This window comes from Dreissena polymorpha, chromosome 10 (assembly GCF_020536995.1).
Source record: "Dreissena polymorpha isolate Duluth1 chromosome 10, UMN_Dpol_1.0, whole genome shotgun sequence".
In the NCBI taxonomy this organism is placed as follows: Eukaryota; Metazoa; Mollusca; class Bivalvia; order Myida; family Dreissenidae; genus Dreissena; species Dreissena polymorpha.
Genome location: NC_068364.1, coordinates 6,683,214 through 6,755,302, shown reverse-complemented (window position 1 = coordinate 6,755,302; position 72,089 = coordinate 6,683,214). Strand labels below are relative to the sequence as shown.

The 72,089-nt window shown below is 34.2% G+C and overlaps 1 protein-coding gene across 1 annotated transcript; it reads left to right on the top strand.

Annotated features, from left to right (window-relative positions):
* The first annotated feature begins 655 nt into the window (after positions 1 to 655).
* On the top strand, positions 656 to 1,278 carry LOC127847950 (pyrokinin-1 receptor-like). The gene is made up of 2 exons (XM_052380201.1): positions 656 to 1,164; positions 1,272 to 1,278. The coding sequence occupies exons 1-2, from the start codon at positions 656 to 658 to the stop codon at positions 1,276 to 1,278; spliced, it is 516 nt and encodes a 171-aa protein (XP_052236161.1).
* Positions 1,279 to 72,089: the final 70,811 nt, after the last annotated feature.

Genomic DNA, 72,089 nt, shown 5'->3' with positions numbered 1-72,089 from the left:
TGAATCTATCGATCGGAACTCCAAATATCGCATTGAAGGGAAATCTCGTCAGATCACGGCGCAGTGGCTCGCTTTGAGAACAACAATGGCATATTGTGAACTAGAATAAACGCGAACGGGTGTTGAAATAAAATACTTATCGTAAGTAAGTTGTTTATGTCCAGAAACTTGAATTTGTACTATGTATTTATATTAATATTAACACTGATTTGTGTTTTTATATATTTTTATTACAAATTGAAATATAAATAATTACAACATTATTTTTTAATTAACGAAAAAAATGTTTTTGCTTAGCACAATGAAGTGTTAAAAACAAGTATTTAAGCAGAGTGGAATATGTTGATTTTTTAATATTCACATACCTTTAAACAAGAGAATAAAAATAAACCATTATGCTGAAAAAATCAAGCGTATGTTACGTAATGAACTTAAGTTTGTAAAAAATAAAATGGTTCAATTGGGCACATTATCTGGAATGACATATATAGTTTCAGTGACAGTTCGCCCGAAACGAAACGACGTGTTTATTACTGATGAATTTGTTAAAATATATTTGAATTGTCTTGAGCATTTGCGTTTTTGTTGTTTTCAAAATAATTTAGGATTTACAGCGACGACAAAAACAATATATATAAAACATATTTTATAGAGAATGTACGACTGCAGTCCGTTCCACTTCCGGGAGTGCTACATAGATTACTGGCTGTGGGCGACGGTACCGGGTCTGTTTCTTCTAGTCGGGGTGGTCGGCAACACTCTGAATATCATCATCTTGTCTCGTAATCGAATCCGGAAGTTCTCCACAAGCGTCTATCTTATGTTCCTCGCCGTCTCCGACATGCTATTCATGTTCAGCTCGTGCCTAATAGAAACAGTGTACGAAACGACGGGAAAGCGATTAGAGGACACCTCTAACTTCATGTGTAAGACCAGCCACTGGATCGCGCACACTTCCGCGGGATTCTCCGTTTGGCTTCTCGTGTTACTGACCATCGAGCGCGTTCTTCTCACCAAATGGCCGTACGTCGCCAAAGCAAGGCTGTCTAGCCGGAACGCTCTGAAAGCGTCATTGGTAACGGCGGTCATGTGTGCTTTGTTCCCAGTGCACTACTTCTTCGGGTTCGAGATACGGCTTGTTATAAACCACCTCAATCAAACGAGGTACACCTGCCAACCGCTAACCGGTGCATACCGTTTATTCGATCAGTACCCGTGGAAGGTTATGGTTTTGGTGGTGCTAAACATAATTCCTATGTGTGTAATTACAGCGGGTAACCTGACAATACTTGCCACGATAGTTAAACAGAAGCGGCAGTTGCGGCGCGTGGCACCGAATACCGCAATGGGCACTTCGGTCGCACAGAAAAGACAGAAATCCTCGACGCGGATGCTGTTCATATTATCGAGTTTCTTTATGGTAACGACGCTGCCTTTCACTTTTTTCCGCGTTTACAAGGAATTATACCCGGCGATTGGAGCGCGTGAATACGCGCGTCAGAGACTTACGGAAACAATCACGGCGCTGTTGCTTTATTGTAATTTCACATTCAACTTTTTCATGTACTTTGTGAGTGGCACTCTGTTTAAACAAGAGTGGCGTTGCTTCACTGCCAACGCCTATGTGCGCCTTCGTAAAGCCTTTTGCGGATCGGAACCGCCGGGCAACAGAGTGTCAGTGATCGAACCTTCACGTCAAACGCTAAATGGACAAACCCAAGCACAGAATGGCACGATCCGTTCCTTCTGAGCTTAGATCTTAATGTACTGATATTAATTGGATACTTTATAATATTGTCCTGATTTAAAGGGGTAGTGGTGATGTTTTTTCTTGTTATTGCTTTTTTTTATTCAAGCTTGTAATGTTAAAAAAGAAGCGAGTTCACGATCTAAAATATTTATAATATAAAGTAAAATTAGTTCATTAAATTATGTGGCCTGTGTCGGCATTCTAACCCGGGTCATTAAAAGGAAAAAGTCTCAGCTGAGTCATTCGGCCTTTTCAGTTGGGTATCGTATTTAGCTAAATAAGTAGTGTTTTAGACCAACGATGAGAACGCTATAATATTAAATATTTATCCATCAACACTATTTGTTATATTCATCTCGGTAAAAGGTTATAAGTTACGGGTTTGAATAGAAATGAGCGCTGCTCTGTGAAAAAGGGTTTTAATGCATGTGCGTTTAGTGTCGTTCCAGATTAGCCTGTGCAGTCTTTACAATAAATACAATAAAAGTGGAAAGTTTCGTCCCTTATAAGCCTGTGTGAACTTTTCCATATAAAGTACAATGTGCTGGGTCAAGATCGCAATACACGAACATAAATATGTCAAACGTTGTTGTTCACGGATGTGTTTATCGTATGTATTGTGAAGTTGTTTGAAATACCAAGCCAATACAGACACGTAAGCTTTTGCGTTACAAACTGATCACATGTTGATTTCAGCTTTTAAAATGGGAAGCATTTGCACCGAACAGAATTTGATGACATAATACTGGATGATATACTAAAACAATTTATACATATGAAGACGGGTGCATGTTTTTCAGCACAGTTTTAGCAAACATCGTATGCATATCGCGTGTGCACAAGTTTAATAAATGCAGCTGCTGCTTTTGTATACATGTATGTGTATGTGTATCGTCAATTTGTATTGTATCACGTGAACATTGGTACAATTCAAGGTGACGTAACTAGCACGATCATTTTTAATTTATTCATAAATGAGTTATCCCTTTACCTACGTGACCGGGGCCATCAAGGAATTTGCATTACTGAAGATATTCCAAAAATACAGTGTATAATTTTTGCGCGGATGATGTAGCGAGTAGCTCTAAAACCGCTATTGAACTAAAGCGTCAATTTAATAGTTTTTTTTTTAATTTTGCCAAATAAGTGGCATGACTGTAAATGAAAAGAAAACAGAAATAATTGTATTCAGAAATGATGGCCAATCGCGGTCATATGAAAATTGGTTCTATAATGGAACTCGTGTTAATGTTATATCAGTGTACAAATACATGGGTTTACTGTTTACTCCTAAATAAAATTGGTCCAAGACTTAAGCTTAGTTGGCAATGCAAGCAAAAAATCCATTAATGCGATAGAAAGCTACCAAGGCTAATTCGGAAATTTTGACCTATTTGACTCAACTGTAAAGCCAATCCTTATAAATACGGGGGAGGAAATTTGGGGCCATACCTTTTCTAAAAATATAGAACAAATCCAGTCTCAATTTCAATTTTGCAAAGTTTTCCTTGGGCTAAATAGGTCAACCTACAATTGTATGGCTCTAGGGGAGGTTGGTACATTAGAATTATGTGTAGACTATCATTTCAAGTGTATTAAATACTGGTGTCGACTTATTCACATGCCATTGCATAGATACCCAAAAAACTGTTATAATATGTGGAAACGCAAGGATGAAATCGGAAGGACCAATTGGACTACTTCTGTTAAAAATCTGTTATTTAATTATGGTTTTGGTTATGTTGGGGTTTATCAGGTTGTTGGTAATGTTGGTAATATTGATGTATTTTTACAACTTTTTAAAGATCGCCTTATTTGTTGCAACAAGCAAAAATTTGTCAAGAAGTTTATTCGACTCGTCTAGATGTAAAACATATAGAATGTATAATTCATTGCTTGAACCAGAACAATATATTTCGCTTAAAATACCATTCTTCTATAGAAAAAGCACTTTCAAAGTTTAGATGTTCCAACCACAAGTTTCTTATTGAAACTGGACGACATGTTGGTATAGCACATGATCATTGTATACATAATCTAAATGTAGAAAACACTTGTGTGATTGAAAACGAATTTCATGTATTTTTTCATTGTTCTAAATTTCACAAAGAACGTAACATGGTTTCTTGGTATAGTGGAAACAGAGAATAAATCGATTTTATTAATCTGACAAAAACGAAAAATGATCTAAAATTGAAGAAACAAGAATTTGTCATATATTTCTTAATGCGCAAAGCACAAACATAAACTATTCACAACTTTAAATGTATAATGTGACCTGTTTGTATATTGTATTTTGGGCCGGTGGCCTTTATTTACGAAATAAATTGTCTTGTCTTGTCTTGACTTGTCTTAAACAATTGTCATCGTTCAAATATCTAAACAAGCCTCCGTTTTGTAATGGAATATTTTACGTTGCTTAGCCAAAAACGGATAATACCGGAAACAAATATGCGTTTCCGGCTAATACTCGCAACGGCAACGTATAAGACCAGAACGTCAACGTTTCCATATAAAGGACGATGTGCAGGGTCAAGACGGCCGTACACGCACATAAATATGTCAAATATTTTTGTTCGATGATTTTTTTTTTTCATATGTATTGTGAAGTTGTTTGAAATACCTAACTAATACAGACAAGTAAGCTTTTGCGTTACAAAATGATCACATGCTGATTTCGCGGCCACCTGATAAAATGGGAAGCATTTGCACTGAACAGAATTTGATGCCATACCACTGGATGGTATACTAAAGCAATGTATACATATGAAGACGGTCGCGTGCTTTTCAGCACAGCTTTAGCAAAGTATGCATATCGCCTTTGCACAAGTTTAATAAATGTAGCTGGTGCTTTTGTATATGTGTATTGTCAATTTGTATTGTATCACTTGAACATCTATCGAGTTATGTAAAATTCTTCATCAAAAGGACTAATCTGAACTTACACAAACGTATAAAAACGTATTGGTTATTGAAATTTCCTCCCCTTTTGTATTGTGATATCAATGAAAACATTCATATTAGAATAACTGCGGTTAAATGTTCATTTACCTTTCGCCAACCAAAGCCTTTTTTCAAAGTGATTAAGATAAACAACGAATATATCAGTACATACAAAACTTGATTTGTCATGTTAGCTTAATGTGGCAGAATCATGGCCATGTGATATGGGGACTGAGTGGTTGAACCCCATCACCCCATCAGCCAGCGCCAAGCTCCCAAAAGTTTTAAGGTGAGCATGACACACCTGTTTCGCGCGGTAAATCGTTTTTTTCTCTTTATATTTTAAATATTAACAAATACTGGCTTTTCGTAACAGTAACAAAAAGCATTCAAACATGGCACATTTGTAAGTAATGGGAAATAATTAACTGAACAATCATTCGCGCGGCAGTACCTGACAAAATGCACAGCCACATCCAATACATTAAGTAAGTATGATTAACTAAATATAAAGTTTCGTCAAATTGGAATCATTGGTTTATGAGATCATGCGGTAACTAACTGCTAATGAGAAAACGCCATTTTTCAAAGGGCCATTACTCAATGAAAAAAAGCATTGAAGCAGTACAACCTTCTTTTACACACATGTCCACCTTAATAAGGATACTGCATAACATTCGCCAAAATCGGATAATTAGTTCACGAGATCTCGCGCGGAAAAGACACATGAATTCGAAAGTGCCATCTTAATTATCAGCAGGCATTAACTCAGAACTAAATAACAATATGCGCATGTCCACCTTTTTGACTGCAGCCCTTTATGGCTCATCATATTGGTTCATTCGTTATTTTAGTTCTGGGCAACGAAGTTTGTTACGAACATACAATGTAAATTGTTATGTTATGTTTACATATGCTAGCTTTGCAAGAATATAATAAAGGTTGAACAAAACGGCTCGAACCAAACAGGCTATAAGCCATTTGACTTAACAGCAATTTACAGTTTTTGCAAGCCACAAGTATTCAATTTGTTGTTTATTTCTGAAGACAGAGGGTGCGATATATATTTATTTCGTGTATATGTTATATATGTTACGTGCAAAATACGTCCAGTACCTTATTCACGGCGTTTCGTTATGAATAAACCGCAGTGTGTTCATCGTCATATAACAACTTTTTTTTTTCTTTACTTTTAAAATAAAAATACCGCTTACAATGACTGAGTTAGCGAAAGCCAAAGCTTTAACAGTTTTTTCCGCACACAGATGTTTGAAACATATGATTATGTGGTAGACGATTAAGTTCTGGTATTTGTTTTTTGCGTTCACTTATGACCGTGACCTTAAAGATCAGGATTTTCTATAAAAAATGAGAGGGCGTCTGATTGTTCATCATTGTGGCTTAAAAATCTTTCATAACAAATACATAAATGTAATAATAAATTTAAAGTTGACAGCGTCATAGCATTCCCCTGTTCTATATTATGGTGATTTTATTTTTATTTTCCAACCCTTTATTAAATGACAAGTATCATGTGTAAAATATTAAATATCAACGCAATGAAAAGATACACTTAGAATGTAAAAAAACACGCTGATACGATTAATGTGATGTTTACAAATCTGCATGCAGAGACATGAATATTTCTTTCAGCAAGAAAACATGATCAGCCAAGCCTATATGACTGATTCTACGCAGGTCAAAACATGTATTAAACTTTTCCATCTCCGCAAGTGGAATACTTGAATGCCGAGATGCGTTACCGCATGCTCGGTTTTAAATAAGCTATCAGGATCTTGCGTCGCATACAATTTGAAAAAGGCACTTTTCCCTTTTCTCGCAAGCATGGGTATATGTTTACTGAACCAGGGGGCATTGTAGCCATACAAAAGACAAATGCACACACACGTCGCACACGGAATAACACCAATACTAAACTGTTAATGAATGTGTTAACTGATGTGAATAGAACATGACACATTTGGTCTTAACATATTTTACAGTTCTCTGAACATGAAGCGGTTCAAATTTAAAAACGTTCATTGGTGAGGAAAGTATTTGTATTCCATTCACATAACTGTGGTATATGTGTCGCGCGCTCAACGTGAGCAACTCGTTTATGCAAAGCGGATCAAAATCGTCAAATTATATTATTTTTATTTCTTTACTGGAAAAGATACACGTTTTAGTGTAATTCATATGTAAGAAAAATTGTACCATATCAGACGCTTCTCTTTTTTATCTCTGTTTATCTTCAATAAATGATACTTAACTAAGTTCAAATCTTTTTAATCGCGACTTCCACATTACAAAAAGTATATTTCGTGTCATTGGTATTTTACTAGAACCAGAACGGCCCGTGTGAATTCTTAATGAGTGTGCACAAATCCTAACGCGTGTAACAAATGTCCTCACGATAGAAATACATCAAGATAGCTGTCATAGACAAATTAAAATTAATAATGAGCGTGATTTATTAAATAGAACTACTTACTTAAGAACCTTGCCATTCTTGAATTAAATTGCTTATTACTCGCTCTGTAAACACGAAAGGAAAATAACTGCATATGCTTTCATTAACAATTTCCAAATGCAAACCCAAAATCGTCTTAATTTTTGTTAACACAGGACATCAAGTTAGAGTGACATAGTTAACAATCTTCTTAAGCTCTAACAAACAAATAATAATTACAGTATCGCTATGCAAGCTCCTACACCAATACAATATGATTCTCGTATACCTGGAAATATATCAAGGGTATTTCCCCCAAGTCGCCGTATATACAAAGTCAAGACAAATTTCATTTTATTACATTTAATGCAGATACATAGTTTAAAATGCACACGTTCAAAACCTTTAGACTTTGTAAAACCCTAAACAGCTGACGTAAAATTTAGTATAGAGCCTAAAAAAGCATTGAACAATTCTCATCAATTAAGCAAAATTCCAGCATTTGCATGAAAATTATTTTTATTGTTGTATGTTGACGACATTGTAATCTTTGCAGAATCGGAAGCTGGTTTACAACATGGATTAGATTTGTTAGAATTGATTTGTGCAATATGAAAACTCTGTGTAAATATCAATAAAACAAAGATACTGATTTTAAAAAAATGGGGACAAAATATAAGAAATTTGAAGTTTATATATAAAAGAAATGAACTAGAAATTATAAATAAATTTACATATCTTGGAAAGTATTTACAATGGGTGGATCTTTTTCAGCAACATATCATGCGCTTTCAGGGCAGGCCCTAAAAGCACTTTTTAAGTTAAAATCAAATTTGATAAAATTTACAAATATCTCAGTAAGCCATAGTCTCGAATTATATGAAAAGCTTATTGAACCAATTTTAAGTTATGGCTGTGAAGTTTGGGGATTAAAGAATAGCATCCAATTGGAAAGAAACACCTACGTTATTGTTAACAGTTGCTAGGTGTCCGATCTCAAACACAAAATAATTTCATTTACGGGGAACTTGGGCGTAAACCCCTAATAAATAAACGGTTCGTTTATGTTTTAAAATATTGGTAAAAAATCTGATGATGGTAAATATATTAAAATTTTTTATAATAAGTTATAACATGATCTCGAACTTCATCCCGAAAATAATTCTTGTGTAAATTCTGTTAAATATATATTAAATACTCTAGGTTTCGGTGAGGCATGGTATTTTCAGGGAGTAGGGGACGTTAATTGTTTTATATCTATTGAAAAACAACGCATATCTGAAATATACATTCAAGATTGGATAACCGAGTTACATCAAACGACAAGGGGTAAAAACTATTGCATTTACGGAAATTTTAAATTTCAGCTTTATCTCAATGTTGTAAATATTTCAAAATTTAGATTCGAATTAACGCGATTAAGAGTATCTGCTCACAGACTTGAAGTCGAAGCAGGACGATGGCACAAGCCTGAAAAGACACCGTATGATAACAGAAAATGTGAACACTGTAACGTTCTAGAAGATGAGTTCTATTTCTTACTCGAATGTCCAGTTTTTAATAGCCTTAGAAAACAATATATACATATATATTATTGGAATCAAAAATTTGTTTAAAATTATCAACTCTTACAAACTGACAATGCAAAAACAACAAGGTATGTGTTTGTCAGAAACACTATGTATCTGCGCCGCTTTGAAGCAATATATTTGACCTTTGACCTTGAAGTATAACCTTGACCTTTCACCACTCAAAATGTGCAGCTCCATGAGATACACATGCATGCCAAATATCAAGTTGCTATCTTCAATATTGCAAAAGTTATGGCAAATGTTAAAGTTTGACGCAATCAAACACACAAACACACAAACAAACAGACAGGGCAAAAACAATGTGTCCCCCATTATAGTGGTGGGGGACATAAAAAAACATGTCTAAATACTCTAACAATAGAGAAACTATCAAAAGGGAGACAATCTCCAATCGTCATAGGCTAAGAGAATTATATCGTTCCATAAAGTATTAAATAACTTTTAAAAACAACGTTATAGTGTCATACCTCGGCAGTTTACAGCAGAATTACGATTGCCTTTTTAAGATTTGGATAATTCCATCAGCCCAATCTTCCGAAAAACAACCGAAACTAATATCGCATTAAATTTTTTGCATATATACGATTTTCCCTCAGAATACCACTCTATTCAATGAAATACTCATTTAATACAAGTCTATACAATTGGGTCGTTTCGTAATTAAGATCAAACAAGAGTTGTGGTTTGTTCGGGACGGTATCGGGAAAACAGGTTAAGGTTCATGTAGAGGCTTCATTTTGAAAAATGTGAGACCCCTAGCATTGAACTCAAATTTGACTAAAGGAAGAGTGCCACATTGAAAATGTATACATATATGCTTTAAAGGATGTTTTTCCTTCAAACTGCTACCAATTTTGTACATCAACGTATCATAACATCCACAAAATCAATCAAAATACAAAGCGATTTTAACAATAAAATATACATTATTTTCAAAAATCTAAATCATATTTATTCCACGTATTTCGACGGAAAATTATATAACTAGTGATTAATATCGACATTGACGAGGGCAAGTTACGCTTAAATAGTAAAAAAAGTTGACATATCTAGAAATATCAAAACTCGAACACATGTCATTTCATCACCATGGGGGCAGCCATTTTTTAATTAATAAAATAGAAATAAACATGCTAAAAACTCACTCATCGCCTAATTGACATTCCAAACGGTTGACGATGACAAATGCATTGGATTGTAATCTTTCCGTTGATGTTTGCAAACTGCACGATCAGACCTCATAAACACTCAAAAGAATAACTATGTAAGAAGCATTTCACCAATGTTTACAATCGTTGTCGAATCACATGTATTATATTATTGCGCATAAAATAGTACGCTTACAGACTGACAGAAAGATCGATACGTAACTCCGTTCAATTCATCACGGTATACTATTCTATTGATGATATGTAATAATACATCGCTTAAACAATCTTAAAGTAAAAATAATTCTTTTAAACGGAGTTTTTAATAACGAAAGTGAAAACAACGGAAGTTGGATGGATATTCTGTGAGATGTACTTCGGCTCCAGAAAAACAATACAAATAACCTAAAAAAGACGTGTTGGGGATAATTTTCAGCTGGAAAATATTTGAAATAGGGTAAGTGATGATATCTCTACGTGGTCATTTCTGTTATTTAGTGCGATCTCTTGTTGATTAATGTTAATAGTTGTTTTACTAGTTGCCACCCAACTGTCAAAATAACTATGTGTTTTCTCAGGTATGTGTATACACATACCCGGTTTTCTCACCACTGCACGTGGTTTCGACCGATTTGTTTTGCACGTTTTTCTACGGAGCACAGCGATGGCCACGCTTTCAAAATGGGTAGAAGGAATCGAAATATAAAATCAATCGGTTTACCAATTTTTTTATGTTCCTTTACAATTTTATATGTCGTCTGCAATCTATTTCAATTTGAGATGGTTTAAAATTTGCAATTTGGTTGAGAGGTAAATAACAAAATTGTTAAGCCTTTGAAATAGAATTGTGACTCTTATTATCCACCATACCTGGATTTTTAAAAAGTAGTTACGTTTTAGTTATTTTTAGAACTTTGTTTAGGAAATTTATCCAAAAAAGGCAGTTGAATAAAAACTCATTTGTTGTTTTATGACAATAATTTTCTGTGAAATGTTGCTAACTTGACCGTGTATATGTATATAGCTTTGTATTTATTCAACTTAAGGTAGTGCATATCCTTCCTAACTTTAGATTGAGATTTTGTAAATTAGTGTAAAAATATATTGGTTTTAAACCAAAATATGAATAAAGTACACAAATATTGAATGTTAAAAATGTGTTTATGTTATTCTATCCGTCTTAAGCTTTAAAATGATATATAGTTTGACCATAATGTACCACATTGAATGAAGAAAAACCAAAGCAAAGTTTTAATGAATGTTATCCTCCCCCCCCCCCCCCCCCCCCCCCCCCCCATGAACCTTAACAAACAAAACGAAAACACGTTCTGCACCTCAGATCGCTGAAATCGTAATATTTACTGTTCATTTTAATTCAAATTTACGTATACACTTATACATTCATTGACTGATATACTTATAATTCTAGTTTGTTGACATTCGTATCGTTATCTGAGGACGCGGTGGTGAAGTGAACACCCTAGACACCAAGTACTGGTTCTTCCTAGAAAACGGACTCGATAGTGTCCATAACTTTATAAACTCAGATAATAACTCTCTGCTTATAAAACTGTGCCTGTTGCATTATTCAATTTATACCCAACATTTATTCCGTTGATGTAAAGTGTTTCATTGATTCATACTCAGTATTAATGTTTATTTTGTTTATAAATTGATTGATATTCATCTGTCACTGTAACACATAACTATCAGTTTCTGGAAACATGTGTTTTTATAGAAATTTTCATATCAGTTTAGAGTAAATTTCTTGATTTTTCGATTTATACATTATGCTCTTTGGAACTGTTTCTGGTTTTCTTTTCAATACTGTGTGGGAGTGTTGTAATTGGTCATAGTTCAGTTTGTGTTGTTTATTTTCAATGTCCGCTGACCTAGTTAATTAACATCTTCGGATACAGCACTCCTTCAAAATAAAAGATTTTGTGCCAAAAATATACAGTTGATCAGCTAAGCATGTGTTTATTCGTCTGCTTGCTTTAAGATTCTGATTTCATTTCCAGTCATTTAATATAACAATATTAAATTGCTTGCATTATTTTTTTATTAATATTTAAAATGAGAGTATCCTTAATTATTGTTTGTTATATATACAGTGCAAATAGATAATTGTTACTTTATTGTCTTTAAAATTGAAGAATTAATTACATTTTCCCCGTTAATTTTAATTCTATGAGCTTTTGTTTGTATTGCAAATATTGTAGCAAAAGAAGTCATTGCTTTTTTTTATTAACAGTTTCATTCAGCAATATGGTTCAAAGGATGTCTGCACAGCAAAAGTAATTGGTTCCTAGATAATGTTCTTTTACTATTATCTAAACATACAAAAAAGAAATAGCTTACATGTGGTAGAAATAATTTTGTTAAAAGAGAAAAGTATCAAAATGAGCAATATCTCTCTATCCCACAATTTTTAGAATGGTCTGCCAAAAAGTTTTCATTTGAAATATATGAATCACCTATGTCTTGAGCTCTAAATAATGTAATTTAATGTATAATAAGACTTAAAAACAGTGTTGTTAAAGTGGAAACTATATGCTTCTTTCAACTGTCATTTTAATGAATGTAACATAGGTGTGTTAAATATGATAGATATATGATCTTTTCTAAAATACATGAACATAACATGGCAAAAGAGATAAATGTAATGCGAAGGAATTTGTTATTCACTGGTTTAATCATTAATAGGTTTTAAAACAATATTTAATACTGGTAAAATGTTTGCAGAGAATATTTTGACCAAAACAATCCCAATGACCTATATAACCAACTTACATTAAGAAAATAGTAAAAAGCCCTTAAGAAGAGAAACATACTTATACAATATTAATTAAAAACTGTGGCATTAAGGTTTGTCATACAAAATGGAACTCAGAATTCTTTTATATTGCCTTGAAAAATGTTCATGCACTCTTGTTAAATCAAACTAAGGAAATATAGATCGAAATCTCTGGGTAAAACCTATTTATATTAAATGTCAGGAAATAATACAAATCCAAAAATGAATGATATCAACATATTGTGAATAGAGATTAAACAGTATATCTTTTATTGAAAATTATAAGCCCTACAAATCATGGATTTGTAAATAGCATGAAACACATGTTTGAAATATACAAAATACGATTAAAGCAGATGTACAATTATGTATCTGGTCCGTTTGTTATAATATTTACTGATGTATCCCATAATGTCATAACACATCAAAACGCATAATACAAATATTCGTTATTTCACAAGTATTGCGTAAAATCTGCATTATTAGTTTATATTACACAATGTAATTCAGCATGTGCTAGTTACTTTTCGTATGTGCAACATTTTATTGATAAATGCTATACATGTTTATATTAAAACTTTATTAAATTTGTATGTAAAAGGTAGTTTATTTGTACAATCCTTGAAACTTAGAATTGTACAATAATGTATGAGACGAGTATATTTATGTACCGTATCAATAAAAAAGCTGTACATGAAATGCATTGTATATAAAATGCAAAACTAATATATAAAATTCATATTGCTTAATATGCTCTTCTTGTATGTAGGTAATATTCTACAGAGAAAACAAAATTTCGCACACATTAAACAAATTACTTTCATGTTCATCTTGTTGCATAATGCTGTAACCCTTTACCAAATGACAAATTGTAACCGTCCCAAATTTTAAGCGGATGCAGATGGCAAATGAAATCGAAATAAATTAGGTCATCCTCTTATACCTACTTAAAACTCGTTCTATATACTCCACGTACCATCAAAGACTGGAGACTATAAGGAATGAGTCCAATTTGGCTATTGCAAGGGTTTCACTTGGTGTTTTTGTCCATAATAATAATGATTTTAACAATTATTTATATTGACGCATTTCAAGAGTCTACAAAACATAATTGTCGCAATGAAGTAGCATAAACTCCATTATGGTGATTATAATATAGATTGTTAATAATAGTAAAGTGAAAATACCTGAGCTCCATCCGTGTATCGAAGCCAGGTCTTCCGAGTTCCAACCAGAAACTCTATCCACGTCGCTTAACAGCTAGCTCAACAGAAAGGCTGTTGGAACTGGAAGTTATCTTATTTAACTACAATAGAAGATTATTTTTTTTACAACACTTTATTTCACTCCTTTACTAATGTCAGCATTGTTGACTGTTCATGTGGGTCGCTAGAAGTATATAAATATATCTAAATAATTGTTGACTTGCAGATTGGTATATCCTCCTTTCAAACAAGATGTTTATTTGTTGAAATAACAGTTGTCTGTCCCTATTTATGTTATAATTCATCATGATCTAAGACAGACGATGTTTTAAAATTCTGGAAGGGCTGTACAAATGAACGCTGCTTTTTTCATGCTGTTGTATAATTCTTCGATGGCGTAAAGTCTCATTTTGAAAGATTCTTAAGGTCGCCAGATCGAGTTTGGCACAATACCGTCTAGGAAGTGGTCCGAACAAACGTGTGTATAAAACGTCGGAATCTAATTATTCCGGCTATTTGCTCTTACCCAGTCTTTTTTGCATATAAGTTCTTTTTAATTAACTTTTTTTTAAAGAAAATTTCTGACTCTGTTGATAAATTGTGACATTCAAATATGCAGCAGTAGTATTTTCCTAGTGTTTATATTGACACCGGAAGTAGGTGTACCGTCCCGCTCGAACGACAACTCTGTTAACACGGAATTAAGAAAATCCGGAATATGCCGTATTACGTTTTAATCTTTTAATTTGCTTTCTCAACTTCATCGACCGATCTTGGAATATTAAATTCGTAATGAATTGGCATTTGCATTAACATCGTTGTTCGTAAAAAAGTCTCAGTTTCGTTCGATTACAAATTGTACAAATACCCTGTTCCTAGTTCGAAAAAAATAAAAGAGTCCCCAAAGATATAGAGTCATCGACATGATCTGTTTCGTTTTTTGTATTCAAAATTGTTCTTTTTGTGTGAAATTCATTTTGAATATCGACATTTGCAATCACAGAAGGTAATATCCTTTTGAAAAATAAGCATTACAAGAAGTATAACGTGTTGTTACTCAAACGCTTTACTGTAGAAAAGTACACACCAGCTGCCAGCGCCATGGAGGCTGTCGTTTTGTGCATGAACAACAATCAAAATTATGTGGGGTTAGAAATAAAAAGAAAAATGAAAGGCACAGACGATGTGTTTTTTCTTTCTCGTACACATATATGCCTTCAAGTTTATACCAGGCAACGCACGGCTAGTGATTGGTCGGTCAAGGATTCGCTTAAGATCTCCCCATAAACTCCAAACACTAGTTCCATGCAATGGACTCGAGATAGTTTCAAATAAACCTAAATAAGGATTTCTATGCAATCGAGCTAAAATAAATAGTTTTTAACTAAACTCAATCACGGATTGACTTCAAGATTTTGCGCACATTTAACATTAATTTGCGTTGTTGCAATTATCTGAAATCAAAACTTGCAATACTTTAAAATACCAAATAAACAAGCGTTTTTTTAATCACCAAAAAGAAACTCGATATATGGAAAATTATGCAATACCAAGACCAGCAGATAAATGTTAGGTTTACACATGTAGAGAAACTGTAATTGTTTTGCTTGATTTATCTGATGATGGTCATCTTTAGGTAAACACCTCTGCAGACAACACATCGGACGAATAGCAGACTTGTTAATATGATATCAACGTGTTGCCAAATGGTTGAATGTAACTAACAAGAGGTGTGTTTCCTTTTGTCGCCATGAACACATTACCACGCTTTGAAATGTTTTCTACGGAAACGTATATGGTACACCACAATAATGTGGTCATGCCGGAATATTTTATGTCGACTTACTTTGAAATAACATGGTATGTCGACATAGTTTTGTAGCTTTTCCCACCTTAACTCTACTCGTCATAACGACATTAAGTTGAAGTCTCGACGTAAATGTTTCCGGCTTTTACCGAAAATATATTTGGTCGACATGATCTAAGTCGACAAATCTACATAATTTTTGGCGTCATGCTCTTGTGAAAATGACTTGCCATCATAGTTTTAGTCGACACGATGAGTTATTTTTTACGCCATGACACCTTTTTCATATCATGTCGTCGTAGAATTTTGACATCATCACTTTATTGCAACATTGGTTCCGGCGTCGAACAGATTTCTGGTTTCTAGTATATTCTTTCGAAACACGCAAAACCTCAGACAGCACATTTTTACAGCAGGAATGCTTGGTATAAAGGTAAAAATAGCATACACTGTTTGCAAACAATAAATACTAATGTGTTCGTTGGTATTTTTGAGCATTAAGAGAGCTTAAATCTCAATTGATTCATTTAGATATTTCTCTTCTACTAATACATGCAAAACGTGTGTTTAACGACTCACAACTTTTTTATATTGCAGATTTGCGTGTCAGTGGCACTGATATATGTTGACTCATCGTTAGCTGTACTTTCAAATCAAGAAAGGGATGTTTTGATTTCGCGTTTTCACATACAGGGCTATACGCGTCCGGATATATGTAGAGTTTTGCTTTTCCTACACAACATTGCTCTCACTGAAACGGCTACTGCGTAGGTTAGGGCTCAAAAGACGCAACGCGTCGTCTCCTCTTCCAGACGTTATACGAGCGATTCGTTCAGTATATAAAAGAGGGATGGCTGAATGTGGTTATAAAACTATATGGAAACTGGTCAACACAACCACAAATGTCAAAGTAACCCAAGAAACAACAAGATGTGTATTGAAGATAATGATCCTGAGGGTGTTGCTTTCAGGTCTGCACATCGCCTGCGACGAAAAGAGTCTATACCAATAAAGGTCCTAATTTTACTATACACATTAATGGGTATGTTAAGCTAAAGCCTTTTGGAATTGCTATACACGGGATGGTTGATAGATTTTCCAGATGCATATAATGGCTGGAGGCATGTTATTCGAATAACGACCCTCGAATTATCGCGGGCTTCTTTGTTAACGTTTTGAAACGGATTGGTCGCGTTCCAAGTCTGGTTCGTGGCGATGCAGGGACAGAAAACGTTTTGGCACGGGCTATGCAGATAGCGTTTAGGTTTAATGACAGAGATAACATTTCTGGAATGAACAGTTACATGAATGGGAGATTCACTAGCAATCAAAGAATTGAACATTTTTGGGTGAATTTAAGAGTCAGTTTTACTGAAGGAACTATTTTAAGGATATGGTAGACAGCGGCTTGCTTCGGATTGATGATCCTGTGCATTTAGAATGCTTGAGATTCTGTTTTATACCATTAATACAACGTGATCTGAACTCTTTCACCCATCTATGGAATTCTCATCGGATTCGGCAGCAAAGATATGTGGGAGCACCAAATAGGATACCGATGTTACTACCAGCCTGAGGCGTATGTAACCCGAAATTTTTCATTTCGGCTTCCTTGCGAATTGGAAACCATTGATCGTATTCAAGAGAAATACTTTGTAAGGACCAGTTTGGATGTAAAGATGACTTCATACCCGTCCTAGAACATGTGTGTGAAATGCAGCGGGAGCAACTGCCAACTCCTGAATCGATTGAAAGTGCGACTTTTTTGTTCTTGGCCTTGACTGAAATATTGGATGGTTACTAATTACATATGGAAAAAAATTTGCTTAAAAAAGTAGTAATATTTTGCAAATTTAATCGTTAAGTTAGTTTATACAAGTGAGTTTCGTTTCGAGTTTTATTTACAATGTGTCGTTAAGCAACACACAATTGATATTCTTGTTATTGGAATTGATCATGACGTAGAAAACTTTTTTTTTCTTTGTTAAATACATTCACTCATACTGTTGTACATATTTACAGACATTGCAAACTTGGTAAAAACAGATTAATCATGTTCTTCATTTAATTGTTAGTTTGCAAAAGAAAGAATGAAACGTCACTAACTGTTTGAAAACATGGCGGTAATTTAGTTATGAAATCCTTGTAAATTGTGGAATATTCCTTTCAAAATATGGTTCTTTCAAAAGATTTATTAACATTTCTTTTCAAACTTCAATATATTAAACGAAATGACTGTTGTAAATCTTATATTTAATATTTACACGGGCGCAAATATATGATATGTTTACTTTGTATTTTCTTACTTGAATTTCTGTTCCTGAAACTCTAGTGTACATGTATAAAGTACATGTTTCAAATAAATGTTCATACTGAAATGCGATCTCCATTTCTTTTAATGGTCAAATGATGCGTTTATGAGGAAATGGAAAATTATACAAATGTGACACAAAATTGGGCTATTTGTAGATCAATTTTAGAGTTAGTTAATGTGATCGGTCTTTCTTCGTCGTCCGTCAAAATTTTCACTAAAGCGAAATCACCTACTCAGCTGTGTCAATAATACCAAAACATGAACTGTCTGCAAAGCTAGTAAGGTTGTAGTTTGCTTTTATTTCCATATTATGTCCACTTCGCACTTTATTTATCAAAATATTTTCAACAAGAGCTGTGTTTATGAAACACAATGCCCCCTACTGCGCCGGTTTGAAGCCATATATTTTACCTTTGACCTTGAAGGATGACCTTGACCTTTCACAACTCAAAATGTGCAGCTCCATGAGATACACATGTATGCCAAATATCGAGTTGCTATCTTTGATATTGCAAAATTTGACCCTTGACCTTGAAGGATGACCTTGACCTTTCACCACTCAAAATGTGCAGCTCCATGAGATACACATGCATGCCAAATATCAAGTTACTATCTTCAATATTACAAAAGTTATGGGCAATGTTTAAGTTTTCGGACGGACGAACGAACGGACGGACGGTCGAACAGACAGACTGAATGACGAACAGACAGACGGACAGTTCAAAAAATATATGCCACCCTTCAGGGGCATAGAAAAGTTAAAGTTTTCGGACGGACAGACGCCATATATTTGACCTTGAAGGATGACCTTGACCTTCACATTATACCACTAAAAATGTTCAGATCCTTGAGTTACACATGCATGCCAAATATCAAGTTGATATCTTGAATTATGAAAAAGTTATGGCGAATTTTAATGTTTTTGGACGGACGGACATACGCCATATATTTGACATCTGAACTTGAAGGATGACCTTGACCTTCACCTTTCACAACTAAAATGTGCAGTTCCATGGTATGCACATGTATGCCAAATATCAAGTTGCTATGTTCAATATTGAAAAAGTTATGGCCATTAAAATTTTTGGACGGACGGACTGACGGCATATAGCAGTTGACTGACTGACGGACAGTTCAACTGCTATATGCCACCCTACCGGGGGCATACACATTTTAATATTTGTTTACGAGCCCGAATAGTTTTATATGAGTTGTGATACACTTACCCTTTGACTTGCTCGGTTTATGTTCTGACCCTTTATATATAAACTCAACCGGATTATTAATGTGTTATTGAAAGCGAATTATGCATTTGATCGCCAATTATACGTGCAGTGATCATTGTAAAACGACAAAAATGCACGGCGAATATAAAAGTAACGCTTGAGTTTAATGGCATTTTATGTTTCTTGCAGTTGGTTACATAATTACAATTGCCCTATGTTTCACTAGTGTAAATTATTCTGATTGGCTATAGTATATCATTTGACTTGGCTTTAATATTCAATGAAGCGAGCTGCCTCCACGAAGCGCACGAGGAAATCGAGCATCGAGCGTGGGACTACTTGGATTTATGATGCCACGTGCGACATGTACACAGTCGAAATGGAGGCGCTTGCTAATTTCATGCACCAATAAATCCCAAATTATATTGTCTTTTAGCCAAACCATTGAAAACATATGCACATGCAGAGTGATAATTGTAATTACATGTAGAAGGATTGAAACACTCGTTTTTTTGCTTCATTGATGTAAGTAGGTTAGTTTTGGTTTTTAATTCGGCTTTATGCAAATTAGTTCCTCACAAAAACATGCACATTTTCAACTAGAGACAACTAAACATCCTACATTTAAAAGACCGGAAAGCGCGTTCAAGATAACACTTTAATAGCTATAGTGAAGCATCAAGCAGATACTATAATGGTGAGCATTAAAATCCGATTCAATAAAAACTTTATTCAGAATTAACAAAAGTTGAGCTTAAATCTTCGCATAGAAGCTGATAATTTAAATTATAAATCTCTAATTCTAAATATCAAATTTAAAAGCTGATTTATAAAACAACATAACAGCTAATGAGTTTCCGTCTGTTCTTTAGTATTTATTCAGAAAAAGTAAGACAAATGAAAACAAAGTTAAGAACATGTCATTAAACAACAAAAACAAGTTACACAAACAAGAAGGCTAAGAGGCCCTGGGTCGCTCACCTAAGGGAATGAGATGAAAAGAAAGACGATCGAATTAAACTCGTGTGCAAATAATTCAGAACATTTATATGACAAAGGCTGACTTCAAGTCAAGTTAAAGGTCTTCCAAAGTATTAAATATAAGCATATATACAAAATTACCCGACCCCCTGGTAGACATGGTTTTAAATACTGATTGACCAGAACCATTTTACAATACAAAAGTATCAAGGAAACATACGCTTTGACCAAAGTTCATGAAGATTGGGCTAGAAATGCAACTTCTAGAGTTTTCACATTATAAACAAAAATAGAAAACTGCCCCACCCCCTGGCGGCCAATTTTTTTCCCCACATATCAGTACCAATTTCGAACTTGTCTGAAAATTCAATTATACCTATTTTGTGACTAAGTTTCATAATGATTGGCAAAAAAAGTGTTCACATGTCCGGAAAACTGCCCCGACCATGGCGACCATGTTTTCAACCGACCAGAACCATTTTCGAATTCAAGAAGCGACATATCATTTACACAAACAGTTTGTCAAAGTAAATATTACTTCTAGAGTATTCACAAGGTCTTTATTTTTTGACCAAGTGACCTTGTTTTCGACCCCACATGACCAGTTTAGAACTCAGTTGAGGTATGACTTGGACCAATGTTCTGACAAAGTTTCATGAAGATCGGACCTGAAATGCGGTCTCTAGTGTTCACAAGGCAAAGGTTCAAGACGGACACAGGTCGATCAAATATCACCATGAGCACTAAAGTGCTTATGTGAGCTAAACACTGGGCAGCCAATTTGTTGACAAAGGCATTGAAAGGACCAAAAGCTGTTGAAGGACGGAGCGCTCTACTTTTCCGTCACGTACGTATACGTATGTATGTGTGTGTGTGTGTGTGTGTGTGTGTTTGTGTGTGTGTGTGTGTGTGTGTGTGTGTGTGGTGTGTGTGTGTGTGTGGTGTGTGTGTGTGTGTGTGTGTGTGTGTGTGTGTGTGTGTGTGTGTGTGTGGTGTGTGTGTGTGTGGTGTGTGGTGTGTGTGTGTGTGTGTGTGGTGCTGTGCGTGCGTGCGTGCGTGCGTGCGCTGGTGCGTGCGTGTATGTTGTCTGTATGTATGTATGTATGCATGTTTGTATAGTATGTTTGTATGTAGATGTATGATGTATGTATGTATTATGTATGTATGTATGTCTGTATGTATATAGTATGTCTGTATGGTATGTATGTATGTATGTCTGTATGTATGTTGTATGTATGATGATTATGTATGTATGTATGTATGTATGGTATTGTATGTATGTGATGTATGTATGTATGTATGTATGTATGTATGTATGTATGTATGTTGTATATGTATGTATGTATGAATGTATGTATGTATGTATGTTGTATGTATGTATGTATGTATGTATGTATGTATGTATGTATGTCATGTAATGTATGTATGTATGTATGTATGTATGTATGTATGTATGTATGTATGTATGTATGTATGTATGTATGTATGTATGTATGTATGTATGTATGTATGTATGTATGTATGTATGTATGTATGTATGTATGTATGTATGTATGTATGTATGTATGTATGTATGTATGTATGTATGTATGTATGTATGTATGTATGTATGTATGTATGTATGTATGTATGTATGTATGTATGTATGTATGTATGTATGTATGTATGTATGTATGTATGTATGTATGTATGTATGTATGTATGTATGTATGTATGTATGTATGTATGTATGTATGTATGTATGTATGTATGTATGTGTATGTATGTATGTATGTATGTATGTATGTATGTATGTATGTATGTATGTATGTATGTATGTATGTATGTATGTATGTATGTATGTATGTATGTATGTATGTATGTATGTATGTATGTATGTATGTATGTATGTATGTATGTATGTATGTATGTATGTATGTATGTATGTATGTATGTTGTATGTATGTATTATGTATGTATGTATTTATGTAGTATGTATGTATGTATGTATGTATGTATGTATGTATGTATGTATGTATGTATGTATGTATGTATGTATGTATGTATGTATGTATGTATGTATGTATGTATGTATGTAGTATGTATGTATGTATGTATGTATGTATGTATGTATGTATTGTATGTATGCATGCATGCATGCATGCATGCAGCATGCATGTATGTAGTATGTATGTATGTATGAATGCATGCATGCATTGCATGCATGCATGCATGCATGTATGTATGTATGTATGCATGCATGTATGTATGTCGTACGTACATACGTACGTACGTACGTACGCACGCATGCACGCACGCACGCATGCATGCATGCATGCATGTATGTATGTATGTACGTATGTACATATGTGACCATATGAGCATCTTGGTACTTCTATATGTTTTAATACAAATTCAATTAGTCGCTGCTGAGTGCTGAAACCTAAAAAAACATTTGAACGTCAATCATTTGGAGAAAAATATATCATAAACATAAAAAAAACACTCTTGTTAATAACTCATCGAATCAGAATGATTACATTGACATGAATAACAGAGTTTTGTACTTTCATTCAAATGTTTTGAGAATTGTGGAAAAGGTTAAGGTTGAATAAAGAAGAGTTGTCTCCATAGGATGACATATGTCCCCGATAAATGCTTTGATAGAAGTTATTAGTATTTTTCGAAACCTAAACGCTGATTTTGAAACCTAAACGCGGACTCTAAGTTCAAGGTCAAGGTCAAGTCAAAGGGGTCAAAAATTGTGTGCGTATGCTAAGGTCTTGTCCATATACACATGCACACCAAATATGAAGGTTACATCTGAACCAACATAGAAGTTATGAGCATTTTTTGAAACCCTAACGCAGATTTTGAAACCCAAACGTGGACCCTAAGTTCAAGGTCAAGGTTAAAGGGGTCAAAATGTGTGTGCGTATAGAAACGCCTTGTACATATACACATGCATACCAAATATGAAGGTTACATCTGAAGCGACATAGAAGTAATGAGCATTTTTCAAAAAAGTATGACGGACAGTCCGATCACTATATGCCCTCCTTCGGGGCAATAAAAAATACAAAAAAAACAACAAACATTTGGCCTCCATCATTTGGAGAATAATATATCATAAACATAAAACTTTATCCTTGAAATGATATCCCTGCCAAATAAATTGTGTTTATGGATAGGTGTAGAACTAAAAGAAAAGGTATAAGTAAAGGGTTGTGCCTTTCCTCAATTTGTTTTTTAACTCATTTGTACCTATGATGGGTTTGCAGCAATAAACTGCAGTTATTACAGATTCCCTTGGTGCATATCAAAGGAATGACTTAATAATGAATCAAATTAATGACCTTTGACCTCAATGTGTGACCTTAACCTTAGACACTAGGATTATGGGTGTTGAATGGGAAGCATCCCCAGATGATTGAGAACAACCATGGCAAGTTTCATAGCTCTGACTCATGTGTTAATGGAGATAAAGCTCTAAACTTATATTACAAAGCATTTTTTTTCAAGATAACAAGGGCCATCACTCCATTATTAACAGATGGCGTACAATGCAATTTGGCGTGCATCATCCTCTTATACATATATATACTCATACCAAGTTTCAATAAAATCCGCCACAGCACTTCCAAGGTATGGCTCCGGACACAAAAGTGCCGACGGACGGAAGGACGGACGGACAGCGCCAAACAATATCCCGCCGCCTATGGCGGGGGATAACAAAACCAAGATTAACAAAAGACATATCATGTTTAAACTTTAAAAAAAATGTCCCTCATTTGGTTTATCTAAAAGAACTGAACAAAAGTGTCACTATATATGTAAAAGCCATACAGCACTAGTGATTGGATGAATCGTGCTAAAAGTACTGAAGAACGCTCAATAGAACATTTGCGTTAAAAACTGAACTAAAAATGAGTAAAAATAATCAAAACAATAAAGCACAATAAAACTGAACTAAAATGTTATTTCACAGTAAGTCGATATAAACTAATCCGGCATGACCATATTATTTGGGTACCATATACGCTTCCATAATTTTTAAACAACGCCATTTGTCCACATATATTATATCGACTCCTTTAGTTATATCGCCATGTCAACATTATGTTACTTGTAAGTCATCAAGATATATACCGTCATACAGTAAACAACACAGAAATAGTTAAATTAACAAGACGGATAAAGGTTAAAATATCGTCAGAGATTTAGGCTCTTATGCCAACGTGCGGGTTGTTAAAGTCTTGACAACTTATCTTATGTCGACAAATCAACATAGTTTTAGGCGTCATGCTATTTTGAAAATGACTTGCCATCGGAGTTTTAGTCGACATGATGAGTTATTTTTGACGACATGACACCTTTTTCATATCATGCCGTCATATAATGTTGACATCATCACAGTATCAGGGTGTACCATATACGTTTCCATAGTTTTCAGATGACATTCTTGAAAAATACACATTGTTATACAAGTAAGTACGTATGGACAAAATAAAACAATTTTGAATAATTCGATTTTGCTGGAAATAAAGTGTCGCGATTGAGATATTATTAGCTCAGAATTCAACAGCAATTCGATAAACTAGTTAACATTCATGCAAAACATGTTAAATACATCTTGCTGTGGTGAAAAAGCACTTTTGTATCAACCTCGTTTCGTTGTTCAGTATCTACTTGCGTTAAGCATTACTATAGTGATTAATTGTTTGTTCTACATAAAGTTGTTCAATGCTTGATGTAATGTTTTACCATGTCCAAACAACTTTCAAATATATCATTATACATGGTTGGTAAGAAAGAAAGCATGATACCTATATGTACATAGATCCGGTTTCCACATGTATTTATTTTTTAAGAGAACGCAACCATATGAAACTTTTTTCTCCTGCAGTTGATCTATTTCGAGACAGAAAATGAATTTTCATGAACCTCTGAAACCGATAAATTTGAAAAAAAAATACGTTAAAATGCGTTCCGCAATAAAACTTTTTGACGAACTAGTGTTCTAGAGTAACTCTTTGAAACAATACATTTGACATTTTCCCAGAATAAAAAACATAGATTTAAGTTTCTTAAGCATACCAGTTACACTAAATAAACCCAAAAGCATAATTTTATGCTTTGAAACAAAATAAAATGTGAACAAACCTGCAAAGCCATTGACTGTGTTTGTAATTAAAATGATGATTTTTGGCTTTTATTCGACTAATGGTATTGCAAGTTTACTATGTATCATAATAAAAATCTACACCAATTTCCCATATTTGTAGATGGACGCATGATTATAGCATAATTAACCTCCATCATATGAACTAAATCGAATCTTGATATAGTTGAATTCAGAGAAAGTGATTCTATTCAAAATAGGCATATGGGCCGATAATTGACAACGATAACCCGTGGCCTGGGCCCAAAACTGTTCGCAATTATTAAGCAAAACTTGTTCAAAGTTTCAATAATAGTAATCGTATTATGATAATTAACTTGTTTAGACTGATTTTAAATATATATATATATAAATGAAATATCCAATTAGTTGAGCATACCTGAAATGGCTACCCAAATTTTCCAGTTTGCTTTATTTGCTATTTTGAATCCAATTTCATATCGAAATGCAATGTGCTAAAATGTGACATTTACAACAAGCAATTTTTTTTTAAAGAACCGCGCCATGCTAAGGCGTTCAGGAACGATTTCAAGACGTGCTGAGCGAGTACGGCAAATATTTGTGATTAGATAATTAAACGAGTTTCCTCTTAACGTGACATTATACCATTTTGGTATTCTTTTTTTCTCATCTTAAAAGCAAAAATGTGTTTATCGATAGTCAATTATGTCTTCCCCTGACGATTTAGTGACCGAGTACAGACCCTGAAATTCAGTGAGATGGATTTTAACGCGTTATTGTAGCTGGGCCAAAATGTGTGTCTATGTGTCGTTTGAACATGCAGAGAGTAGTCCGGAATTCCGTACACTGAACAGTATTACAACCTTTACGCTTTGCACAGACACGGTGATGCAGCAACATTTCAGGGAATTTCCATCGAATGAGCCTATAAAATATTCGAATGAATCCATTCGTGCCTGCTGGCGTTATGTGGAGGTCAATTTAGGTGAAAGGCTGGGTAAAACAGCTTCGCAGAAAAAGCGCATTAGTGTTCTATACCGATGTTAAAGTGATATTATGCGCATCTAACAGTATATGCTAAGTTTATAGGTGCCTATCGCAAACGTTGTTTATTTTTGGTGTTTTAACTTCATATACACTTATATTTGTTAATGCAGCATCAACATAATAAAACAATATAACGAAAAGAGAAAAATAATGCATTTGAATATAAACCGTACTTTCGATTGACAACTGATCATGCATTTACGATGTGAATCTTAATTTAGTTTAAGTTCAGATTCGTTCATACGACATACGAACACTAACTCCGATCCTAATAAAAAGACAGTTCCGCTCGGATAGAGGACTATACAGTTATGTAAAATATTGAAGATAATATATATTTTTATATACAACTGGTAGCAATATGAGTTGCAGATAATTGGTCAGTAACCGCATTTTAAATACTATTTTGATCGGTTAATTCTTTGCAGCTCATTTCAACAGTGAAAAATGCGCATAATATCACTTGAAGGTCAGATACTGGTTGACACCGAGTGAACTACCTTCTAGGGTAACAAGTAATGCATCAACAACAAAGTACGCACCAACCTCAACTGTCAACTGAGTAAAAAGCACTGCTCGTATATTTATTTTGTGTTTATTTTCATCATTTATCTTATTGTATATTTTAAATTGTATATGGTGTCAAAAAAGTTTTGTAAAGGAAATTTCCTGCATGAAATTGTATGCTTAGTGTGAAAGGTATCCGATATTCCAACAATGTTCATTTGATATTATTGTGATTTCAAATTTTATTTAATATAAACTTGTTCTTATTATACCACATTCATCATAATTTCGATCGTAGTGAAAATCAGACCAGCTCCTATCCAGAATTTGATAAACCTTTTTCATTAGAAGAAATTAAAAAAGGGATCAAGCGTCATAATTATAATAAAGCGGCTTCATATGACAATTTTATTTACGAATATTTCAAAGAAACAATCGATTTTATAGCCGGACCTTTAGAAATATTATTTAACTACATTTTAGATACTAAAATATTCCCAAAACGTTGGTCGTCCGGAGTTATTTTACCAATTTATAAACGCGGAGATGTTTCCGACCCTTACAATTACAGGGGCATCACACTGATAAGCTGCTTTGCTAAACTTTTTACCGGAATGATAAATGAACGTTTAAAATCTTGGGCAGGATCATTTGATATCATAACGGATGCACAATTTGGTTTTAAACCGAATTGTAGCACAGTCGACGCAATTTTTATCCTCAATGCTTTTATCGAGAAACAGCTACAGCATAAAAATAAACTCTTCTGTTGTAACATCGCTTACCGGAAGGCATATGCCGTTATAAATAGGGGACAGCCATGGTACAAATTGATTCGATCAGGAGTTGATGGCAAGTTAATGGCTATTATTCGTTCGATGTTCAATGAGGTAAAACTGCAAGTTTAACACATGAGTTCCCTTTCTGACTTATTTAGTAGCAACGTTGGCCGTTTGCAAGCTGAACTAACATCGACAATCATGTTCTCACTTTTCGTGAATGATATAGAATTCAGTCTTCAAAACGGATTAAACGCTGGTATAACACTTGATCAATTATCGGTTTATCTACTCCTATTTGCGGACGAGGCAGTTATTTTCTCCGAAACCAAAGAAGGCTTACAGGAATCTTTAGACAACCTAGAAATATATTGTAATAAGTGGAACTTAACTGTGTCAATATTGATAAAACAAAGCTAATGTTTTTTCGAAAGGGTGGTGTCATGAACAAAAAATTTCAATGGACATTCAAAGGCAATGAAATTAAAATAGTTAGTAACTTTAACTATTTAGGTATCGTCCTATCTAGTGGCGGATCATACATACCAACCACAAACACCTTGTATGGTAAAGCGACAAGAGCAATGAATAGATTGTTCGCTATAACAAAAGAGATGGAAGTCCCAATAAATATCATGTTCAAGTTATTCGATTCATATGTTGTGTCAATTTTGAATTATAATTGTGAAGTATGGGGGTTATAACTGCCAATAATATTGAACGTGTTCACAGAAAATTTTGTAAAAGATTATAAAATATAAATATGTCTACTAATTGATTGTCATTGTATGCGGAAGGTGGTCGTTTCCCTTTAATATTTGGACGCTATTTAAGAATTGTTTAATATTTTCTAAAACTATATCAAACAAAACAAAGTAGCTGTATTCTACACACTGTTATAAATATGCAAAGATCAGAAATTGATAAAAGAAATAATACAGTGAATTGGCCATCAAAAGTTCGCGATATACTTAGCCATTCAGGGTTTGGATATGTATGGTTATTCCCTGAATCTATTAATGTTGACAAATTTATTTCTTTATTAAAAATAAGATTGCGAGATAAGTATGTAGCTGAATGGAGGACTAACCATGATTCGTCAACATCGTTATATATGTACAAAGAATTAAAACCTACATTCGAATTGTCGCCGTATTTAGATCTAATTGAAAACAAAAACATAAAAGGATTATTGCCAAAATGCGCTTCTCATCTCATAAATTATTAATTGAAACGGACAGATATCATTATATTGACAGGAACGAAAGAATATGCCCCATCTGTAACTGTAACGATATCGAAGATGAGTACCATTTCATACTAATATGTCCGCAATCCCTAGAAGAAAGAATCAAATATATTCCAGAATTCTATTACAAGCGATACTAGGGTATGTTCAAATTTATTAAACTCCTAATTAGTATCAAAAAACGACACTTAGAAAGTTAGCAATCTATTGTATAACATGTTTCAAAACAAGAGACAACAATTTGTTTATTATCACATGCTATGTTAAGAAGTACTATATCCAATGGATTTAGCTAAAGAAAACATGACTCAGTTTTACTCAATAATTTGGTCAAGAGTCTATGAACATGTTTCAAAGTTAAGAACAAATAGAACCTTCAAAACTGAATTTGTCTATGAAGAATACCTTACACTGAACTTAAAAAGAAATGAACGCGCTTTATTTGCACAATTCAGAACCGGAATTCTGCCACTTAGGGTCGAGACCGGAAGGTATGTGGGCGAAGCCACCGAGCAAAGACGGTTTAGATTGTGTAATAGTGGACTGGTCGAAGATCAAACTCATTTTCTTGTTGAATGTGCTCTTTATGAAAACACAAGATCAGTAATATTTGGGAATATTTTGATCTCTGAAGAATATACAACATGTCAATCAAATAAAGATAAATTAATTGTGTTTGTTAAGCGTCATCCTAGAAAGTATGCGAAATTTGTTGTTAATGCGTTTTATATCAGAAGCAGTATGTTATATATGTAAAAATATCTGTTGTATGCAGTTGTGTCGTTTTAAACTTTAAAATAATGTAATATTGAAAATGAACTTTTAAGTATCATCTACGTATTACATATTTTTCAGAAAAATGCCTTCTTAATTGGATAATTTTAGTATTACTGAAATTATTCTTATATTGATCTAACTTGGATAAACCTGAATTTATTATTTCTAATTTATTCATTGAACTCAGCATGTTACTCAAATGTGTTATTGTCCATTTGTATACTAATGATCACTTTATATGTTACACTGTCGTTAAGGTGACTTATAGGCCTATTAGGCCGGGTGTTCTTTTATGCATTGTATATATGTCTGTCAACACCTTGTACGTAAACACATGTCACTATAATAAAAGATTATCTTATATTATCTTTCTATAGCTCATACTAACAATTTAGTGTACTATACTCGTTCCATGTTGTTGTATGTATCAAATGTAATTATGCCTATATTCTATATATGTATTTCGTGTCACATTATAACTTGTAATTAGAGCACTCTCACTCTCCAGAGATAAGTGATTTATTAATTGATGTATGCAATTCGAACATTGTATATATTTTTGTTGTCAGAATATCTTGCATAGTTGTGATTTTTTGTGTAAATTAGTGTAAATAAGTACTGCATTTGTGCCTATTACATTTACTCCAACATTTATTGCCAATAATGCAAAGCTAATTATTTTAATTAATAACTGATCACAGGGGCTGGGCAATAATAAAATATCACAGGGACTGGGCAAATACGCAAACCGGTGAAACTTTCTGGTATTGTATAAAAACAAAACATAATCAAAATATATTTATTTTGTGGTTTTTCTAACAATAGCGCAGACTTTTGCTGTTCGAGTTTTGGTTAACGCGTATTTTCTTCAATTTTACAAGACGACAGCGATTACACGGTTTATTGCTTTATTGATAACCGTTGCACAACAGTCACTTATTAATATCTTAGTTAGAAGGTGATTTTTCAAGCGGTTCCGTAGTATAGTGGTTTCACGCTCGCTTCACATGTGAGAGGCCCAATGTTCGAGCCCCAGTAGAATTAAATTATTTTATTTGTGTTCTATGTTAACATTTTGTTTTGATGTAGACAATTTAGTTTAAATAAAAATGCTGTTTTAGTGTAACCATTTTTTGTTTTTATTATGCCCATGAAATATATGTGTGAGAGGGTGGGGGGGAAGGTCGTAAACACATTAAAACTTTTACAGTGTTTTCATATCAATGAGTACTCAACCCCTATCGTAAATGAGCAACGTAAGAATAAGTTTAGAATCATCTCCCCTTGAAGTTGAGGAAAATATGAAATAACGCTTACAAGATGAAGCAGATAATGGTTATACCAGTATCTTTTTCTATTTTGTTTAAAATAATCGACCAATATATTATTATTTACAGTAGAAAAAAATCGTTCCATGTAACTTCATATAGTGCCTTTTACACTGAAATTCCCGACGCCCTTTGATGCTTTGCATCAATACTTATCTTGGAAACATATTCAGTGCGTATCTGTACCAAGCATCTCTACATTGTTCTGGAATGAAAAAACGTGATTGATACAAAATCAAGGACATCACGGTTGTGCATTACAGCAATTAGTTCAAATCACGTTTTAGTATTTTTTTCTACTAATTTAGAAAAATCTCTATGATTTTCTAGAAAACATAATGGATTATTTATAAAGCAACTAGTTTGTATAACTGTGTAACCAAATTGTGCAAATCGAAATTGATGCCACAGCATTTCATTCATCGAGTTAAACAAGATTTAGAATTTATTATAATGCGATAATATGCACTGACGCGGGCTGATCTGGTGCTACACTGGCATACATCAAATTCTCGCACGATGCGGGATATTCTTTATAAGAAAAATAGCGGCATACATTATCATTTTTAAGCCAATGTTAAAACAAAACATTTGTGGGGGTCACATGTACACAAAATCAATTATTTATATTGGAGCATATTATATTAAAAAAACATTACCAGCTTCATGAATTTTTAGAATTCTGAAATTTTACTTTTTAACGGCTATTTTGATAACTCGTGCAAAATTTCGAAAATCAGCCCATTGTACTAACTTCTGTCTTGAGATGCCCTAAAATCTAGAAATTATTATAATAATTGGTATTTAAATCAATAAGAGAAATAGTCTTAATGCATAAACAACCCTATTCTCTTTTGGGTATTTCTGCCTGAGTGAGTTCTGAGGTTGAGTTACCTATCTTATTTGCTTTATTCCATCATAGTCGTCAAATTAAATTTAACAACCAATAAGTGAATGTTGAAGAAGTGCCGAAAGATCTATGATATTGATGATTTTTTTTATAAAACTTTAAATAACTCGTATATTGTAAACCTAATAAAGTTTAGCCGACCTAGGTTTCAAATATATTAGATTTTGGTTTTAAAAGCAACATTATTTTCAGGTTTATATTCGACGGCGATGATCATCCATCAAAATTTAAATAATAATTAGAATGTGATGCTTCACATGAAAGTTGATTACTTTTGTTAGGTCGTTGTTGAGAAGTGGATGTGTCCACCTAGCGACCGGAAGGTCACGGGTTCGATTCCAACTTTCTGAGAATTATTTAGATCTCCCTACATAGACACCAAGAACTGGACTCGAAAAAAAAATCAAATTAGCCTGAGGCTTTCGATGCAATCGTTAAAAAAAATAGGGTTGACCTAAATTAAGCTAAAGCTGTATACAAGAATTTCGCAACACTATGGTATTTCAAAGTGTTAATCGTTGCAATATGAATAAAAACCATCACAGCAATTAAATTGAAAAAGAACCAACAACAAAAGCATAAACGTGCGAAAATCCAAAATGGCGAATGAGACAAAAGAGAAAATGTGTTTCCGATTTTCTTGTATTGATCGGCGAAGACCCTAACAATTGAAGTCTACCAAAACATATACATGCGTTTTTAAACATATCTTTTCATACGCCGTTCATTTCAATGCATAGTTGTTTGTTATGTTCATATTCTGACGTAAATAGCATGGCTATGTTCGCACGTACTGGAAATGGAATATGTACGTTATTTAACGGTTGGTACGAATTCCGTATGTTAACTTACGTTATTTACTCAAGCTTTAGCGTGTATAAAACCCATACCAAACATTTTACCGACTTATTTCCTTAGCGTAATTTATTGACAATTTCAATGTGTTTATATGGATTTGTGTTCAATAAGTTTAAAAAATTATTTCAGTAGTGAAAGTCGGTAAGCCTGATTTGATTGATATTGGAACTAGTTGGAAAGAATGTCTTCGAAATATTGCATCGACATTTACTTCTTTTGGTATCATCGGTATTCATTGGCCGTAAGTCAGGTTCTTGTTTGTCGCATCTGCAGATTGTCGCAAATCTTCTTGATGACATGCCAAAATAATTCAAATATGGTTTCAGTTACTAAGGCCTTAACAGTCGTCATTCTCATACGTATGTTTCAGTCGATCCCAAACGCCATATGTGGTACGCGAGGTCTGATATAATAACATTAACTGATGCAAGACTTAAGACACAGGGGCGACCACTGAATGCATGTGTTAAGTAAACGCCAACTTGTCAGAGTATCGTAAGGAATGAATAGTCACAAATACAGAGAATATGTGTTGGTTTCGTAAGATTATAGATTGCAAATCGTGAGTTACAAGAGAAAGTAATATTTATTTTCTAAGAGCATGAATGAATACAAATTGATAATCTACTTGAATCAGGGAATGTTCTTGTATTTGATGCCTTTCCACCGTTGTAAAACATTTTTAAAGAGTTAAATTTGAAATTTTCGAGTGAATACTAAGCCATGAACGTAAAAAAAACACATTTACAGAGCAAAAATTATCAATAAAGATTATCTTATTGTGTTATAATTGCCTTAGTAATGTATAAGCAATACCATTATTCTCGTAGTTAAGTCAACAAATTCGATAAACAAAGACACAATATGAACTGGAAAGCAAAGATCACGTTGTTAAAACATTCTTTGCATATTCCGTGTAAACCCATATAACCTTTTCATTTTCCAGCGACAGCAGATTTACGTGTATCAACTTTCCGTTTGTATACGCAATACATAAAACTAGGCCAACACGATCGGGTTTAGGTTCTTGCTTAAAATAAGTCACTACACATTTACTCTTATACCAGTGCCTTGAATTGTGACGATGACAGTGACTCTGTAGGCCGGTTCATGAACTATTCTAGTAAACACTAGACATGTTGCGTGACATTTTTGGAAAATAGGCTGTCACTAGACCTGACCTGGTTGATAAAGATGTATCTTTAGGAAATGTCGTAATGTAATGTGCTCACTGAAACGTGAATAGCTAAAACACCGACAAAGGTGTCAGCTTTCAGGGACAATTATTGATAAGTGTTTCCAGTATCAGAATGAGCTGAACAGTTGTTTAGTATGCTTGCTCTGGATATAATTATCTTGAATCTGTTTCTCAAACGTCATGGTTTCATAGCGTCTGCTGAGTTACATCAAATGTATTCTGAGCCTTTGCAGGTCTTATACAAACTAACCTTTCAGTGACATTGCAGGACGGATGGGGATTGTTATCAATGTGTACAGGCACTAGGGTCTTGGTAGTTTAACGCACACAGATAAAAAACAGTGACAGTGCAAAACACTGTGTGCAGGACATATGTGTCATGAAAACAAAGTCTCTTGACAAGTTGGTAAGAAAGGGAGCCGATACACCATCTGGTCAGAATACAAGCTGCCATAGCGTTATAATATCGCGCCTTTGACTCATGTTGTCATATGTGGTTTAGGACTCGATTAGAACATGAAAGAATATGCGTAATTGAAAAAAACATCTGCTTCCAGAGGTAGAATGAAAACCTAAGCGCAAGGTAAGTGCCTAAGTTGACTAGAAAACGCACAAGGCATGCAGAAAACAGGCGACATTTATACAGACCAAACCAGACGTTATACAGTTTGTGGGGATTCAGATTTTTTATTTAAAAATGGACTTATACAACTCAAAATCAATAATATGCTCTCTGAGCAGGTAACACGTTAGAGTTTAAGACAATCCGTTCTTTAAACGGAAAGAAACAAATATCGTTCTGCTACAAGAGGTAGAAACTTCATTATAACTTCGTTATAGAAGTAATAGACAAAATATAGATGAAAATTTCAATTACTATTTTACAGAACATTTTCTTGGTAACAAAAGATTAACTAGCATAATGAGACATGTGATAAGCTTGGCGCCCATGAACATGTATCTTAACATTACTTGAAATATACTATACAAACACGTGTCTTGTGTTTATTTTAATTTCTTAAATACTATACCTGTTTCGGCCATAGCCTTCACCAGTAGACACAAATAACGAAAATAAATATGCACTTATGATTATTATTCTTTATTTTTTTAAAGCATAAATGTTTTTAATGAACATGTTTCACCGGACATGTCATTCGATATTTACTGGATGGGCATTGTACAGTGTTTCTCGATTTTGTAGACGTTTTGCTTCATCTATAATTCTTGTACAAAATCTGACTTTTAGAGACTGTATGTAAAAAACAAACGAAGCTATTATGAGTAATCCCCTTAGCTTCGAAAAGTGCTCATCAAAGTTTTATTACCAGTAATACTTTTCAGCACTGCTCATTTTCAGACACTACATGCACATCCGCAAGTTATTCAATTAGCGGCATGGTTGCTATGGAACAAAATAGTATGATTAGCTGAATTATGTTATGAATACAAAACCGGAAAATATCTAGTTAATTGATAGCCTCAGATATCTTACCACCAGTAAATGGCAAACATGTATGACAACATCAACATTAGCAGTTTGAAAAGGGTTTTTAAGAATAAAAAAACACAAGTTTTGTTGAGATTGTTAGTTAACCTTAAACATTTCAAAATTATGAAAAAAATCCAACATATGCCAACAACACCATTCTTTTAACGTGATTTCGTTCAGCCCTCTTGAAGTCCCGCAGAGTCAGAGACTTGCAAGCAAAGAGGTTGAGTGAATAAGGCAATGAGTCACTATTTTGAGACAGGGTCTTAATAAGACTATTTGTGGTAACATCAATGATATTCTCAATTTTATACGAACAGCGATTTGTTGGATCTAAAATGAGCTATTACTTCGTATTTGAAACAAAAGCCCGTCATGCAAGCAGCTAATTTTTTGCGTGAGATCACGTCCATGAAGTTTTACTACAGAAATATTAACGTGAATATCTGGGCGTCGATTGCCCTTTGGTGTATTTATCATTTATATTATTTGTTGGAAGGTTTTATTTCCGACGGAATGAAACGGGTATAAAATGGAATTTACTTATAGGATGTTATAGACATACATTTTTAAGAAATAATATAATAAATATATGGCAGATTGTATATTGTTGAAATAACATACTGAATATCAGTTACTGAGAGACGTTGAATAGATGTATAGAGAGGATAAAAAATCCACGAATAAACAAAGATTGAAGTGATGAATCCGAAAGTCGATCACAACCATACGGTATTTACTGATTTGCACTTGATTTTTATGTATAGTTTAGTCAGTCAAGTATTCATAAAACTCTTAATCTTATTAACGCTTTATTATTGTTTTGATTATTTTATCATGTCTAAATTCCTGATAAACAACATCAAACATGAAAAATAAGGTCACAATACTTGAAAATTCTACTAAATGTTACATCGATCAGGTTTATCCCCAAAGATCTCAAGAATTTTATGAATACATCATACCGATAATTTCAGTAAAATCTTTTTGTTCTAAAGCGTTAACTAATCATACTCATAATTCATTTATATGTGCTAGGTTTATCACATACGGTTCATCCTAGCGTCTTGATACAACGTGTTAGTAATAAGACTTGGACTTAAAGAAATTTCCTTTTTTTATTTTTTTGGCAAGGGAAATATATTTAATTGATAATTGATCGAATTTGCGCAAATACCAGCACAACGTTTAGTATATCACTGCCTTAATTATTCTATCGAATTCACAATAACTTCCTAGAAATACCTTAAATAATTATTGTTAGTTACCTTGTCCGAAAAGTCGTTAAAAATTCGTTGACTATATCACTGTTAAAGGAGTTATGGGTAGCTTTAATGTATGTTTAAATTTCAAATTAAAATAAATTTATTATAATTAAATGAATTTTAAAAAATGAGTTGATATAGTTTCACTAACGTTTCGAAACAAACATATAAAAAAGTTGAATATAATCAAATGCAATACAATGTTCTTAGACCGGGAATTTCATGATATGTCGGGTAACCTGATATAAAAATGTTTTGTTTCTCCGTCATCTAATAATGTCGGGATTAATTAAACGATTGGCCTGTCCGTTAGTCCGTCCGTCCATAGGAGGTTAACCTTACCTAACACGTATAGAATAGCATCAATACCGCTTGCATGGATGTTCTATTACGGACTAACACCCCACATCACCTGGCCTTATTTTGACCTTGACAAATAACATGATTTTGAAGTTTGACTTATTCAGAAGGTTGAAATTCTTGGTTTACCCATAATGACGCTTTTAATATAGCTTCATTATCGTTGGCTACAAAGCTTTACCTTTCCTCATGTTGACCTGACATTGACTTACATTTGGACTAATTCTGAAGATTCAACTGTTTGTAATCCGAAAATGACGCGTTTCTGCGGACAAGCTTCTCCTGCAACATTGCTTTGAAACGTACATGTTAGTACTCTATATAAACAATCAATTCAAACCATTACCATTACGTCATTTTGACCATGACAGTTCGCAACTTTTATTTACTAAGACTTATTCAGTAGGTCTACATACTTTTGCTAACCCAAAATAAAGATTGTCTTAAAAAATCTACAATAATTTTAACAAAGCTTGCATGCTCACATGATGTCTTTGAACATTTTAAAATCACCCTTATAACCTGACCTGATAGTAACTTTGTCATTGACATATTTTGGACTTTCCTTATTAAGAAGGTTCAAAGTCTTGCTCAATCCAAAATGACACATTTTGTCAAACAGCAATACTGCTTGCAGCCAAGTTTTGATATGTGTATGGATGTTTTCTATAAACGCTGTTCACTCAGTCCAATCACCTGACCTTATTTTGACCTTTTTTAACACAGTTTTGGCCATATACTAATTTAGAAGGTCTTTATTCTGTGTAAATCCATATTGACAGTTCAGTTCGATTAACATCAATATTACTTACTACTTTTGTACTTCTAAATAGCATGCAACAGTGCTGTATCACCTGTCATATTATTTACCTTATCATTGAACTAATTTTGGAATAAGACTTTATTAGTATTGTGGGCCGATGAATCGATACTGACGAGACCTCAACAAGGGTCATCGGCATGTATTTCTTTTGTTACGACACTGATTCAATATCATTTTATCGCGAATAAAAATGTAGATGTACAAATAAATTTTCGTTATTATTAATGTCTAAGTTTGTCCGTAAAAACTCGGTCAGGGCATCTCTTTTATTTTAAGCCACAATTATGTCTCATGTGGATAAAAAAAAACTCTTATTTTGTAGACAAAACGGAAAGCTGTAATTATTCAATGTATCTAGTCGTTTTTGTCTGTGCGAAAACACAAGAATAGTTCTTGACGTTGAATTGCAAAATATTATAATCTCACGTTTCCAGTCTATTTCAGAAAATGTAAGTAGTCGTTGCTGTGAACTATTTATCCAATCCTAAATTACATTGCTTCGCCACAAAGCATCTTTTTATATATCGTGTTTGTCATTACAATGCCTGAGAAATCAGTAATCTGAATAAGTTCCGAGCTGAATTAAATGTAATTTTGTACGATGAAAGAAAAAAACGCGTTTGATGACTTTAACAATTTTTCAACATTTGCAGCAGTTGTATTGCTTATACAGTTGGTTTATAAATTTGCAACATTTTATTTTACTTTACAATAAAACTGTCTAACACATTAGCAAATTACTCAGTTCTTTCCACATCTTAAGCAGTTTGATATCAAGGGATCAAGAATGCTTTTTTAGCTGGTCGTGTATTAGGGTATTTGGGTTGCTATATATAACTATTTTGATATTTATAATCTTATGGTTGCGTTATGTTGTGCAAAAACTGATGTTAATCGCAAAGCTATAAGTATTTCATTTGCGCAGTGGTACGGTACATACGGTAGAAGTTCGCAAGGTGGGCTATTGTGACAAACATATGGCGTCCTTCGTCGTTCTAATTCTTACATTGTTTCACTTGGAACTTTTTTTCCAAGATTTCCTTCTGAGATTTTTTTCTAGCACCATTTTAAGTGATTTTGAGACCATTTTTAGTGAAATGGAAACGTTCTTAGAAAATAAAACACATATCGTTCGTAAAACAATGATATTTTTGGCATCAGCTTTTAACATTCACTATACAGAGGGGGTAATCACGTGATAGTCTATACCTAGGGAGGTGTTTCGCCGTTCTTTACCCTTTATTACTTGTATTAATTTGTCGAAGGCCTAACACTTTACAGCCATATCAGCAGGAAAGTTACTAGCGTTTATTTCGTTTTAATATTCGCTTTATATCCATACTTCACTCGCTGCGAATTTTATTTTAGCGGGATGACCTAATTACAGCAAACTTTCACTAAATAAAATGGTGGGTGTAAAGTCGAGTATATTTTGATACGAAATCAACGCTTACAATTGTAATTGAATGGCTGGAAATCGAGCGTCATTTTAAAAATAAACAAAAGCAATGAAGGATATAAAATGGCTAAAAGTAACTGTCTCTGAATGAACATTGTCATCTCAACTAGCATGTGATTTCCCCCTCTGTTAGCTCTATTAAAATATTAACGATTTGTAAGCAATCGTATCTTATGACATTTAAAAAATACCAACATCTGTTAACATTTACCTTAAAACGTGGATGGAAACGAGATTTTGATTAATTATCGTAATTCCATTTGTGTCGTATATGCCATCATACCAATAAATATGTTCCAAATATTTTTGCATTTTTTTTGCATACTCAGTTTTGTGTTTTGTTTACAAGTAGCATACTGTTCAATGTATTTATTAATTGGGTACGTTAATTTTAACATTTTTAACATATAAATAATTGCATTGTGTCTTGCAGAATACTGTGGAGTTTTTAAGGGCTGTACTATCGTTGAACTGTGTGACGGCAAACATTTACGATTGCGATTTTGGCTGGAACACATAGAGGGTCAAATTACAGTATTTTGATATTAATCTGAAAATTATTTTGCACATTATTTGGAATTATTTAAATAATTTGAATAAGGATGAAAAACTGCAGAACGTGTGCTCAAAAATATAGCTTGCATGTAATATTTTGAGTATGTAACGTATTCGGTTAATATATAAACAACACAACAGCAACAACAACAATAACGATTTGTTCCTTTCTGATTAAATGAGAATGAAGCGACCGTAACAGTACACTATATAGTTACAAAACAAAGAACACAGATAAAACTTTGACCTTCAGTCAAGGTCGTCCAGTCTCGTAAATAGTAATGATGTAATGATAACGTTAATTAAAACAATAGCATAAATAAACGTCTAGCCAATCAATTTACATCCGAGTATGTACTTGCTCGCAAAATACCAAGTTCCCTTGATAAATATTTCTTATTTTCATTCAGCCAACTGTTCCTTTAACATTTTCGTCAGCAGAAACTTACCGCCATCTTGCCAATGGACTTTAAACGCCGTCGGCGCTCTCGTAAGGTTATTGTTATAAAATAGGTTATAGATAGATTATAAATGCTGTAATCCTATTGTTCGAGACTTTTTTATGTGTTGATGCTTTATTTAGCAGTTTCAATACTGATCACATGGCTTGCCTTAATAAATATATATATACATACTCAGTTTTGAAATGTAAACTCATGATCTGTATGTCTATTGTGTAATGAATAGACATAAACCTATCATAACGCTCATACGAATTAATTCACAGATACCTGGTAGCGACCATTATACAGCCCACATAATATATCAAAATTGAGACGAAGTTTTTCGGTTCCAGTGACCATGACTGATCAGATTAAGCTGTGCAGTCCACGTGTTGTTATTAGGGATGACACTTTCCGACTAGACTTGATTTTCGTTGAGAAGACATGTGTATCCCTTTTAGGTCTGTGCAGATATGACGAAACTGTACGCACATATATATTACTCCCCTCCACCGCCGCTTTTTCCGGAGCTAGACTCCATTTACTTTAAAAGGACTAGTTTGGTCTAATAAAAAACAATATTTAATACATATACAATAAATGCGCTAGTGGCGCATATAACTGGTGTTTGTTGACTGTATAACAGGGTTTACATGTATTACCTTACAAAACATGTCAAGTTAATTGTATAATACTGTTAGATTTCCATTATCTAGTATTCGTGCCTCGAGAGCCTAACAAATGGGGTTTCCGCTGAGAGGCACTTTCTCATAATTCGAAATGTGATTTAAATAATATTGGATGCCATGCACGGTTTCAAATTACTTGTAGTAAAGTTCATTTCTGGGCGGAAAAATGTCAATATGTCAGACTAAGATCTTTACAGTAAATATCTCTTTCGATTGATTAAGTCGAAAGAGGCTTTAAGGATTGGTCATCAAACACGTTGCAGGTTAATGACGCATGTACGTATTTTCTACTTGAGTTATTTGATATATGTTTTAAACCATGTATAATAGCGTATATATAAGTTGACTGATTGATTGAGCACAATTATCTTGATACCAAATCGTCTGGACTGGATACAAAAATAAACGACGTATATTGCAAAGGTTTTGTATCAGGTAAGGCAATGGCTTAAGGACAAATATACTTATAGAATCAATATAAAATCAATACATATAGTAATGTCCACAGCAACAAGTGCATTTAGTCATATTTGCAACTCTTTAAAAACTTTTTGTCTTGTTTGACTGTTAATAGATTTAAAAACATAATAATATAAAGTACGTCCGTGTATTGTGTTTATGTTGGGGCTCAATTTTGATTGGAATATAGTTGTAATGATGCCCTATTAGTCTGCGTCAAGAAATTGATGTTGTTATTGCGTTACAGAAGTATTGACCAGAACGATGCTGTTTTCAGTGTTGTATTCCATCCTTGCTAACATGAGTTTTGAAAATCGTCACTCTTGTTTACATGGTATTAAATGAATAAAAATCTAATAGAACCCTATCAATTGCATCAAATAATTAATAATCTATATAATTGTCAATACAATCTTGGAAGGTTCATTTACTGTTTAATACCGTTGAATAACTATTGAACCATTTCTTATCTGCGTCCAGACAACGTTCACATGCGGTTAAATGTGGGTTTCTAAAAAACGCACCCCCCCCATTAATCTGCGCTAAATTAACATTCATAGTCGCGTATACGGTCTTATTTGCATTATAACAAATATAATCCTATCAATCATTTTCGATTCAACACATAAAAGGTGCGTATACTCTATTAATTGCATCTGATGAATCAGAAACTTCTAATTATCAGAACAGAACAGAGTGCGACTAAATGTACATACAGCTCATTTTCTAGTATCTGCGTCCATGCAATATTCGCACGTACGTATGCTTGTTTTGAAGCAAAAAGGTCATAATATACTAAATAGCTTCCCTATATAATTCAATGTAAAAGCGACAACTGTAAGCGAAAATAAATGCAACATTTTGCACATAGAGACCCCCATAACCATACTTTTCTTGAAAGCCATTCTAAGCGGAATCGATTTATGTAATAAAAAAGAAATGGCATGTTCAAATCAAAAAAGAACTTGACGCTAATCAGTATCGACTGTTTTTGCAACCTTTTGTTCGGCCGTTTCTTGGTGGAATGTAACCTTTTTCAGTGCAATGCTTTACTCTAGTCTCTAAGTTTATCATATTTCAGGGATTCAGTGGTGAACACCTATTCATGCCCTACCACTATCTTCAAAAGATAAAACCCGAACATTAGTTTAAAGTGTAAAACATGCCTTCAAGTCAACTATGGCATTTTTTTTAGAGAGTACAGCCCTACATTAAACGATTATTTAGTATACTGTAACCTAAAGGAACTAATGAGCCCCTATTTAGCTGTATCCAGATATATGTGACGCGTATTTCGATTGGTACAATTTATTGTTTGCCTACACATCTGGTAGAAAATGCCCTTTCAAGAATTTATTATGAAAAGGCTGCTTATTATGGTGAAGATTCAGTGACAGAAATAAATAAGGCTTTAACAACAACACCAGTAAAATAATGCATATAGAGGCAGATGCTGAGAGCTCTTAAATTGTCAACGCTTGAACTTTTAAACTTTCAATGCGATTGACACATACCAATCAGTCAATCTAAACATAGACGTGCAACAACTACTGAACGTTCGTATATGAAGTCATATTTGAAAGAAATTTGTTTTGACACGATATATCATTTATGATTTAACCTTTCGTATCATAGGTAGACATCACTCTGCTCGTTAGAGGGGTGGGGGTAATAGGGCAACATTTACTATCATTTTCCTATGTCGGGTATGTAAATTTTGCAATTTCGTATCTGGAATCATTATCGGAAAATAAAAATATGAAACCTATACAAGCATTAGAGAAGTAACACTCTGGGTGCGGATATTAACTCTTAGACAAGACGTTGTTTCTCCTCGTGAATTTACTATCAATTAAGTCAACGTCTGTGTAAAAGAAGTATTAGATTTGTTCATCCAGCGTCCAATGATAATTTCAAAATTGAATGATAATTAACTGATGAAAACCATGTTGAGAGAACGTAATAATTTTATTAAAAAAATATATAGACATACAAATCAAAAGAATAATTTCACTAAGAAATCTAAGTACAGGTAATGTTTGACCAAATAACCATTGCATACACAATGCAATAATGAAATGCAAAGATTACCAACTGTCACAGCTGCAAGATTTTTTTACAGAAACACATGTAGTTTCATAACATTCCGTTGTCTGCAGCCGATTTCTGAAAAGCGTGCATTGATATATTAATTGGATTCCGTTGCTTTTCCTGTTCGAGTCATACGTGTTGTTATTAGATCAAATCGAGTTCGTTACGTCGATAAATGTGCTGCTAGGCTTTATATAAATGTATAAAAACCGGTTAAGAGAACGTTTCCTACGTTTATGATATGAATATGATGGCACACTTTAAATTGTTAAGACATTTCAATTACATTAAATTGATGACTTAATTACATTAAGTACATGCAATCATACACTTGGAGACTTTTCTAACGCAACACTTTTAAAACTTGAATATCGAAGTAATGAGTTAAGATTTTGATTTAAAATTGCATATGTGATCATTTAACTATATTTTGTGCAATATAATTATACAATTATTCATCCGCAACAATTGTGCGCTTTTGCACGTAGGGTATGTGTGGTTTCATCTTTTTACACGTGAAAATGGTGAAGCGCGATATGATTCTAATTTTATTGTAATTTCTTCATTGTAGGTAGGTTGATAAACCAGGAAAACATTAAATTAATTTCAAAACCAATACGTCACGTAAAACATTTCAGGAGCGCAACTGCGCAATTGGCAGACAGACAATTAATTTCAATCCAATAAGGCATTTAAAGTTACCGTCAACCAGGAATGACGAAAAAAGAAAAGTTCTAAAATACTGTATTTTTTACAATTATTTAGTTTTTATTGATTAAAATATCACGACTGGTATATAACATTACTTGAACAAAAGTTGTTAAGTTTTCATATTTTCAGCATATTCGGTAATACATTTTTCTGGGTACCGGTACCAGGTAACTACCAGTTAACGCCAGTAGATTGATCATCATCGTCACGTGGTAAACCCGGGAATGCAAAGTGTGCATGCGTAGTGAATTGTATATATTTTATATATATATATGTATATATATATATATATATATATATATATATATATATATATATATATATATATATATATATATATATATACGCGAGTTCTACTAATAAGCGGGTCTTTAACCACAACAACTCGAAAACAGGAAGTGTTCAAACCAAAACAATTTGAAGATTGAATAAGTGGAATAAGGTATCAATGAACGTTCAACCACTTTAAAATTATATTTACATCTTATCAACGGCAGAAAAAAATAAATAAATTAGTTTAAGTTATTGTTGTCATGTACCGTCCTACGTACATTAGTTAGTTTGGTTGGTAAATGTTGTAAAGTCTTTGACATACGCGATAAAAAAAGATTCAACCCAAGCCTGTTTATCCAAACTACAATACAACATTTGTCATATAGGAGATATTTCAGTTATTTTCTCGGATTGAAAAACTATGTTTTTGAGAAGAGTGTTAACAGATGTACATTGTATACGTTATTTGCCAATAAAAATTAGAATACTCTATAAATTGGATTATAATTCTGTCGAAAACATCGTAGGAATTTTATTATGCCCCCCTTCGAAGAAGAGGGGGTTTATTGTTTTGCACATGTCGGTCCGTCGGTCTGTCGGTCGGTCGGTCCACCAGATGGTTTCTGGATGATAACTCAAGAACGCTTACGCTCATGAAACTTCATAGGTACATTGATCATGACTCGCAGATGACCCCTATTGATTTTCAGGTCACTAGGTCAAAGGTAAAGGTCACGGTGACTGGAACCAATAAAATGGTTTCCGGATGATAACTCAATATTGCTTACGCCTAGGATCATGAAACGTCATTGGTGCATTGATCATGACTTGCAGATGACCCCTATTGATTTTCAGGTCACTAGGTCAAAGGTCAAGGTCACGGTGACTCGACACAGAAAAATGGTTTCCGGATGATAACTCAAGAACGCTTGCGCATAGGATCATGAAACTTCATAGGTACATTGATCATGACTCGCAGATGACCCCTATTGATTTTCAGGTCACTAGGTCAAAGGTCAAGGTCACGGTGACTCGAACCAGTAAAATGGTTTCCGGATGATAACTCAAGAATGCTTACGCCTAGGATCATGAAACTTTATAGGTACATTGATCATGACTGGCAGATGATCCCTATTGATTTTAGGTCGCTAGGTCAAAGGTCAAGGTCACGGTGACTCGAACCAGTAAAATGGTTTCCGGATGATAACTCAAGAACGCTTACGCCTAGGATCATGAAACTTCATAGGTACATTGATCATGACTCGCAGATAGATGACCCCTATTGATTTTCAGGTCACTAGGTCAAAGGTCAAGGTCACGGTTACTTGAACCAGTAAAATGGTTTCCGGATGAAAACTCAAGAACGCTTACGCCTAGGATCATGAATATCATAGGTACATTGATCATGACTCGCAGATGACCTATATTGATTTTCAGGTCACTAGGTCAAAGATCACGGTGACTTGACACAGTAAAATGGTTTCCGGATGATAACTCAAGAACGCTTACGCCTAGGATCATGAAACTTCATAGGTACATTAATCATGACTCGCAGATGACCCATATTGATTTTCAGGTCACTAGGTCAAAGGTCAAGGTCACAGTGACAAAAACGTATTCACACAATGGCTGTCACTACAACTGACAGCCCATATGGGGGCATGCATGTTTTACAAACAGCCCTTGTTTGAGTAAAGCCTGACAGAAATATAATACTCTTGTCACACTATATACATTTAATAAGTGAATAAATCCATATCCACACAGAGCTGTCATTTATGAGATTACTAATCTTTATTCCTATTTCAGCTAAGCGCATGCTTTACGTTTGTTTATTGTTTGAAAGTAACTTACTTGACGTATATGAACATGAACTCTTTCAATCTTCCTACGAGGCCTCTAATGCAGGCTAACACATATGAAAATTTTGTGATTAAATTGCAATCTTTCAATAAATATTTTTATCAATAAATAATGAATCCAATTAAATTATATTTGCCTTTATACCTTTGTATCGAAATGCCTTTCCAATTTGCAAAATGTTTGTATTTAAAGTTTAAATACTTAACTGAATAACTGACACATGCGTTTACAGTTTATTCTTTATAAATTCAACGAATACAAATACGCAGACGATGACGAAAACAATAAGGAAGACGTAGATGTATTTGCCTTCGTTGAATTCATGAAGAATAAAATGTAAACGCATGATGCTGTCCACAATTGAACGCACATATATTGCTTATATAACATTCGCTATGACGTCTATTTATGACGTATGTTTACGTGACGTCGTCGTAGCAGACGAAGCCGCGTGAAACAGAATAATGTAGGTTCTTATACTCCCCGCCAATGCCTTTCTATGAAAACTGCCAGGAATTGCGGGTTCTCTTCTTAAGGTAGCGCACCCCTGATGATTTCCCTCGATGTATTTTACGATCATTGCCGATCTTCAATGATCGGTTATTTCCGAGAGATGCATTTTATTTTTTTCAAACTTCGAATTTTGATATATGTTTACGTAATTCCTTTAGAATACATTATTTTCACAATAAATATTGACTTTGATCCAAATATCATCTGAAAAATACGATTTCGCGATTTCTTCAAAGATCGACAAGCCTTTTTTCATGTTTACTTATGGATATCTAATTTAAGCTTGCACTACTGTGAAGTTGTTGTTGCCGAGTGGTTAAGGCGATGGAATACAAAAACTTTTGGGATCTTCCCGCGCAGGTTCGAATCCTGCCGACATCGTATACATTTTTGCGACGCGTTTTATTTCTTTTCTAACGTAATTTGATTTAATATAGCATATAACTATCTTTATTGTTAAATATGTTAAAATTTTGATGCACATCCTTCAATTTTTAAAATTAAAACAACGTTATGGCTAAATTGGGTGATTTACTGCTGAAAATACGAATGATGCATGTTGCATTTTTATTTTTATTTCAAAAAGTAAACGGTAAATCTGTCTATTTCTTGGTATTTTTGCTGTATATAGTGTTTCTATAAAAACTAAGTTTAAAACATAACTTAAATGATAGTATTTAGAATTTTATAAACTTCGTTTTTAACCGACCCAATTTTTACTTGGCTGAAATCACTTACATTTCATGGCGCTCTTCCATTGATAAAAATTTGTAAAAAATAAATGTCTGTAAAAATTGTATGAAACGAGAACTCGTGTCAGATTATATATATGTTTAAAGTAAATGCGGCCATTTTCGTGATTGGTTAGTTTAAAGAGTACGAGTTCAAATTCCAAAAGGATCGGGAATCTAATAAAACAAAATTACTGTGTACGGAGATTGATATTTGACACTGTTACTATCCAAAAACTTTTATATTCATGAAAGTAAAGGAAATAACGAACAGAAGGCTAAGTTCACTGATAAACAGGGATGAGGTATTTTTCACTTGATTGATACTCTGCAGTGAGCCAGTGAATCGGCGACATAGATAACCGCTGCCTATATGTTAAGCATTAATTGAAGGCAACGATATTGAAAAAATAAAAAGAACATATTATTCTTCAGTCAGTTCATCAGTATGCCAGTACAAACTCCGGCATATGCCAGTGCGTCTGCAAAATAGTTATACATTAACTAAGATAATGATACATGTACTACAGTCATGTAACTAACATACAATATTCAATACAATTTTATTGTAATCTGTGTTGCTGTAATAATGTTTAAGTTTTATCACATCTTACAACATTTGGCCAATCTAAATAACAGCAGTCCATTTAGCACAGGGAAATCAACAACTGGCTACTCGAGCCAAGAATTATAAGAATTGATTGGGTCAATATTGACCACAAGTGACCATTTCGGACAATACTGACCGCAACTGACAATTATGGAAAATACTGACCACAATTGACCATTTCGGACAATACTAACTAAAAACTGACCATTCTGGTGGATGTCGGCTCAAAGAACCTCGTCGGGTAATCTAAATCTAACCTTAAAGTTTTAGTCATTTTACTTCAAGTTTTTGTTTTTAACATGACTTACAAAGGTGTGCGACATTTATCGTTAATGTTGCGACATATATCGGCAGTTGAAATTTTTGCGACATTTATCGTTAAAGTTGCGACATATATCGTCAGTAGGATTTGCGATATTTATCGTTTCTTGCGACATTTATCGTCAACGTTGCGACTTATCTCGTAGCCTGCGACATATAACGGCGAAGCGACATTTAACGGCGCTACAGTCATAACTCACACGCCACACAGGCCTATCGTTGAGAATTTGCTCTGCTTCAGCCATCAATGTAGCCTAGAGAATGCTACGAGTTTACCGTATAAGCCGCGCCTAGACACCGTCCCTGTGCCCTGCATAATAATGGTTGAAATGCCAGCCAATGTGATGTTGTAACATGTATTCATTGATGGGCGACTGGTTCCACTTAGTAAGAGCCTCACGAAGGTCTCTATCGCCGCTAACGATATTTGTTCCGTTGTCACTAAATACCTTCTCCGGGATCCGACATCAGCGGGATCCGACATCAGCTTTTAAACCGTTGAAATGCTGCAACGAACCATTTAGTTGTCAGATAAAAGAGCAACTTCAATGTGAATTGCGCGAGTAGTTAGGCACTCGAACAGGCATCCGTATCTCTGCAAGTGTGATCGACCAAGGCTCACATTCAGCGGTCCAAAGAAGTCAACTCCTGCAGTAGTGAATGCTGGATTTTCTGGGGTCGTCTGTTCCGGAAGTAGTGAATCTATCCGTTGATTCAGCAGTGGGCTGTGTTGCTTTTTATAAACGAAGCCGTCCTTAAGTACACTTTTTTTATGTATTATGACCGCGTAAAATCCAAAATAAAAATCAAGAGGCGAGTACCTGCTGATCACCGACGTGACCATTTAGCTCGTGATAATTCTTAACCCATTATGCCGAGTGGACTCTCCAATCCTTCTAAGATGGATCAAGTTACTTCCAAAATTAGGGATGTCTTGTACATTAATTTCTATATTTAGAATATTTCTTTCAGAAATTCTTTGATGCAAACAGCGCAGGCCCTGATGAGACGCCGCATAATGCGTCTCATCTGGGTCTACGCTGTTTGCCAAGGCCTTTTTTCAGGACACTTGGCATAAATGGGTTAATGATGAACATATTCAACGACTCAAATACGGACAAATCTGCTTTGTATTTAAAGCAACTTAAATAAGTTATTATTTAATGAGTATAAAAGCGAATAAACATGAAAACACATAGTTATGGCTGCATTTTCAAAAGTACAAACGGAACAAAATTCTAGTCACATAAAACCAGTTATTAGTGTTGATGAATAACTCTTAATTACTATGAATAAGTGAGGCTATGTAGATTTTATTTTGCGAACGACGTTTAGCAGTTTATACGGTAAACCTCGAGTTTATATACGTTTATCAGTAGGTCTATACATTTATGATGAAGGGAAGTTATCAAATGACTTGTGAAATCATCCTGACGAGAGTATCTCACCTTGAATAAAAGTGGTTTTAAATGTTGACTTACCAAACATATCGTCGACTTAAAATTCGATTGAGCTTAAAGCATCCAAAACATTCAGACATTTAATTCTTAAAATTAGCTTCTTCTTTAAGTTATTTTTGAAATGAAAAGTGGGAACACCTCAGCATTGAAGATATAAATCAATATACGCAAAATTAAACACATGGGAAACAGCGATAAAGGAAAGACCTAATATTAATTTATGAATAGAAGAGGTAGATGCTGCATCGATAAATATATTATTAAAACTAACAAAACGCAATCAAAACACTGTTATATAAAAGCTAAACATTCTGGTTAACCTCTTCATTTGAATAATTTTCAAATATTAAAAAATCAAAAACTGTTTATCTGATACCAGGAGCAAAAATAGAATACACTGATAATCTAAGCAAAGGTTAAAACAAATCAATGTTTAGGCCATAGATTGGTGGCAATTTCAGCCGAAGTTTGTTTCCCGTCACGTTACTTTATCAATACTATCGCAACGTAATTAAAAAATATATGTTCTCATTTTCATATAATGAAGATTCGCACTTTACAAATTTTTGCTCTGCACTCTAATATTGACGATTCTAGCGAAGAAATTTTATCAAACCATAACTCATATGAAAATACCAATTAGTCTCTATTACACCAGATGAGTATATGATACATTTAAGAGTTACACATAAGGCAAAGCACCAGGCCCTGATAGAATTGATAATCAAATTTTACGTAAATCTATGCGCCAGTAAAAACTCCGATTTGCGATCGTTTAAATGTCAGCTTTGCCCAATGTCAATTGCCAGCCGCATGGAAATAAGGCAAACATAAGTAAGTTTTTAATAAAGATGATCAATCACTTGTTTCAAATTATCGACCTATCCGGACATCTGGAGCCAGTCGGGTCAAGGTTACTGTTACATACCTATCCGGACATCAGCAGCCAGTCTGGTCAAGGTTACTGTTACATACCTATTCGGGTTTCTGGAACCAGTCGGGTCAAGGTTACTGTTACAGACCTATCCGGACATCTGGAGCCAGTCGGGTCAAGGTTACTGTTACATACCTATCCGGGCATCTGGAGCCTGTCGAGTCAAGGTTACTGTTACAGACCTATCCGGACATCTGGAGCCAGTCGGGTCAAGGTTACTGTTACATACCTATCCGGACATCAGCAGCCAGTCTGGTCAAGGTTACTGTTACAGACCTATTCGGGTTTCTGGAGCCAGTCAGGTCAAGGTTACTGTTACAGACCTATTCGGGTTTCTGGAACCAGTCGGGTCAAGGTTACTGTTACAGACCTATCCGGACATCTGGAGCCAGTCGGGTCAAGGTTACTGTTACATACCTATCCGGACATCTGGAGCCAGTCGGGTCAAGGTTACTGTTACATACCTATCCGGACATCTGGAGCAAGTCGGGTCAAGGTTACTGTTACATACCTATCCGGACATCTGGAGCCAGTCGGGTCAAGGTTACTTTTACATACCTATCCGGACATCAGGAGCCAGTCGGGTCAAGGTAACTCGGAGCCAATCGGGTCAAGGTTACTGTTACAGACCTATCCAGACATCCGGGTAAAATGTTGTTACGTCTTTTACGGGGCCCGGTGATTGCAGTTCTGTATTTTTGACGATTATAGGTTTTGGATGTTTGTGTGTTTGTTTGTGTGCTTAAATACTTTTAAAGCTTCGCATGTTTTTCTAAAAATAGAAAATATAATATTGACATAATGATAATTTTATTTGTTGATATGAAACCTATTTTAAAATATTAAAACAGCGCCCTGTCCGTTCCCACACCTTAGTATGAGTATGTTTAACGACGGGTGCAATATAGCACTATAACTAGTTCAGGAATACATAATTAAGATATTTATGTATTGTTTTGCCAGACTGACAAGCATTTTAAATAGGATAAAATAAATATAGGATCTGGCACGAGTTGTCATTTCATACCATATTTTATTAAACAAGTTCAGGGATTTTGTTAGTAAGCGGGCTTTTGGCACGCTTACTAACGAATTTCCTGGACAAGTTTAATAAAATATGGTATGATATGACAACGAGTGTTGATCAGATCTTTTTTATCACATGCGTTTAAATGAGCATATAATAAATATTTACGCAAACATAATGATAAATCCCGAATGTTGTTTATATTTCGTGACGTCATTTGACGTTGCAACGTCATTTCAGCAAAATAACAAAATGCGATTGGTCAATAAACGAAAAATAAGCCAAAAATTAAAAATTTTGTATAACACATGTGTAATATTATCTGCTGAATGTCTAAAATTAGCATTTTCTTCCATTTTTTTCAAAGAATACTATCACATGTACCAGAATAGCAAACAGTTTGGATCCTGATGAGACGTCACGTTATGTGGCGTCTCATCTGGATCCAAACTGTTTGCAAAGGTCTTCAAAATTCGGTTCCAGCACTGAAAGAGTTAACTTTCGCATCGCTAGATTCTTAATATCAAAGTTGAAACCAAGTATCAAAGCACTACCTATCTTCATTTCATCAGAGATCATATTTACAGATCGATGACTTATTTTCACCAGTTGCATTCACATAATTGACATTCACGCACAGTTGAGAATTGAACGTTTAAAATGCATTAAAATACTTACTATCTGCATTTCATCAAAGTTAATATTTACGGATCAATAACATATTTTTATCGAATTCTTTCGCATCGTTGAAATGTACGTAGTGTATCGACTTGAACAATATGATATCTCTGTCAGACATAACTTACCAGCGACCCAAACAATCATGACCGTTAATCTTGAATATGTGTATCATCGTTACACCTGCGGCAATGGTGTTTGCTCAGTACCCACATTTCGAATCTCCGTTTCATCTTGGACTTTCTATCACTACTTTCTACTGTATCGAAGTTTTCATTTGCTCATCTGATATTTTTACCGCGTCATGCGATAATTGCGCATTCGCGTAATTAGGTCAGGAGCGTTGCTATGTTTTAGTGATTTCATGTGAGAATGCTCAGGTTGGTCGTTCGCTACGCTGGATGTATATGGCATATGACCCATTTCTTTATGATGCAGCTCAATTGATGAGATTGGTGGTTGTTCGCCGTCTGTTGTCACCATATAATAGCTTGTTTTTGACATTTGTTTTTGAGAATTGAATGTTCAGACAAACCTTGTCCTATGGACTCACGTTTTTAATATGCATTTTAGGTGTTATTTTGTAGTTTAATTGTATATGGTTTCATATGTATCTTATTGGAAACTAGTTCATATTATACATCGTATCGGCCCTGATGCGTTTACAAATGATGAAGAAATGTCGAACATTTCTGGATTTGTTAAACCATATCTCTGGTAGTAATAAAGCCTGTTCTAAATTAACACATCGTCTTTCGGTCGGTTATTCGGTGTCCGTCTTAAAATGTCGGCCATCGTTTGTCTCCAATCATGAAAAATTATTGCTTCAAATCTCGTCGCCTTCTAAAGCGCCGAATAGATTTTTACTAAACTTCACACGAATAACCCTTTACGGTCCTCTATGGAAACGTATATGGTACACCCTGATACTGTGATGATGTCAACATTCTATGACGGCATGATATGAAAAAGGTGTCATGTCGCCAAAAATAACCCATCGTGTCGACTATAACTACAATGGTAAGTCATTTTCAAAAGAGCATGACGCCTAAAATTATTATGATTTTTCGACATAAGATAAGTTGTCAAGACTTAAACAACCCGCATGTTGACATAAGAGCCTAAATGTCTGACGATATTTTAACCTTTAGCCGTATTGTAAATTTATCTATTTCTGTGTTGTTTACTGTATGACGGCATATATCTTGATGACTTGCAAGTAACATAATGTTGACATGGCGATATAACTGAAGGAGTCGATATAATTTATGTGGACAAAGGTCGTTGTTTAAAAATTATGGAAGCGTATATGGTGCCCAAATAATATGGTCATGCCGGATTAGCTTATATCGGCTTATTGTGAAATAACATTTTTAGTTCAGTTTTAATTGTGCTATATTGTTATGTTTATTTTTGCTCATTTTTGCTCATTTTTAGTTCAGTTTTTATCGCAAATTTTCTATTGAGCGTACTTAAGTACTTTCAGTACGATTCATCCATACACTAGTGCTGTATGGCTTTTACATAGATAGTGACACTTTTGTTCTTTCAGATAAACCAAATTGAGGGACACTTTTTTAAGTTAAAACATGTTGTCTGTTGTTAATCTTGATTTTTTTATCCCCCGCCATAGGCGGATGGATATTGTTTTGGCGTTGTCCATCCGTCTGTCTTTCCGGCACTTTTGTGTTCGGAGCCATACCTTTGAAGTGCTCTGGCGGATTTTATTGAAACTTGGTATGAGTATATATATATGGATAAGAGGATGATGCACGCCAAACGGCATTGTACACCATCTGTTAATAATGGAGTTATGGCCCTTTATATATTGAAAACAATGCTTTTTAATATAAGCTTAGAGCTTTATCTCCATTAACACATGAGTCAGAGGCATGAAACTTGCCATAGTTAATCTCAATCATCTGGGGGTGTTCACATTCAACACCCATAATCCTAGGGTCTTAGGTCAAGGTGACACATTGAGGTCAAAGGTCACAAATTTGATTCATTATTAGGTCATTCATTTACTATGCATCAAAGGATTTTGTAATAACTGCATTATATTGTCTGCAAACCCATCAAATGAGTTATAAAAAATAATTGAGAAAAGGCACAACCCTTCACTTATTGAAGTCAGCCTTTGTCATATAAATGTTCTGAATTGTTTGCACACGAGTTTAACTCGTCTTTCTTTTCATATCATTCCCTCAGGTGAGCGACCTAGGGCCTCTTTGCCCTCTTGTTTGTGTTACTTGTTTTGTTGTTTAAGGAGAAATCACTTTCTGAAATAGTCAGAAGTGGTTTAAATAATGTCAAATAATAATTCCTCATATTAGCATTCTATATTAAATTTGGAACAGTATGCAGAAATAAAATAACATATACTTAAATGATACATGAACCAGTTGTAATGAAATCTTTCAAAAAGAGTAAATAATCACATGTTTTCACCTTATAAACCACTTTCTTCTTGGGCGTTGTAAGTCCTTATTTTCTTTTTTTGTTCATAAATTCATTGACACCAGCTGGAACCTACACTACTGTAGTTATCTTTGCTGAGAAGCGGCGCATTGTATGACCAGGTTCAAGTTCTTAAGCATGTAACGAAATTACACATTGTTCGTGGAAAACATACAGTAACAAACAAAGATCATTTCTCTTTTCATCGTGATTTATTTCTGTTGAATATTGTCTAAAACAACGCTGGCTTATGTATGTGTAATTCAATTTTACAGCACGGCGAACAATATGGCCGCCACGACAAGAAAACGTGACTGCTCTACTTTATTGTCTTTTTAAAACCATGAAAAATCAAACTGACCAAACAGGCTGTATACATTTTTGATTTGCCATTATAAATATGTCGTTTGACCGACTCTTTATGTTCCGATTTAATGAGCGGTCGGCAGGTGCTTTAAAGAAATTATCTTATATGAACATGTCAACGAATATTTTTGATGGCTTTTCAAGATAAGTATATTCGGACTGTGTTTCATAACTAATCTTGTTTGACATCTTAAAGTATATACCTATAGGCAGTCACGTTTTAATTTGCATTATGTTCCGATTTAATGAAGCGGTCGGCAGGTGCTTTACAGAAATTATCTTATATGAACATGTCAACGAATATTTTTGATGGCTTTTCAAGATAAGTATATTCGGACTGTGTTTCATAACTAATCTTGTCTGACATCTTAAAGTATATACCTATAGGCAGTCACGTTTTAATTTGCACCGTGATAACCGTGGTACGTTTTAATGTAAAATTAATGACTTTCTCTAATCATTTGGTAAATATTTAAATTAAGATTCTATAATGTTATTTAAACCATTATTTTCTCTATAATTAAACATATATTACATTATACTCTTTATAATTAAACATCTATAAATAATCTCCACAATTCCAGAATCCTACTTATGAAATTATGGTTGTTGTGATAAAAGATTTATTAAAAAATTTCTACGATTATTTATTTATAAATACCAAGTATGTTACAAGCATGAAGACACTAAGATCAGTTCCAATGTATCTTTCCCCTTCTAAGGACAGTTACGAGAGTTACAAAATGTGTATTAACTTAGATGAGCTATGACAGATTTCCAGGACGAGAGTCAGCTTCTTAAGTAAGAATATTTGAGCATTGTTTTGAGAAAATTGGGCAAAATGCATGTGCGACGACACTTTCCGCATTTATGGTATTTTTAGTTTCAAGGAAGTCCCACCTTACCGAAAATCAAGTTTAGGCGGAAAGTGTTGTCACTGATTAGCCTGTGCGCACTGCACAGGCTTATCTGTGATGACACTTTACGCAAATGCATTAAGCCCAGTTTCTCAGAACAAGGCTTATATTAAGATGAGAATTTGTACAATCCCGTAAAAGTGTCAGGTTCTTAAGCGTTAATATAAACTCTGCGGTTTTATTATCCCCACGCTTTTTGAAAAAAAGGTGGGGATATTGTGGTGATCTCCGCCGTCCGTCCGTCCGTCCGTCCGTCCGTCCGTCTGTCCGTCCGTCCTGGCCACTATCTCCTCCTACACTAAAAGCACTAGAACCTTGAAATTTACACACATGGTAGCTATGAGCATATGTGCGACCCTGCACTATTTGGAATTTTGATCTGACCCCTGGGTCAAAAGTTATAGGGGTTGGGGTGGGGCCGCGTCAGAAATTATCACTCATTTTTTTTAGGTTATTTTACATTTACTTCTTTATTTCTACACCGATTCACTTCAAATTGATACTGGACCTCACCTATGACAATACGGTCAATCTCAACCATGCATGGCCCCATTCCCAACCCTGGGGCGCCCCGCCCACATAGGCCACACCCACCAAAAATTTCCATTTACTATAATTTTTTCATTTCTACACGGATTCACTTCAAATTGATACTGAACTTTTGTTATGACATTAGGGTCAATCTCAACTATGCATGGCCCCAATCCCAACCCTGGGGCGCCCGCCCACATAGGCCACACCCACCAAAAAATTCCATTTACTATAATTTTTTCATTTCTACACGGATTCACTTCAAATTGATACTGAACTTCTCTTATGACATTAGGGTCAATCTCAACTATGCATGGCCCCATAACCAACCCTGGGGCCCCGCCCACATAGACCACACCCACCCAAAATTGCCTTTACTATAATTTCTTCATTTCTACACCGATTCACTTCAAATTGATATTGAACTTCTCTTATGACAATACAGTCAATCTCAACTATGCATGGCCCCATTACCAACCCTGGGGCGCCCCGCCCACATAGACCACACCCACCCAAAATTGCCTTTTACTATAATTTCTTCATTTCTACACCGATTCACTTCAAATTGATACTGAACCTCTCTTATGACAATACGGTCAATCTCAACTATGCATGGCACAATTACCAACCCTGGGGCGCCCTGCCCACATATGTCACACCCACCCAAAATTGCCTTTTACTATAACTTCTTCATTTCTACACCAATTCACTTCTAATTGATGATGAACTTCTCTTATGACAATACGGTCAATCTCAGCTATGCATGGCCCCAATACCAACCCTGGGGCACACCTAGGTCAAACATTCGGCGTGGGGATACGCGTCGGCCTCTGCCGCGCCATTTCTAGTTGATTTGTTAAGTTTATTTAAAGTGTGTTTCTAATAATTACATATTTCTGTTTCACGAACATTGCTCTTTTTCGTTGAGTGTTTTAATCGTTAAACATGCGATAATACTATTCTGCAGAAGTCTGCAATAAACAAAGGCATTTTTTTTATTGCTTTTGTTTTGTTTTTCATTTGTAAGATTTTTTACCGTTTTCAACAGTATTTCATTCCTATTTAGGATAACATTTACACAACTGACACGTGTCCTGGTCCAAAATGTTCACCTGTAATGTGTGCACATACGTATTTCAGTGGCTATCCTAATTGTATCAGATTAACCCATTTATGCCTAGTGGACTCTACCATCCTACTAAATTGGATCGATAAATTAGTGATGACTGGTATATTTATTTCTATATTTAAAATATTTCTTACAGAAATTCCTTTTAGCAAACAGCGCAGACCCTGATGAGACGCCGCATGGTCTACGCTGTTTGCAAAGGCCTTTTTTCTAGACGCTAGGCATAAATGGGTTAAGGTGAGATTAAATTTAAAATTGGCCGTTTAAGAGATTGCCTGATAAATGGTGACATATTTTATAATGTCGGGCGGAGAGCGAACCCGAACCTGCTTAGAACTGCACGAAAGTAAAGACCTTTTTGCCACAGACTTGCACAGTATCACGGCCGTGTTTAAATTTGTATCCCTGACAATAACACGTTACTATATTATATAGTGACCAGTTTGAAGGGGTTGTTATCGGTTTGCAAAGGTTGATAATTTCCGCGTATCCAATAATCTTTTATTCGCGCCTGATTTTTGTTATGTATCACTTCTGGTAAATCTAGTAACAACTTTATTTTTCAGAACATGTTTCTTGTTTATTATTGAACAAATCATAACTTTTTTGAATGACAAGAATTTAAACATTTTTAAGAGTGATACGGTGTGCTTCCTATAGTCATATAGATAATTTATAACTTGCGATTCTCTCACGTCAATTACATATTCGAATAGGATGCTTGGGGTATGTGAATAAAATGTATCAAAAAATAATAATTGCACATCTGCTTGGACATTAAAACGAAAACCTTTTTTAAAATTACGGTACACGTGATTTACCTGACATTATGCTTAGTTAAGGGCTCTTTTCTTTCAGTAAGCTATTTTTTATACGACATGGAATATGTATAAGATTCATGAAAGACAGTTTCAAATGACCTACAAAGATTAAACTAATTACCGGCTAAGTAAATTAACAGTTTCTTATTTTACAAAACATTTTCCCCTAAGCCAATGACAAATTTACTCGCCACGGTTGAACTGGATGGTGTTTCCTTTATCATAAATCACGTTCTATCTTTAAAGATTACTTTGATTTTGTGCGACCATGAATACAATTGCTATCTCAATCTTACATTAATTGTTCAGGTTCAATCGGAAATCTGGTTCATTTCGGTAAAAGATGCTACTGCGATACAAAATCGGCCATCGGTCACCCACAAAAGCAGCTTATCAAGAAATACCATCGCATTGGTTTGATCTTAATGGTCACGTAAATGGTCATTTAAATACACTTATTGCATCTGGTTCATTTCGGATAAAGATGCTACTGCGTTTCAAAATAGGTCAACTGAATAATAACCTACTAGGGATATACAAAAGTAGCTTAACAAGCAATACCATCGCATCGGTTTGATCCAAATTCGTAAATGGTCATTTAAAAACACTAATTGCATATAATAGCTTGTCTCTATTTAACAACATATCACAAATACCCGCTGTAATATGTTTACACTACCCTTTGATATTTCGCGTGTATTTATTAGGTAGATCCGATTCTAAAAATGTAGAAAAAACTAAATGTTTGATGAAAAAATAACTAAATACATAAACGCTTACGACATTCATGATATGCCTTTAACGTGGGTTTTTGATGTTAAAGATATGCAAACACAAGTAATGAAGATTACAATTAAGCTTGTACGGATGTTGTTAATATATACATCAAGTCCGAAAATGCTTTTTTAAGACTTTTAGATAAGGAACCGAAATAATGAATGCAGACAATTGTATATATTAATACATACATATTATATAATCTAATAATTTATTATAATCTCTATATATAAATATATATATACATATATACATATATATATATATATATATATATATATATAGGGTCAGAACATAGACCGATCTATATCGGACCATATAAACCAAATATTTCACATTTTTGAAAATATTTTGATAAATAATGTGCGATGTGGACATAATATGGAAATAAAAGCAAACAACAACCTTACTAACTTTAAAGACTGTTCATGTTTTGGTAATATTGACACAGCTGAGTAGGTGATTTCGCTTTAGTGAAAATTTTGACGGACGACGAAGAAAGACCAATCACATTAACTAGCCCTAAAATCGATCTACAAATAGCCCAATTTTGTGTCACATTTGATTAATTTTTCATTTCCTCAGAAACGAATTATTTGACCATTCAACAAAATAAAGATCATATTGCAGTATGAACATTTATTTCAAACATGTACTATATACACTACAGTTTCAGGAACAGCAAATCAAGTAAGAAAATACCAAATAAACATATCATTCATTTGCTCCCGTGTTAATATTAAATATAAGATTTACAACAGTCGTTTCGTTTCATATATTGAAGTTTGAAATGAAATGTTAATTAATCTTTTGAAAGAACCATATTTTGAAAGGAACATTCCACACTTTACGAGGATTTCATAACTAAATGGCCGCCATGTTTTCAAACAATTAGTGACGTTTCATTCATTCTTTTGCTGTCTAACAATGAGATGATGAACATGATTAATCTGTTTTGCCAAGTTTGCAATGTCTGTAAATGTGTACAACAATATGAGTGAATTTATTTTGGCAAAGAAAAAAAACAACGTTTAACTACTTCATGATCAATTCCAATAACAATAATATCAATTTTGTGTTTCTTATCGACACATTGAAAATAAAACTGGAAACGAAACTTACTTGAACTAAACGAACTTAACGATTAAATTTGCAAAATATAAGCACTTTTTTAAGCATATATTTTTGCATATGTAATTAGTAACCATCCAATATTTCAGTCAAGGCCAAGAACAAAGAAGTTGCAATTTCAATCGATTCAGGAATTGGCAGTTGCTCCCGCTGCATTTTACACACATGTTCTAGGACGGGTATGAAGTCATCTTTACATCCAAACTGCGGTTTCTTTACAAAGTATCTCTCTTGAATACGATCAATGGTTTCCAATTCGCAAGGAAGCCGAAATGAAAAATCTCGGGTTCCATACGCCTCAGGCTGGTAGTACATTACTATCGGTATCCCATTTGGTGCTTCCACATGTCTTTGCTGCCGAATCCGATGAATATTCCATAGATGGGTGAAAGGGTTCAGATCGCGTTGTATTAATGGAATGAAACAGAATCCCAAGCATTCTAAATGCACAGGATCATCAATCCGAAGCAAGCCGCTGTCTACCATATCCTTAAAATAGTTCCTCCAAAACACAGTAAAACTTACTCTTAAATTTACCCAAAAACGTTCAATTCTTTGATTGCCAGTGGATCTCCCAGTCATGTAACTGTTCATTCCAGACATGTTTTCTCTGTCATTAAACCTAAACGCTATCTGCATAGCCCGTACCCAAACGTTTTCTGTCCCTGCGTCGCCACGAACCAGACGTGGAAGGCGACCAATCCGTTTCACAAAGTTAACAAAGAAGCCCGCGATAATTCGAGGGTCATTATTCGAATAACATGCCTCCAGCCATAATATGCATCTGGAAAATCCATCCACCGCAACGAGTATAGCAATTCCAAAAGGCTTTAGCTGATCATACCCATCAATGTGTATAGTAAAATTAGGACCTTCATTGGTATAGATTCTGTGTCGCAGGCGATGTGCAGACCTGAGAGCAACACCCTCAGAATCAATTACCTTCAATACACACCTTGTTGTTTCTTGGGTTACTTTAACATTTGTGGTTGTGTTGACCAGTTTCCATATAGTTTTATAACCACATACAGCCATCCCTCTTTTATATACTGAGCGAATCGCTCGTATAACGTCTGGAAGAGGAGGTGACACGTTGCGTCTTTTTAGCTCTAACCTTCGCAGTATCCGTTTCAGTTGACTCAAACTGAGAGCAGTGTTGTGTAGGAAAAGCAAAAATCCACATATATCCAGACGCGTATAGCCCTGTTTGTGATAACGCGAAATCCAAACATCCCTTTCTTGATTTGAAAGTACAGCTAACGATGAGTCAACATATATCAGTGCCACTAAGACACAAATCTGCAATATAAAAAAGTTGTGAGTCGTTAAACACACGTTTTGCATGTATTAGTTAAAGAAAAATAACTTAATGAATCAATCGAGATTTAAGCTCTCTAAATGCTCATAAAACCCAAGGAACACATTAATATTTATTGTTTGCAAACAGTGTATGTTATTTTTACATTTATACCAAGCATTCTTGCTGTAAAAATAGACTGTCTGGGGTATTGCGTGTTTCGAAAGAATATACCAGAAACTAAAAATCGGTTCGTCGCCGGAAGTCATGAACCAATGTTGCAATAATGTGATGATGTCAAAATTCTACAATGACATGATATGAAAAAGGTGTCATGGCGTAAAAAATAACTCATCGTGTCGACTAAAACTATGATGGCAAGTCATTTTCACAAGAGCATGACGCCAAAGGTTATGTATATTTGTCGACTTTTATCATGTCGACCAAATATATTTTCGGGAAAAGCCGGAAACATTTACGTCCAGACTTCAACTTAATGTCATAATGACGAGTAAAATTAAGGTGGGAAAAGCTACAAAACTATGTCGACATACCACGTCATTTCACAGTAAGTCGATACAGATTATTCCGGCATGACCACATTATTGGGGTGTACCATATACGTTTCCGTAGTCCTCAATGTTGATCAAGTAGATCCTGCCCGATGCATATATAGTTTTTTTATATAAAAAAAATACTACATAAATACTTTACTCGTAAACAAAAATAATGGGATAAATATAAAAGGTTTAGAATTTAGATTTTCAAGCCTCGCTAAATTAACTTATCTGTATTCAACACAAGCCTTTCATTTATTTGAACGACCTCTCTACCCTACCCTCTTACTGTTTTAAGTCGGTGAAATGTTTGTTGCCGGCATAATAACGCGCATTTACTGGTTAACCAACTTACCTGGAAAATGTTTATTTAAGCTGACCGGCGCGAGGAGATTGCAATTATTTAAAAAAACAATTACCACATAAAAAAGATGTGTACACTTGGAGACTTTTCTAACGCATCACTTAATCATATCAATATAGCTACCTATTTTTTAACGGATTGTGTTGAAATTTGGACCAAGTATAAATCAACACATATCTGGTAATTCCTGAACATTTAATTGAAATTGAAAAACAACAAAATATCAAACTTAACGAATTAAAAACGTCACTTCAAAAGTCAAATTTGCAAACTCGTACAACTTTAAATAATAAAAATGTGAAAAGTAAAACGCTCAAACTTAAACGTCTTTATAACTGACCGGCTTGCAATATGCTGATTTAGCCGTTGTGCTCCTGAATATTCATACGAGCCATATTGTATTTTTTTTTTAATTAATGTTATGTTTTTCATTTGTAAAAACTCACATAAAATGATAAAATTGATATTAAATGAATAACATGTATATCGCGTTTTACTACACTTGGTGACTTTTCTAACGTAACACTTATAAAACTTACATATCTCAGTAATAAGAAAATATTTTTATTTAAAATTGCACATGTGACCATTTGACTGCATTATGTGCAAGCTAACGATAAAATCATTCATCCGTGACGATTGGTCGCTTTAGCAAGTGGTGAAGGTAGCCTGCAAAAAGCAAAGTGCGCGATTGCGCTGCTGAATATTCATACGAGCTATATTGTTTTGTAAATTAATTTTATGTTTTCCTTATGTAAGAACCGACCTAAAATAACTTAATTGAAATAAAACAAGAATTATATCGCGTTTCACCATTTCCACATGCAAAAATATGGAACCACACCAACCCCACGTGCTAAAGCGTCCAATCGTCGCTGATTAATGATTTTATTGTGAGCTTGCATAGAATGTAGTCGAATGATCTTATGTAAAAATTTTAATCAATTTCTTTACTCATAAATGAGATATTCAAGTCTGAGAAGTGATGCGTTAGAAAAGACCCCAAGTGTATTAAAAAAATATACCAAAACCCGAAACCTGAAGAATATAGAATATAGATTTGAAAGGTTAGGATAATAAATATTTGGAATGTTACATGTCATTGTGGTTATCTACAATTATTGTTCAAATTGACCATTCGAAACTATCACACCCTGGCAGTCACATGGTCTACATTAGCTTATAAAACGTAAAGAACACAGTACTCTGCCAAGTTAGCAAAGATCATGTCACCTTTGTCCCAAAAAAGCCACATATACAGGTCACATGTTTAATACATTCCAAAGTTACTTACACATTAAATGCTCTTTAACAGAAAATCCCAGATAGTTGGTATTTGATGCATATTTGATAGTTAGCAACTATAGTTATTTTCAAATGGAAGCTACTTTTTTCGAGAGTACAATGCCCAATTATGGAAACAAACTCCGTGTATTTTATAGAACTCGCGCCTCCAAGAGTAATTTAAGAACCAGAAAGTGAAACCCTTCAATTGGGCCGTGCTCTGTGAAAAAGGGGCTTGCGCACAGACCGCACAGGCTTATCAGGGGTGACACTTTCCGCCTAAACTGGATTTGAGCGAAGAAAAGACTCTCTGTAAACGGAAAATATCATTAAAACGGAAAGTGTCGTCCCTGATTGGTCTGTGCCGACTGCACAGGCTAATCTGGAACAACACTTTACGCACATGCATTCAATCCCCTTTTCACAGAGCACGGCCTATTTATTTAAAGCTTTTGTTTTGCGCTTGGCGGACAATCATTTTACAGATCTATACCCCGGGATATAAATAAATTCGAAGTTGCATGTACATTAAGATATTAAAAGTCGAAATGTCACGTGCCTATATTTACGCTTGTCCTTCATTGATGTATTTTATCACACTATACAACAACGTCAATAGACTGTATACGAGATTTTTTATTTGTTCTCTCCTCATATTCAGCTTGCTTATTTATCGATTACATTGATATGTGTATACATTTATGTAACATTTAGAAGTGTGAAACCTTTGATCATGAATGACGTAGCACAAACGGAATTTCACCAATCTCAAGCAATGTCTGCATGTACGTTACATTCACTAAATATAATTGCGAAATACTGCCATCCAAAATATAGTAATTGAGATAATTCGTTTTTCTAGTTTCAGTTGCAATAATATTGACCCCACTAATGATCCGAAATACAATCCAGCGCCTAATAAGCAAGTATGGTACCCACACTAACAGTTTCATCGATTTAAGTAAGTACGCAAGGGTTGTATTCTGCTAAATTGAAGGTCGGAGTTGTGACCCGTGGTCAGTGATCATATGAAATGAACAATAATACATATTGATATTACAATTGGAGATTGTAGAAAATACTACACTATTGAATTCTTGCAAATGCAAACCTTATGTTTTCGCCAACGACGGAAAATGGGTGAGTGGTTTACTTCGGTCTTAGCTATTAAAAAAACAGGCCGTGCATAATGTTCATATCGACAAGAAAGCTGCTTTGCTTTATTGAATATTATTAAGTTGTCATTGAAGCGCTTCATTGATTTAATTTAATCATATGCACATTCTTGATAGGGGAAAAATGAATTGAAATTATGGGTACTTATTTACTTGAACGATTTAACAATTATAACCGTTTTAATGAGATGAGTTTTTCTTCAATGCTGTTGACATCTTATAGAACACCATTTAGCAATCTTACATTAAATGTACCTGAATAAATGATTAAGTAAAAGACTGTTAATCTTGATGTGCCTTTATTTATTTTGTTTTTTATCAACTTGGTCCTGTATATTTACTACGCCTTGTTAGTAATAAAAACACCTTTACATATGCGTTAAGTGTTGTTACGCATTTAGTTTTTATTTATGCTCATTTTAGAGGAAACTATGATTTCTAAAAAAAGGAAAAATACTTTTTAAGTTCCTGTTATTAAAAATAAAGGATATTGAAATCACAAAAATTGACATTTTTAAACAAAAATGTCTACAAGAAAGGCGTCATATCCGTGTCGACCCCATGTCAGAAGTATCTTTCACGATTTTTGCAATAAAACCACGATAGTCAGTTAAAGAAAACATAAAGAAAATCGTTATTTATTGTTTTGCCTGAAAGTGAGTCATTTAAATTCATGCTAAAATCATTTCATTAATTTAACAGTAAAAACATTTAAATTTAGTATTGTGGATGAACACTCAAAACTAATCACGTCGAATTTGATTTTACATATACGACAATAAACGCGGTGTTTCAAGATTACACTAACGCATGACTAGATTCTGCGATTCATCAGATATTTTATTCTTAAGGATCATTAAATTTTATCATCGGTTTCTTTCGCATCATTTACGTAAACGCACAATTAGGACATAAAACCATGCATCCAAAACACTATCTTCGTTCAATCAGAGTTTTTACTGACGGTTCAATAAGGTAGTTACCGGCGTCTTTCGCATCATTTACATTATAACGAAAGTAAGAGAGTCACATTTCTGTATGAAAGAATTGGCGTATAAACAGCGACCAAAACTATCACTCATCATCATCATAGGTTCTCATCGTTCTACCTACGGCAATTGTATTTGCTCCAGTGTTTAGATTTCGAATCTTCGTTTCATCCTAGGGCTTTGATGGTACCCGCGTGTACACGGCGTTTTATCACGACTTTTCTACTTGATTGGAGTTTTAATAAGTTAAAACGTGAGAAATATAGACATCAAATTCAAACGCCCTGAAGGTAAATACTTAGCATGTCATATGTCATTGTGGTCTTCTTTTTTATTGTTTAAGTCCAGTGCTTTTAAAACTAGCACACCGTGGCGGTCAAATCGTCTTTATCAACTTACAAAGCTTAGTCCCCTTCCAAGTCAGTTCAAATCATGTCATTTGTGTAACAAAACAGCCACATATATAGGTCAAATGTTAAACACATTCCAAAATAACCTTTAAAACGCCCAGGGATTTAATATTTGAACCCCTTACCTTTGCAGTTTATACGAAGAAAAATTATGAAAAATTAATAACGAAAACTGCCAAGTTCCCTTCGCGGCAAATCATTTTTAATGTTGATATATTTTTTAACAAACTGTCTTGAAGATAAGACAATACAAATACATTCTAAGGTGTTAACACGTTTTACTATAGACATATGAAAACAACTGCCTTTACTAAGTACGGACAAAACTTAACGCACATGCATTAAACCCCGTTTTCCCAAAGCGAGGCTCATTTGCGTTCGTCAGATATAAGTTGCTTTTGTATGAAGTTTAAATACAAGTTTTACAATTTGATGCGGTAAGCTTTTTGATTTACTTTATATCGATTGTATTCAACTCTTAGAAATAGATTGATAGGGTTTAAATTTTTTATATCACATATCGTTTTGCAAAAGGATGTTCACTTGGTGACTAAGTAACACTTGTAACAGTTCGTTCATGCGACTGAATTGAATGATTATTAATATCGAATATATTTAATAATTTTGTTAATTGCTACATCGACCAGTTTTGTTCTGAATCAGATACGTTATACCATTGTTATGTGAAACAATCTTAATTGTATGTCTAATACATGCTCGAGCGCACAGAGACTACAGTAGAATGGATTGTGAACCACTTAAACACATGCGTGTTCATTAAATGCAACAGTGTAGACTTAGTTTGCGTCAAATCTAAACAAAATACAAATGAATGGCTTTTGATAAACAGCAAACAATTCTCGTTTAGTTTCAGTATGCGATACTTAAATGATGACATGTACTTTAATTCTAGTTAAACGTACGATAAAATATTAACTCGTAGAAGAACGCTCTTATTCTGGAAACACGATTTTATTTTGAATACCGTGTCGGTAAAGACGAAGTCCATAATCTATTATAAATACAGGTATTAAAAAAGGACTATCCATCCCTAAACATGAATTACTTTCAAACTCAACACAAAAGGACAAGAGTTATATAATTCCATTTATTTCAACACAAAAAAATAAAGAACTGTTTGGCGTATTAAATAACAACATTGACATTCTAAAAACGGACACGGTTATAAATAAAATAATTTCAGATCAGAAGATAATAAAATGTAAGCGACAGCCACCTAATTTAAAACGTTTGTTAACCAAATCTTACTTTTCATCTCAAGAACCAAGAGTATTAAAATGTAATGACCCTAGATGCGCCCTTTGTGGTTATATTATTTAAGGGAATTCTTTTGATTTTAATGGCAAAGTGTTCAAAATAAAAACTAATATGTCATGTGATATACAAAATGTGATTTATGTATTAGTATGCAATGGGTGCAAAAAAAAATATTTAGGCCAAACTGGCGATAAACTTAGAAATTGACGATCTGTCCATGAACAACAAATGCGAGACCCCTCAACAAGACAGATGCCCTTAAGTAATCATTTAGATGAATGTTCACATTATGTACCAAAATTTACAATATTTCCATTTGATAAGCTATTTTCGAACAATATTTCAAAGAACAACATTTTATACATGTATTTAAACCCCAATTAAATTTCATTTGACTATTTATTGACGTTATGACGTAATAATTGATATAACGTTATCTCCATGACATTTTGACGTTGTAATATACAATGTATTGTATAATGCCCTAATGAGGAATATATATATTGTGACAACAGGTGGAGCAAATATAAATTATATTATAACACCATTTCCTGAAATATCTGAAATTAAGAAGGAGGAAATCTGATAGAGATGACACGAACTATTCTAGACGAATATCATGTCACAGGCAACAGGTTCAAATGTTAAATTGAAGAAAATTCATTAAAAACGAGTCGTACCAAACTTGCAACAGTTCGCTAAAACCGCTACAAAATTTTGTTGTGACAATACACAATCAAAATTATGATAATCAAAGAACAACAACAACATGTATAAAAACATAATAATTATTGCTAATAAAGGTAATTTAAAAAAGGAATAACGAGAATCCCTTTTCGAACTATTTAAATAATCTGCATTGAAATTAGTTTTTCATCAGTAATATTTTGTTACTGAACAAAAATATAACAACAACAATAAAAACAAAAACAAAAATTACAAAGGCACAATCAATAAAAAAAGTACATATCGATGGTCAGAATTTAAAATGCCGAACTTAAAAAAACACAAGTTTTCAGGAGACGTATTTTTGTTAAATATTTCTAAGGTCGCCGTGGTGTAATGGATATGGTGTCCGCCTTGCGACCGGGAGGTCACGGGTTCGATCCCCACTGTGGGAGCGTTCTTTAGATTTCCCACAAAGACACCAAGTACTGGTTCTAGGCCCAGGAAACGGACTCGAGAGCGTTTATATAAGCCTAAGGCTTTCGACGCAATCGAGCTAAAATAAATAGGTTTAAACTAAACTAAATATTTCTTGCACAAAATCAAATAAATATTATTTTAACATTTTTAAAAGTGACTCATGATGGAGCGTGTTCGTATGGAATTAATTTGACGTTAAGTTAATAGATCTGCTGTAAAATGTATCTTCGTCATTTAGACTTGCATTAATGTGATGTTTCGGCAATTGGAAAGCTAATTGTAATAGATTTTGTTTCAATAGAATAAATTATTCCACTGTTTTCTATTAGATATAGAAAAGCAATGCGTGTTTTTCTGTTTTACACGGTTGCACAGAGGTGACAACCGCAATTCTTTATTTACATTGTGGCCTCAACTTAGTAACATGTGGGAACAACCTATAAAGTTGTGGGAACAACTTCATAAGTTGTGGATTCAACTTAAAAACTTGTGGAAACAACTTTCAAAATAACTTGTGGAAACAACAAAGTACGTTGGCTCCACACCTTATTAAGTTGAAACCTCAACGTCATAACTTGTTCCCAAAACTTATTAAGTTGTGGCCTCAACTTAGTAATTTGTTCATTTAACTTATTAAGTTATTCCTTCAACTTAATAACTTGTGGGAACAACTTATTAAGTTGAGGCCTCAACTTAGTAATTTGTTCATTTATTTATTATGTTATTTCTTCGACTTAATAACTTGTGGGAACAACTTATTTAGTTATGGCCTCGGCTTAGAAACTTGTGGCGACAACTTCATAACTTGTTCCCACAACTTATAAGTTGTTGCCTTGACTAAATAACTAACTAAGTTGAAGCCACTACTTTATGTTTAACCAATCAGATCGGCCGTTTCGACATCGAAAACATGGTCAAAATCGGGTTTGAATCAATTTGAATATGCGCCTGACCAACAAGCTACATGTAGATGGCTCGACTACAATAAATGAGCCGTGCTTTGTGAAAAGGGAATTTAATGCATGTGCGTAAAGTGTCGTCCCATATAAGCATGTGCAGTTCGCTCAGGCTAATCAGGGACAAAACTTTCCGCATAAACTGGACGTTTGATTAGAAGAGATTTTCTGTACACGAAAAATACCATATAATCGGAAAGTGTCGTCCCTGATTGGCATGTGCGGACTGCAAATGTAAACAACACAAAAGAGGACGTCACTGGATGTATGAACCCATAAACGTGCGACATTGTTTCAATATTTGTATACAAATCAGTGCCGATACGAATATGCATTTCTGGTCAGATACCCATACAGCCAATTGTAGTGAAAGTACAAAAACATACATAAAATGTAAAACAAAAACTTGCGTCATTAAGAAACGGTTGCCCCTACCGTCCACATTCCACTTTTTTTCTAAAAGTTTTTCACCAACAAGTAGATTTATGGCCGATTTTGTTTTATGATGTAAATGTGAATTTGACACATACAGTGTACACGCAAAACTCCGTCTCATGGTGGTAGCTAGTGGTACGTTATTTTAAATTGCACTACGATTGTCATCATAAAGTCCGGAAAAGGCCTCTTAGTATGAACTTAATTTAGCTATGAGGATATACTTATGCAGCGGACGGGATCTATTTGATAAACTGTGAGGACCGTCAAGGATCATTCGTGTGAAGTTTAGTAAAAATCTATTCAGCGCTGAAGAAGGCCACGAAATTTGAAGCAATCATTGTTGATGACAGAAGAACACGATGGCCTCTTCTTAACGACGGACTCCGAACAACCATCCAACTGGAATGCATTAATTCAGAGATATTTATACAAGATTCATGGTTTAACAAAACCACAAATATACGACATTTCTTAATTAAACGAGTCAGGGCCGATAAGGTATGTGTACCATAGACTTGTTTCCAGCAATATACATATTAACCCATTTAAAGTGAATCTACAACATCACACCGAAAATGTAAAAAACAAGGGTCCTTTAGACACCGGTAATACCACATTCCATTTTGCTCTCACAAATGTATTAATGAAAAAAATGAGCTGTTTAATGGTGACGACAGACGCCGAAAAACCATCCACCGAATCAATTGAGTCGTAGTATATGGGTTCTATGCCATATTTATCCAGCTAAGCTCACGACCGATGTAAGCATTCGCACAAATTGGTCAGGGGCTACCTCGACAGTGACTACCCCGTCCCCGAAACCTTGCGTAACGTTTTAAAGGGCAGGTAGCTCCTGACCAAACTGGGCGAATGCGCAATTTCACATGACGCGGTTAAAATAATATCACCATTAATGCGCAGATGAGCGAATGAAAACTGCAATGAAGTAGAAAGTCGTGATAGAAAGCCCAAGATGAAATTGAGATACGAAATGTTCACACTGAAGTCAACCGCAAACACAATTGCCGTAGGTAGAACGATAATTAAGATATTAAAGTCTTATCATGATTGTTTGGGTCACTGTTTAACGCCATTTATATCAGCCAGAGATATCATCTTGTTCAATTTGTAACTCTACGTTTATGACAATGATGCGAAAGAATTCGATAAATATAAGTTAGTGATACATTAAAAGCAACTCAATTTTCACGTAGGTAAAGCGGTATAATTGTTTTTTTTTATAAATATCATGAACGACCCGTTATTTATAATACTTCAGTACAAAATATACTACTCATCAGTAACACTAATCATTG

Coding starts and splice junctions, on each gene's coding strand:
- LOC127847950 (XM_052380201.1), top strand. CDS start 656: ATGTACGACTGCAGTCCGTTCCACTTCCGGGAGTGCTACATAGATTAC.